The following is a 71,886-nucleotide window of genomic DNA, read 5'->3' as shown; positions in this document are numbered from 1 at the left end:
CTTGCGTAACAATAGCTAATTTCGAATCACCGCGGTTTAAGGAATGCGCACTACGTTCGAGATGCGTTACAGAATTACGTATTGTAAAGCGTACGCTACTGTGCCTTCTGCCGGAATAATCAGTCTGCCGGATCCTAAAAAAGCTAGCGTGTTCCCGTCGAAGTGGTGGGAGAGCGCTGACGATGACGTCGCGCATCTCATTGGTGGTCGTTAGGCCATCCAAGCTCTAGAGGAGACCGCGCCGAATGCCACAGCTTCGAGAAACGGAGCGCATAAAGAGAAAAAAAAAATGTGTAGCGATCAGACTAGTTCAGCCAGCGCAGACAGCCCTGATTGCGAGTCGCGCGGCGCTCCTGGCAGACTCCCGCTTGTGTCGGGAGCACGTGCGCGAAATGCCCGCGCAGCGAAGAAGGCGTATCTCCAGATCCTCGGGGCTGGTTTCTCGCCGCCTTCGGCAGGCACTGACGCGAGATCACGTCTCGCATGACGCGGTCGAAAATAGACGTTGTCTGCGACCAGTATTCGCCCCGCGTCTGCTTTTTGTGCGCCCCTATGCGGCAACATCCTGCCGCTCTTTCATTCGACTCGCCGCGGCTCTCTTAGCGGGATCTGTCAGCGGTACGGGACAATCTCGCTGGCTGTCGCCGCTTAACCAAGCTGGAGGAAAATTTCCCCGCTCAAAAGTGAAAGTGCACAAGCGTGTGCTTCTGGCCGGGTGCCTGCTGTGCGCGCCAACGTACACTGCGGTAGCCAAGCTAAAACGTTGCGCGGAGTTGAGTCATGATAAGCATAACCGTGACAAGCGTGACCACGATAACTACAGCACAACAGCGACCACGGCCAGAAAGACAACCCATGCACTTTTCTCGTTGTATATACCTCGTCTTTGTGCCTGTCGCACACTGCATTCATCTAGAATCAACTAGCCCGCACTGCTACACCAACCATTCGCGGCACGACGAATACGATTTTGAACGCGACATTTCAAACTTTTTTTGGAGCGTGTAGAGCTGCTTTCATAGAGTCAGTGATGCTGGCTACACTTTAAATCAGAACAGTACGGCAATTCATGCCTAAAGAAGAGGTCGCTTTTTAAAAACAAGGCAAAAAGATGGACGTCGCGATGTTCTACGGTGCGCCTAGGAATGGCTGTCTGGTGCTACAACTTCTTTCTTCTCTCACGCGGTACAAATTTTATTAAAGGACATAGTAGCTGAGTGATTGTTGCGGAAACAGATTCGAATGATAAAGAAAACAGTTAATTGGTCATACATGTTTTTTTTTTTTAAACAAGGCTCAGATTCCGTGAGACATAGATAGTGCGCGTCGTGCGTGAATGCCATTCATAGTACATTTGTGTAAACGGGGGTTATAATTTAGACACAGAAATTTTCAGATTTTTTCCCGTTAATAGAACTAAATGCATGTCTGAGTGGCTTGATTATTAGCATGTTTGTCAATAGCAGTAAATATTCTTTACAAAAACCATTGCTGTTGGAAGAAGAGCCGCATTCGCCTGCTGCCGTTGCAATTTTTGAACCTTTCCAGTGTAGGCCAACTTTCTGAAAACCGAAGTACCAAATGGCAGGCACAACATCGCAGAAAAAAATAAATTGCAACGACAGGTGTGTGCCACGTTGTACGCGGGAGCTCTACACGTGGCTTATAGGCTTCATACGCTCATTTTCATTCCTTTCCGCATTTGACCTATTTGGCTGGCTTCTGATCTCGGAAGCGTTGATCGCTTCCTTTTTTAATTTTCAGCGGCAACCAGAGACGCCTTTTTGTAGTAAATCTCAGTAAATAGCGCTAACCGCAGATATCGCTAATGAGCAGAAAACTTCCGCCGCCAGAAACAGCTTTCACCCGTCTCAAAAGGGGACAGCTGATTTGCATGAAACCGAGAATTACTTCCCAATTAGAATGAAAAGCTGCTTTTTCCTTTCCTCGATATGCACTGTCTCTCAAAAAATTACTTCCATGTGCCTTTGTAAAATCAGATAGAAAGATAAAAAGTAACTTGGTTATTGAGTGTGAACCAAGTGTTTCCTTTCATATTTCTTGTACCTGTTCATCCTTCATTTGCAGCCTCAGCTGAAATCACGCTGATGTGCTGTAAGACAACATTCGGCATTGATACAGATGAGCTTAACATTCGTGGTAAACTGATTCCCGGTGCCTCGTTCACCGGTGCGTTCGCGCATTTCTCGGCGAGTCGCGAAGCTCTTTAAATGGCATATGGTGCACGTGTATTCGCCTCGCTCGCTGAAGCACACATTATAGTTTGCTATCCTAAATCGTAGAAATCCCACGTGCCACATTGTTCGTAGCATGCATCGTTCTTCGGAAGCGATGGAGTGGTCCGAAAAACAATTTATTACAACACACGTAACTCGCTGCCAGCTCCAGATGCCGATCGTCCATCATTTATTGGAAGAAAGCATAACTCCCACGTCTGCGCTGATGAAGTGGCCTCTTGCGTTCGCGACAGCGCCCGCACCGCCCGTGTTCTTGGCTGCCACGGCCGGCGGAGACCGACTCCAAGGACAGCCGGCAACTAATACCCCACAGCGTGCGTACGTTAAAGTGCGGCCACCTGATGTGCTGCATATCAAACGGCATGTCGCCGCTACGACGCCTCGGGCGGAGAGGCGGACTGACTCATGCGCACTTCCCAAAGCCCCAGGCATGAGCGCGCTGTGCCAGTGCCGAGCCTCGCCTTTGTCGCTAGATCACAGTTCTAGCGGCGGAAGGGCGGCTTTCCAAGAAGAGAGCAGTGCCCGGCGGTGTTTGCCGGCAACAGCGCAGATGGTGGACGCAGCAGGAGTGAAGAAATCACCCGTAAAGAAAAAAAGATACAGGCCCCAGCTGATGCGCTAATTACCCACAGCGCGATCTTTGCCAAATATGAAGAAAATGGGCCGGGATATTTCAATTAGCAGTGCCAACTGCCCGCCTACAATGACCTTGAAAAGACAGAAGCTGTGCCTATAGCTGCTGCCTTTCGAACGACTCAAAAATAACTGCGCGCACGCGAGCTGAAGACACAGCAGCAGCTAGACACGTGGAGAGCTCATGCATGCGCACATGGATTCCTGTCATTAAATGCGACATTTATAGGCTTCATACCCCTCGACGATGTGTGACGCTCACTTCCGTGGAAGATTGCATGCAGAGCAAAAGGCTCTCTGGCGCAGTGCCACATCATCGTTCAGTCAACCTTGCAGGTGGCTCCCTCAGAAGGCTCTTTCTAACGACGATAGTTGAGATGCTTCGCGAGCATTTCTTTTTTCCTTGCGCGACGACGTTCTTGCTTCCCTTAGCGACGTGATGGAGTGGCAAGTGACAGTATCATTACTGTCAACCCGTGCTTCACGCAGTTCTAGTAAGAAAACCCCATGTGCAGACATCCAGTTACTTTTCCGGTAAGAACGCTGCACGCGCTTAACAAGGAAACCACGATTCCGCGTGGACCGTATTAAAGCATGTATTGCCTAACAGGCAGCGTGTGCGCTAATGTAAAATGACAGTACCAGAAACGTACACGTCGCGTCCAATAGGTTTCGCCGCGGCGGCCCTGTGACACGTTTCCATCGCAACGTGCTCGCCGCTTCCGCCCGAGTGGCGGGGTACGGCTCGACCTCGCGCGAACAGAAATAGGCACCGGAGCACCGGGCGATAAGCCGCCGCCACGGCCCCTCCTTGTTCATCGAGAAATTTCCAGCGGAATCGGCGGGCGTCATTAACATGCTAAGCAGCGGGCGCTGGAGCGATGATCTGCGCCGCCTCAAGGTGATCCGCCTGGCTGCCGGAATAAAAACAAGTGACGTGGAAGCCCCGGCCTCAAGCGCCACGTCAGCGCAGCCGCCATGTGCGCGGTGCAACGCACCCCCGCGCGCTCTTCGCTCGGACCGTGGCGAGGACAGTATCGCTCACGCTCTAATGGCGACGGACACGAAAGTCCGGAAGGTATTCACGTGGGGCGCAGCAGCCATTTCACGGCTCAATTGTACCGCGGATTTTTCGGTCCATAAGAATGTGAGCGAGATGCGCGAGCTCTTGAGATATAAGTGCGAGCATGGAAATGTATCCCCCAGTATTGTTGGAAAAAAAAAAAGCGCGACAAATTTGGTTCTTAAAATTCTCTGAATGCCCTCAAATATTCCAATTTTTTTTTGCCACATTTTACTCGCAAAATAACCTGAACAAGAAAAAATTATCCAATGGGAGCATCACTACATGTGTTTCTATTGAACACCTGATGTATGTAATACCGTTATTGTTGCAGCTCAATGTCTCTTTTTCATTTGTTGAATTTGTCGTTTTTATAGTACATATCGTTGGTGCATATCAATTAGTAAATTATGGTTTATGGTTTGGTTTATAAGGGTTTAACGTCCAAAGCAACTCAGGCTATGAGGGACGCCGTAGTGAAGGGCTCCGGAAATTTCGACCACCTGGGGTTCTTTAACGAGCACTGACATCGCACAGCACACGGGCCTCTAGAATTTCGCCTCCATCGAAATTCGGCCGCCGCGGCCGGGATCGAACCCGCGTCGTTCGGGTCAGCAGTCGAGCGCCGTAACCACTGAGCCACCACGGCAGGGTATATTAGTACATTAGTGCATATCACTAGTGCATATGATTGCTTACAGTACATACTCATTTTATGTCGCTAGATAATATCATTACCTATAGCTTATTTCTGCATTTTCTGTTAGCATTTCTTGCATGTCCAATGTATATTTGTCTTGTGGATTCTGTGTGTTGTAGCTGTGCTCTGGCGAGCGCTACGTCTCCAGTTCCACTGTTCTTTCCATGATCTGAGAAGGGCCACCGCGGTGGCTCAGTGGTTATGGTGCTCGGCTGCTGACCCGAAAGACGCGGGTTCGATCCCACACGCGGCGGTCGAATTTCTTTGAAGGAGAAATTCTAGAGGCTCATGTGCTGTGCAATGTCAGTGCACGTTAAAGAACCCCAGGTGGTCGAAATTTCGGAAACCCTTCACTACGGCGTCTCTCATAGCCTCAGTCGCTTTGGGACGTTAAACCCCATGAACCCATAAACCCATCATCTGAAAAGAACTAGCCGGCGCCATAATCAGGCACCAACATCTCCTTTTATGTTATTGTAAAAAAAAAACCACTGGTGAGGCTGGCCGGGCCACATTTTGTCACATTTTCCCAGGTAGACCAAGAGCCAGTATTGACCATGCAATTGCATTACTTCGTTCGTATCGGCTGTTCGTTCTTCTCAGTCTGAAATTAAAATAAATGGACAAAACGTCTCGTCTTGCAAGCTTAGCGCTTAGTTTTGGCTAATAAAGCGCGGAAGAAAGGGCACAAACAGCGAACTTATGAACAGCAGACACCGCCACAGCACGGAGCACGAAGCAATATTTCATTCTGCTTTCACTATCATGGCCACAGCTTTCCAAGGAAAAGCATGTTGCACGGGCGACCAGCCAGCCATGTGACGTCTCCGCAGAAGCCACGTTCCAGGAAAGGGAGCATTGAATGAAATCTCTGTGACTAGGTGGGGCTGGTAAAGAAAAGCAGTGGTATTTGCGTAAGTGTAGGATCAGACAGGCATTCGTAAAGAATATTCCACAATAGATGGTGCTCACACTATCTATCAGGGGATAGGGAAATGCGCAGAATATAATTAACCCGTGTATATATATAGCCTTCGCAGATTTGAAACCTCAGCTGTCATGCAGGCATTCAGGAACCGGGGTGTAGAACAGCCCTATGTAAATGGTTTGGTTTGTAGGGTTTAACGTCCCAAAGCGACTAAGGCTATGAGAGACGCCGTAGTGGAGGGCTCCGGAAATTTCGGCCACCTGGGGTTCTTTAACGTGCACTGACATCGCCCAGTACACGGGCCTCGAGAATTTCTCCTCCAAAGAAATTCTAGCCGCCGCGGCCGGGATCGAACCCGCGTCTTTTGGGTCAGCAGCCGAGCACCATAACCGCTGAGCCACCGCGGCGGCCCCTAAGTAAATATACTGGATAGATATTTCTAACGCCTGCAAAGCTACCCTAGTCCTCCATAAAGTGAGCAATAAAATATCAATAAGGAAGGGCGACAGACAGGGAGACACGATCTCGCCAATGCTATTCACCGCCTGTTTACAGGAAGCGTTCCAAGAACTGGATTGGCAACAGTTGGAGATTAGTGTTAATGGCGAATACCTTAATAATCTGCGATGCGCTGTTGACGTTGCCTTGCTAAGTCAATAGGGAGATGAATTGCTAAGCATGATGAATGGGATATACATGCAAAGCAGAACGGTGGCTCTAAGAATTAACATGCTGAAAACCAAAGTAATTTTCAACAGTCTCGCAAAGGAAAATTTTCTTCTAGAAACGCAGCGACTCCCATGCTATATTTTTTTTAATTATTATTATTACTATTATTATTCATTCTTATTTTTCTGACTTTCAAAAATTTATTCATTATTCTTTTTTTCGCTCTCTTTCAGTCAGTGCAAAATTGTACCATTACATGCATTGCATTCGAATTTGCACATGAAGCCATCGTCCCGACTTCGATCTCCCAGCTAACAGGTCCCCTATCGTTGCGTCGTTCATTCTGTCAGCCTATACCCTATTACTACTCCTTTCAATTCTGTATAAATGCTCCTCTTTCCATCAGTTCACCGCCTGTGTCTTGGCCACTCCCCCGTAGTGGGTACGTGCCACTTTATTTGATTCCAACCAACCAACCAAGTAGCGAGCCGAACACCGCTTTCGTGCGGTTCCGTGCACGTCGGGCAGACGTGGCGCTATCTGAGCATACTGCTGAAGAAACGTAGCGCACCAGCAAACGACGCAGCCAGTCCTAAGCTAAAAGAAAAACAGCTTTAGTTTTCCAGCACGGTGCTAGAAGGTGCGCGGGCTCGTGGAGTCATTCCGCATAGAAAAAGAGCCCAGTTGCGTCAGTGAAGACGCGGTCAGGCTGCGCGATCAAGAATTCGGATTCGTCACGGTATCATCCAGCGATTGCTCAGTAAATAAACTTAAATGCTACGGTATTCCCGTCTTTCTATGCTTCTTTCAAGTTCGGCGGGCCTTGTAGGGATCAGCTGGAACAGGAATGGTCTATTTGTGATTAGCTCTTACTGATTGAAGTGCTCCTCTCTTTACTGGATGTAAAACCAGTGTTCCACAGACAGTTTCAAAGGGGCCCAACCTAAGAAGGTAACACAAGTTATACAGCTTATAAGCACTTAGTCGTTCTATAGGCCCTACTCGGCATTCTCTTGCTATTTCGCGGCCAGCTGGAGCTGGCCGAATAACGGGAGACAGGGGCGCTTCTTCCTCGACGCGCCTGAAAATGGCTCCGTCTCGACGTTGCAGTTATCGCCGCGACGCTCCATGACCAACTTCCTGCGATCGCCCACCCGGCCGACGCCTCTAGTCCGTCGATGCTCACTCGGCCCCCGTTTTATTGCTTTTACGGCTGTCAACTCATTTCGCATTTCAAGTCATCTGGCCTTGAATGATCGTCCGAGTGTAAACAGCATTAGTGATTGAGTTTAGTCATTATCAAAATTGGAATAAAGTGCATAAGGGCGTAGTGTATAGAAAAAGGTGCCAGCGTTTAACAGCGCAGGTTGACCTCTTCATAGCAATCGTAAAAATAGTAAATTAAAACTTGCACTAATAAAATAGGCGAAAGAGAAACACATGGTTGCATAAGATAAATTGGTCACATAGATTACATGTTACAAAAACTGCAAAGTATACTAAGCGGAATTAGCTAGACGAATCAAAGGACAATATAACCGATATACATAAAATATGAGTATGTGCAGCACGTACAAAAGAGGAAAAAAATGTTGGAGTATAATAACTATGAATTATTGAAGATTCATTACAAAATAAGCATTCGAAATAGCTTAAACAAGCTGTTCGAACCATTAATGGACATTGGTAAATCGCGTCAGCGAGGAATTAGATACCACACTGGCGCGGCAAGCAGGGCGTATAGCGATTAGGAAGCGCCACAGTGTGACGGAGGCAGTTTCCTAGTTGGCGAAAAGCCCTTTCCTGACGTCGCTTGGACGGCACCTCTACTGCTTTTCGTGCGCAAGTGTCGCAATCGAAGCAGATAAACGAAATTATCGAAAAATATCTCAGCAGTAGCTGCTCATTCAAGATTTTTTAAATTGCGATAGCCAGCCATCACGGCCTCCAATCGTCAATGTCACGACAACACAGGCCTCAGAACTAATAAACTTATTCACCCAGTTTTGCTTAATTCCCCAAAAGTAATTTGTCGGTACTCGTCTGTGCGATGTCCGCCCTGCTCATGAAAGGTATGGTGAAGACGACATTTACAATTTATTTCATCATGGCTGAGGTTATACTTAGAAGACCAAACAACGGAATGAGTTGCAGCAAGTGGAGCTAACTCCAAATGATATTAAATATATCACAAAAATAGAGAAGGAAGCACTGACCGGCTTCAACTGGTCGGGAAAAAGAAAAATTTCTTAACATCATCAATCGCAAGTTCCGTAGAACACATCCTTTTTCAAGCGCTCGATCTAAAGTAGATGAGTGGGAAGTGACTTTTGGAAGTGAATTCCAGTCGTCTACTGTGCGTGAAAAAAAATGTTTTGAAACGCGCCGGCCTTCGGAAAATCGGCTGTAATAAATTACACCCACTTTGACGAGTACAATTCAAACACCGCCATTTGAGAATAATTGCTTGGTTTGTCTAATGCGTTACCGTACCGTGTTGAAGTAATAACCGGCGCATTCTTCTGTGCCCTTCTGGGGATGGGATTTTGTTAGCTCTAAGCAATGTGATGTGAGAGGCAAAATATTCCGCATTTCTTCGTAGCAAAGCACTCGAGCTTGTCTTTTTTTCTCAGTCTGTTTAATCAACAATAATATTTCTGTACATCTCCAGAGCCATTGTACTTCCGTACCAGACGCATGATGGCCAAATCGCCGAGCTGCAAGTTAGTTCCGAGCAGGGCCATGCCAGTATATAGGAGCACCCGGGGCCCCGCTTGCCATCGAGTAAGATGTGCACGAGGTTTCAACTTGGTCGCTAAAGCCTCGATACTTTATTTTGACCCGACGCAGAAGATGGCGGCGCTGGTCAAAGTGAAACCCATTCTTTTCGCGAAGAATTTGCCTTCTTTCGCTGGCTGCACATCGCATTAACAAAAACGAAATGTGCGCAGCGTTTTTGTTGCGCAACGGGAAGAATACTCCGCCAGTCTTCGCGAATACGGTCAGCTATTACGGTCATGTAAAACAAAAAATTCTACTGTCGTGCGCGCCTGGGCATAATAAATTTTAAAAATAGAAACATTCCCTAATGCTGCATGGTTTCTTTGGCTGTTGGCTTCTTTCATGTGTATATCATAACGAGCCCTTCATTTCCCTTCGCTTGTCTGGTGAATATATATATGTGTGTGTGTGTGTGTGTGTGTGTGTGAGAGAGAGAGAGAGAAGCCAACAGCCACAGAAACCAAGGGCCACAGGGGATTTTAATTTATTTATTTTGTGGTGTTGATCAATGTAGAACATACATACATACATACATACATACATACATACATACATACATACATACATACATACATACATACATACATACATACATACATACATACATACATACATACATACATACATACATACATACATACATACATACATACATACATACATACATACATACATACATACATACATACATACATACATACATACATAGATCCCGGCCGCGGCGGCTAGAATTTCTTTGGAGGAGAAATTCTAGAGGCCCGTGTACTGTGCGATGTCAGTGCACGTTAAAGAACCCCAGGTGGTCGAAATTTCCGGAGCCCTCCACTACGGCGTCTCTCATAGCCTTAGTCGCTTTGGGACGTTAAACCCCATAAACCAACCAACCAACATACATACATACATACATACATACATACATACATACAGGTGCCGTCAAAAGTAAATGGAAGGCAATATTCAGGAAAAAATTTAATCATTGGCCCCCCAATTCATGCATCCTTGAATACATATGCGCAGCTCAATTGTGATTGTGCGAATTGCACTGTGCACCAAAAAGCATGGACCATTATGCTTTAGATTTAAAGAAATTAAATTTTTTTGACAAAGTCGCCTTCCATTTACTTTTGACGGCGAGTGTACATACATACATACATACATACATACATACATACATACATACATACATACATACATACATACATACATACATACATACATACATACATACATACATACATACATACATACATACATACATACATACATACATACATACATACATACATACATACATACATACATACATACATACATACATACATACATACATACATACATACATACATACATACATACATACATACAAGCACATTTGTTTTGATATCAGTACTTCACGTTTAGAAGAGCAGAACGTTGGACCAGTTAGTGTAGCGACATATTCAAGAAAACTTTGCGCAGAATGACACAAGACGGAGGGAGAAACACGTACACACACACGAGTGCAAACACCACATGAGTTTTGAAAAGCCACTGCGCCAGCTACTTCAATGCATTCACGGACGGCCAAGAAAAGTTCCTCGTGCGGCACCGAATAAAACAACTCCTCAATGTCCACCGAAAATCCGTAGTTAGGTCTGCCAGCGTCCTGTCGAAGTGCTTCTACCAGTGTACCGGAACTGTCAATCTTGAAAGGGTCATCAATCACAAGCTTGGTCAGGTGACTCTGAAGGAATTTGCTGACCAGTGCCTGCCAGCAATCTCTCTCCGTTATGATGGTCCTGAAGGGGTTCTGGGGTTTGCGTGTTTTCACTGTGAAGAACACATTCAACGTAACTGACTTGCATTCCTTCACGGATTTCATTAGCTTGTCCAGGTTCAGATAATGCAGCAACGCCACAGCCCCAGCCTTTAACTTCTGCGGTTTCTGCTTGCACACTTTGAAGTTCTTCAGCACAGCGGTCATGGCCTTCTCGCCGAACGTCTGACACGGCATAACGGCGCAGCCACCTTCTTTATCGGCTTGCAACAAGACCAAGTCCGACCCGCGGAAGAATTCTGCAGCGTCATGCAGAATCGCCTTCCCGGTTTGCTTTGCCGAATATGTGCTGCACACAGCATGAACACCTTCAGCTAGGCATCGCACCCGTTCTTCTTCATCTGGAGCCTTCTCGGCTATTCTGTGCACCGAAGCAAGGACGTCTTGTTTCTCAAGTCGGGACTCAGCCGCAAACTTCGGCCCACGCTCCAAAATCTTAGCTATTTTAGGTGGAACAGAGGCACCTCCAAGAAGCACGATAGGAGTCATACACTTTCATGTTGTTTGCAGTCTTGGGAAGGCTTTGAAGAAGGCGGCACCACAGAAACTCTGTGCCAGCCTGCACAGATCTTTGATAGCTCTGCAAAAGCTTCAAGACAGAAGAGCCAAACCCTTGACCGTTGCAGCAGCTCAGTCGAAGCCAGTCGTTGACTACCCCTTTTGTTAGTATTTTGTGCCATTATTTATTCCTCTTTTTGTATGTACGACCCCTCGACAACCTTGTCTCTCCCCGCCCCCCTTATTCAATGCCCCTAACGGGACTTTAAGGAAGCAATAAATTACGATGATGATGCCTTCCAGGACATCAGTGACGTGCACAGGAAGCTACGATGGTATAACCTGAGAAATGAAAGCCTGGGTTGTGGTCATAACTACCTGCTAACGGAAATATGCCGAAACAGTACAGTTAAAGCCGTCAAGGCAAGAAAAATCGCCAACGATCATCTACTGATTTTTATTTATATTTATTTATTTATTTACTATATACTGCCGGCCCTCAAATGGGTCCAGGCAGGGGGAGGGAGGGGGGGGGGGAGGAAAGCACATCAAATTATACCGCAGGAAACAAAAATGATGAAAAGCGCATGGAATGCAACAAGAAACAGCTAAGCATCTTTCAATGAGCAATCATGAAAGGGAAATCAGTGCTGTTTAGTACTTCAATGGGCAGTTCATTCCATTCAGTTACTGTGCGCGCAAAAAAGTATTTAAAAAACATTGATTCCAGCGCTGTAAGGTGTTAGTGATTCCGTGTGACGATGTCTTGTTTGTCGCATTGTAAGGGGTTAATAAATGGATAAGGGCTCATGGAGGGATTGCTATTTTTTGAGTAAAAAAAGATACTTTAATCTTTGAAATTTTCTTCGTGTTTGCAGGGTCTGTATATTTTGCTGTCCCATCAGAGTCGTTGGAGAGCCACTAGAACGATACTTGTTAAAGATTAATCGAACAGATTTTCGCTGGATCATTTCAAACGCCTTCATGCTATGCTATGTTATTTATTTACTTCAAAATACCGCTGTTCAATGCTTGGCCCAAGCACGAGTGAAATATATACATTCTGTATAAAATTTAAAAAATAAAAAGGCCGCCACGGTGGCTCTGAGGTTATGGTGCTCGGCTCCTGACCTGAACGACGCGGGTTCGATCCCGGCCGTGGCGGTCTCTTTTCGATGGAGGTGAAATGCTAAAGGTCAGTGTACTGTGCGATGTCAGGGCACACGTTAAAGAATCCCCATTGGTCTCAATTATCCGTACCCGCCGCTATGGTGTCCCTCATACCTTGAGTGGCCTATTTGAACGTTAACTTCATAAACCAAAGGAACCAAAAAAATGAAAAGCATACAATATCTAGCAGCATAAAAAATGTACGAAAATAAATAAAAACAACACAAGTTCAAACAATTTAGTTTGTAAAAGGGCGTTCCAATTCGCCAATGAAATCTTCAGAATAGAATACATCTGTCGGCAAGTAATTGTAGTCTTCGACCGTTCTAGGGAAAAAAGCACTGCGTTTAAAAGTATTTGCTTTAGCACTGATCGGGGCAAGTGAGTGTTCATGAATATTATGTTATGTTATGCGTGTTATGTTCTGTTACTGCGCGAATGGCAGCGTTAGTTGATGCCACTGAAACATCAATCTGCTGACGTTTTCACCGTATTTAGCGTGATGATGCACGCTTAGTGGTCATAGAAGTGGTTTGTATTGTTCGTGGCGGTCTTAACTCTACAATGACAACCCACGATGAAGTCGATACAGCGGTGGCGGGATGTCACTGGTCGCTTAGGCCTTCTAGAACGGTCCCCTCTAACCCCGTATCTGTAGCGAATTGGTTGTGTTCCATCACGTCCAGGTTCCAGTCTCCGACAAGCAGGGCTGGCAGACTGCGGTCGAATGCGACGAAGAAGAACGTGATGAAATCGAGGATGAGTTTCTGCGAAGCGTTGGGATACATGTATACCGCTGCAGGGGCAAAACGCTTTCGACTTCTTCGGCGCACACGTCCCGCCGAGTGTGATTGAGTGTGGATGGAAGCGTCGAATAGTGAATAATAAAAACAAAATAACAAGTTATTTACTGTTTTGTGGTAACTAAAAATCCAGCGCCCTAATGTTTGAGGCTAGGTCGGTCCAGGCTGGCCTTGAAAGCAGAGTTGCTGAGAGCGTTTCAGAAGACGACGATTTATGCTAATACATTTCAATAAAGCAATTGAACGTGTTTCGTATCTCTCCATATTCATCCAAATGGAGTCTTAGTTATCCTTCGCAAAGCTTCGAGTTTAAGGGACTGTATAAATAATGAGAATGCATCCGCAGTGGAAAACAGTTGAGGACTGGCGGCGTAAAAATAGCGAGAACACACACGGAATATTTGACAAATAATTTGCCACTATTTTGAGACAAGTAATGAAAATTCTGGCACGCAGTCACCCGCCACCAAGAGTTCTAAGAATAACACTGCCAAAAAAAAAAAAAAAACGTTACAGATCACTGCGGCGACCCGCATTGGGATAATGCGAAAGCATTGATGCCTCCACGACACTCGTCGCCTCTCCTTGCTTCACTTTAGACTGTTTGCCTCTGTTTTGCCTCTTTTTCTCTCTTTTGACTGTTTGCCTCTCTTTTTACTTCTTCCAATTTTGACGTCTGCCGTGATTTTCACGTCCTCGAACTGTATGCACGTCCGGAGCTATTTTGACGTTAAATGACCGTTTGGCCTCTAATTGATTAACTAATTAATCAAGATCAATCAAATGTGGTCTACGACGACATTTCATCATCCTCTGTCAGGTGGTTGTTTTTTTCGCAATTCTGACATCTATTAACGCTTTCACGCCTTTGCGCTATAGCGACGTCTGATACTATTTTGAAGCTTAAGTGACATTTCTGGCTCTAATTTATTATCTGATAAATAACCGTCGACCAAATTTTGACGTGCATCATCCTCACATCATCCTCTATCACAAACAATCATTCCTTTTCGCTTAACTCTCACACGAACGAAGAAATCGCTGCAGACACGTTTTGCGGACACGAAATCGTCGCCATAGGCAAGAAATGCTTTCGCATCCAAATAAACTAAAAGCCGATCTTGATGGCGCCCGTCATCAGTTTATATCGAAGGGGATGCTCATACTGTCAGATGTTTATTCAGAGTTAAGACGCTGTCAACATATCTGTTTTGGGCTATAGACGCCGTCAGGCGCACTGCTTAGAGCGCAGTAATTGTGAAGCCCGCCATATTTGATGTCGTCGTCAACGCTGTAATGATAAGACAGCATGCACAGGCAGGCTGCTTCATTTTGTTTCTTAACAAGGAAAGGCGACAGCCGACAATGGCACCTTGCGTAACGACGCTGACGGCAGTATTGTCCGTTACAACAATGCCATGTTCTGTTTCGTTTCCCCTGCAAGCGTCGAGAGAGCACTAACAGCAAAGACGTGCGCTGGCTGTCTGCGCGCATTCGAGCGCTACCGCAGCACTGGCGTTGCGCTCAACTTTGGGGGATCACTGAAGCTGTATCTTCGTGGTTCGTACGGTTCGCAGTGCCCTAAACGTAGTACAGCCGTCCACACCACCTGTCTAGAGCGCTCTACGGACGCACTGGGTAGTACACTTGCGTCAATTGTGAATGAGCCAGGGCTCGAAACAAGACCTTATCATGCATACGCATTCCTGTAGATTGTGTTTAACTCTTCATGTCTTTAAAAGCTGTATCAGCCCCACCAGTCAGTGACAGTGGTCATAAACACGCAGCAGGGTGTGCAGTTTGCGAGCTCGAGACAAGTGCAGGTTCGAATGTACAGCACGGCCCACTGCTAAAGGGAACATGCAATCGCGTGGCTTCCGCACTTCGCGAAGCGCTGCCACCCAGAACATACGAATATTGACAGCACAAGATGCATGCACAGTAAGCATGGCGGCTGGTGTTTCCGCGCATCCGCCTGATGCCACTCATTCTCGCCGCATCTAGGCAACAGTGCTTCGCGAAGCGCGGAGGCCACGCGATCGCATGTTCCCTTTAACAATGGACCGTACTGTACTTCTTTTGAAACGAAAACTGGATGGCGTCCGCACACCGAAGTCGTGTTGTCGTCTCCCGTCCAATGTGGTCCACGCCTGTGGGTCCTCTAGTGTTAGCGACGAAGTTATCGCACCCTCATCCCACGCAAGTGGCAGAAGCTTTTCATGCACCATTTGGCGATTGGAATGCGAAATTTGTGGGCTTCGTCTTCCTTCAAAGTGATGTCGGGTGCTCAGCGAGATCTTATTGATACCCGTAGCAGCAACTTGGTATTCAGTATTACGCAAAATTTTATGCGTCGTTAGCTGTCCGATACTTGGACGGAGCTATCCGTAAGTCCAAGGAGTGGTGCATGGTGAATGTTTCTATCCGCGCAAAATGCTTTGCGGAGCAGTCAGTCTTTAATCTTGAGCGTTGAATTTTAGCGAATTTAAATGTATAAATGGAAGAATATATTTTCAGTTATAGAGTTTCAGGTTGCATATAGAGTGATACACTCATTTTTATTTTTATTTTCGCAATAGCGCTGTCCTAAGAATTCAGACACTAGTGGAAAGCTATTATTTTTTTTTTTCAAAAGAGAAGGGCTAAGTAACAGATCCTGCGCGTTTAAGCATTCGTCCTTTCTCTTTCCTGTGCGTCGTGCATTTTGTTTGCTGTTTCTTGCAAGAATGGCTAACCAACCAGCCCGAAAGCCAGCAGTATCAGCGTGTGACGTGCGCTTAAAAGACCCATTTACAATTCCCAAAGTTACATGCAGGTCAAGATAAGATTAGGCCAACTGCGTGGAAGGTGCGAGCGCTTCAATCTTATCTTTTCAGTTACTTGAACCACCTGTAATCGTCTTCTTTGGTAGAAGGAAGGCGAAAGGCAAATTTCTTCGAACTGCGAGCTGAGCACGTTAGTCAAAAAAAAAAAAAAAACACTGCCGACGCGTCTACAACTTCGCTACGGAAGGGCCTTCATCATTCGTGCAGGATTACTTGACCCCAAAATGAAGCCGGTCGAGAGTTGTCGCCGATCGCTTCGTCCAAGGGCAGCATATCTACGAAGGCAGTCCTTGGGCTGGGAGGCTGGGTCGTCGAACTATCGCGGCTTTCGTCGAAGGTTCTGCTGCTGCAAATCAGGGGCTCCGCCTGTGAAAGCGTAGACGGGATGCTGGGGGCCGCAGAACGACTCGAGTGCGCGAAGTTGGCTCGCTAGCCAACCGCGATCACCGGCGAACGAATCTTGCCTGCTAAAACCTCACCTGATATGACCCTCCATTGGGTCCTTCGTCTAGCGACTCTCCTACAATTGCAAGAAAGCAACACAGAGTAACTCGGTCGTACTTTGTTTCCCACGTCAGCGCTCTAGTGAGCGAGCCGAATCATCCAAGTGGCTCGCAATTTCCAGCTCCCCTTCCTGCATGCAGTGCGCAGAAAGTATTCGGAATACTGTCATGACTCCCTTAACGCTGGTCCTCATCTGATGCAGTTGGCGTTGTCTGTTTTTTTTTTTCGTTTTTGCGCATTACCAATGCTCCACGCAGTCCGACCACTGGGACAAAGCGGAAACATAAACTGGATGCTGTTTCCGATTTTCACTTACCACACAAGTATCACTCGTCGCTTCCTCTTCGACGCGCTCTGAGCCTACACTTTCACCTTAGAGGACCGCCGCGTTTGACCATCCGCGACAAGACTTAACCGAAAAAAAAAATGCTTACCGGTGAAGCTCTCGCCATTCGCGCTAACAGAGCGAAGAACGCAGCGATAATTTCCTACTCCATCATTTTTTGCCGAGACCGGTAGGTAGACTATGGTTGCGTTTAGCTACCAAGTGTATAGGAGGCCAACATGCTATGAAGCCTAATATAGTATAGCACAGCTAGGGGCGCACTTCATTTAAAGGTTTCTTCTGTATTAGCCATCAGTTATGACTGCCTCGGCGTGGAGGCTCCAAATGGCCCCCTCGAAGATATTGCATCGCTTCAGGGTATGCCTTCTCGTTCTTTCTTCGCAACAAATGCTCGTTTTTAAGATCCGCTTCCAGTAGTAGCTCCCATATTTTCTGTCTCTCAAGTGCCGCGTGGCTGCAAACTCTGTCACGGTGCACGCTTGTCATTACTCATGGCTTTATGAGAATGTCTGAGAAGTGTCGATTTTAGTCATCGAGGTAATACTTTTTGGTGACACATTCATGAGCATGATAGCGCGAACAAAGAAAGCCAATTTTTTAGTGCTCTACACAATAGCCCCAGCGTAAGTTCACGCCCGCACGCTCCCCACTCGTGGCGTTAATTGCTACAAGTGTTCACACTTTGTCTGTGTACTAGCTGATAAGTTGCTATCAGCTATCAACTTTTCCAATAAAATTGTACTGCTTTCCTTGAATAAATTTCAGTTGTGAGTCAGCGCTTGTCCTGTGTTTTCTTCTACTTTGTCTGCGTCGTTGAGCTGTTGGCCTTCAATATGTACCACCAACTCGCCCGTTTGGCTACAGTGTTGGAGGGAAGCCCTGCATGCCATGGGTGCTCCAAGTTTCAAGTTTCAGGTTAACTATTTAACGGCACGACCATGAAATGCCCTCCATGCTGAAGATGTGCAGCGAGCAAAGATATGCTTTCACCACGATATTCCCGATACATTCACCGGGACATGAGTTGATGCACCTGCCTACTCTGCGACGACCGGTGCCAGGGTTCCCCCCGCTAGCTCACGTATAGACGCTTTCTTCGAGAAGATTAGCCTTACCCAGATTTCGGCTGTTTGTAACCGGCCGTCCATGCTTTTTTTTTGTTATTATTATTGCGCGTGCATGCGCGCTTGTGCTGCTGGCCAAGGTTCAGTGCCGAAATGTTCCGATGCTGCACGTGTGCTGGAGGGCCACGTTCGGAGCGCGGGAGCACATCCAAGCACCGCGCCTCTGCTACCGCGTGGTGCTGCCGTCGAACGTGGGCGATCCAGGTCGAGCCCACGCCGTCTCGACGCTGCCTGCAAGACGACTATGCAGACTCGTCACGCGTGCATCCATCAATCCAACCATTCCCCCTCGCGTTACGCACTTCAAAGCAAAACACTCGGTGCAAGTGCCCCTCTGGTCGCCCGTTTATTGCTTCGCTATGTTTTTTTTTGTTGTTTTCTCACTTGCCAAGAAGACCTCCAAAGCAAGTTTTCTTATCGTACGCACTCCATTCACTGACCCGCTTGCATTTATGTGGGGTAAGCGTCAACTCCGAATGACCTAACCACCATTCGAATTAGATATACTGCTGGCCACGGGACTTTCCCAAGTGATATGTAATGCTACCTGTCTGCTGCGCTAGCCTTGTCCACCATGTAGCCTAGCGGGGAATTACGTAACCTCGCCGCTCCAACCAGCTTTCAGCCACCCCGACAGCATCTTCTTTCGCTTTGTATCCATTGTGCCACTATGAAAAGCCGTCATTTATCCCTTCTTGGCATTATGTGACATTACAAAGGCAATTTCTCCGTGTGGATATCGACTCAAAATATTAACTTAAGTTGCCCAACCCACGTTGCTCTATTTTAGTACCGCAAAGCTACGCCTGTAATTGCACACTCGGAAGGTCCGCGCGCTCTCCTCAAACTGATGCGCAGTTTTTCACTTCACTCCAGTTCTATTGCATGTATGTGACCGCTAGAAGAATCCATCGATTATACGCTTCGGTAATCAAAGATATTTGTAAGATAGCGTTCACTACTTCGGGAATTTTGCAAAATACGCTCCAACCTACTCTCGTCCTCCCGACAATTTCTTTTTTCTTAGCTAAAACAGGGCTCCTGGCCTGACGCCCTCCCCGGTCGGTATTTTAGCATTCCTGCTAATGACTGTCGTGCCGACCCTGTAGTCATGCAGAGTGGTGGTTGGGGCTATTTGGCGCATGGCTACAATGAAAAAAGGCAGCGCAACGAAAAAATGGACAAACCAAGAAATATTGTTCTTTTTTTTTCGTTGCGCGGCTATTCTTAGTTGTAACCTGTAGTCATGTTCCGCTGTATGCACTGTATTCTCAGTGCAGATTACGCAATGCCGACCAGTGACATACAAATGCTCACGGTTTGCTGTATTATGCCTTTTTATGCTTCTGTCTAGTAATAGGAGTGCGATCGGTGGTTGAATGCTCTCTTCGAAATCCCTCTGTGCCACGTTCGCAGAAATCCAACGCACCCTAATTTTATCAGCTTAGTAGACATTCCACCATGCATTGCATACACAGCGAGTCATAAGGCGGCGATATTGTAACTTTAGGTGGTTTACGGCTGCTTTGACACTTTCATCGCAGGGGTATTCTTCCGTCTCTCTAGCGCACATGTTCAGACATAGGCATTTCGTATATGAGGCAGTAAGTTTTCCCGAGCGCAATATCTTCATTGTATTGCAGCAAAGCTGCAGCCTCCCCGGCTTCCTTTTTTACTTATCCATTTTACAATCGTAAATGGGAATGATGCGAACCTTTTATATCTGGAAGCGTATCCCTAGTGATTTTATTTATTCTACGTTTGTGGGCAGGATCGGATTTCTAGTTTAATTATTTGTACGGAATTAGCAGTTCCCTTGCACGCTTTATACATTTCTTCCTACCTCTAGTAGAGTATTTCGTAGGGATACTTCTCCGGTTGTATTTATTTACCTTTCACTCGAAAAGAGCGGTTGGTACATAGTTTCAAAGGAGGGAATGGCGCGACAAAAACAGGATGTTGGAAAGAGAACAAAACAGGCGCGCTCGCTAACAGCCGGGTGATCCCGTATGCCTCCAGGAACACCTTACGAAGGATGCGGCGTGACGCGACGGAAAAGGAAAACGAAGAAAAGCAGAGGAAAAAACAATGAAATCGATTATCGCCCTAAAATTTAGTGTATCTCTTTTCGGTGCAGGAACAAGGACGGGGTGCTAACGCTTTCTTCGCCTCTCTGAAGAATGTGCAATGCTTCGCGTATATCTCAGGCCTTCTGTTTGCGGTATCTTTTTGAAATCTTGCGCTGATTGAACCAGGGACACAAGAAACAGCTTTGCCTCATAAAACATATACTGGGCTCAGCTTCGTCAAATGCACTTCCTTCGTGGCGCACAGCGTTCTTTCGGCACGCGGACTATGCGACATAGGGGCCAGACGGGCAGGTGCATCAATGAGCGATCGCGGGAGCACAAAACGGGGCACGGTCAGCAACCTAGCCCTTCACTGCTGCGACCTCCAGCATGCTTGCATCGCTATTCTATCAGCGGAAGATTTTAAAAAGATATCGCGAACTGAAGGCCCGAGAGATATGCGACGCACTGCACATTCTTCAGAAGGGCGAAGAACGCGTTAGCACCCCGTCCGCGTCCCAGCACCGAAAAGAGATATATTACATTTTGGGACAATAATTTATTTCCTCGTTTTTTTTTTCCACTCCTTTTCTTCGATCTCGTTTCCCATGACGTCATGCTGCTTCCTTCATAAGATGCCCGTGTCGGCATACGGGATAGTTTTGTTGTGCGTGTGAGTGTGGTGTTCTTCCAACAACTGCTGCTGCTGCGCCATTCTTTCCTTTAAAACCTTATACTCACTGGTCGGCGCGAACTTTTGTACCAGAGCCCGGCGAACGACAATGATTGCTGACTGGGTCTTTTTATTCCAGGATCTCTCGGTATGGTATGCATCTCGGTGTCGTGGCCACCACCGGGCCGCTGTAACGCTCAGCTCCTGTTGGATCTTACAACGGTAGCAACCCTATAATATCTGAGAAAGACAGTTTTTTTTTTTTTTACGTAAAAAAAGTTGGCTTCACATGTCCGCTGGCGCTGGGTACCGACCGGTAATGCAGTGAGTAAAAGCTTTCCCATGGCTTGGTGCTTGGCTCCTTGGGGCTGAAATACTTGTAAAATGGGCCCTTGATCACACCTTGCGTGGAAAACAAACCACAACGGTCTTTCCACACAAGATGGATTTCGGTCACTCGAGGAACGATGGTCCGTCGACAGTTTGGGGCGGCAGGTTGTCAAACAAGCCTTTCCAAGAATTTCAGAACTCCAGAAGAGCTGAGCGCCAGGCCGGGGGAAATCTTGTAATCTTTAGAAAACCCGCAGGTACCCGGAGGCACTGGGGATTGAATAGAGGCGAACATTGTTTGCTCGCTATCAGTTATGACGTCTCAGGAAACCGCTGCCACTGGCAGAAGGAACGAAGCGTAAACCTGGCCCCTTCAGATACTTTGTTCCTGCCAGGCTGCTTTCAGAGTTAATAGGTTCTGTAGTAAATCTTCAATCTTCTCAACGTTACGTTTCTCGTATATGGCAAATTTTTTCGCACATTAACCAGTTTTGCCAGCTTTGCCAGTGTCTGCTCTACTTACTTACTTCGTACTTGACTTGCACACCCGACGTTTATTATCCTCAGGTCAACATTTTTTTTTGTCGACGTTATCCTGGTCTTCCAAGCTTGAATAGGCAGATCTGTTGCTGAGGAAAAACTCGCACTACTGCATATTACCATATGTATCAGCAGCGCGAACACAACACAGAGTTGTGTTCGTGCTGCTGATACATATGGATCGCAACCAACTAGCCCGACAGATCGTGTTGCATATTATCCTTTGATGTTGAATTATTTTACGCAAGGAATCATAATGCTTTTAATTTTTATCGTATGTGCACGCTATATACGATTGCCTGCAATGAAATTTGCACGAATAAGACAACCCTTAAGGGCCGAGCTCGTATACATTGCAATTACTAAAGCGAGCGTCAGCAGAGAACGAAAGCTCACTTTGAGACACGCTCGCTAAGTCGTCCTACGCTCCCGGATTCTGGCATGGTATGAGAAGTAACGGGCGCGGGCTCCATCCGTGGACAGGCCAGTGATAACGTCAATTTGAAGCTCCAAGTACGGTAATGTGAAACTCGTTTTAATCAAGGACCTCGCAGCGTAGATGTAATTTTAGCTCGTAGCTTACATTAATTACGGCCGATCCACCTGTTCAGGCTTTGCTGCGACACTGATAGTGGATAGAGAGCGCCTACAAAAGGGGCACGCAAACTACGGTGATGGACTACTAGGGGCCACAGTGCCAGACCTACAGCCACCGAACCCCTGGAGAGCTTTCACTCAGGCCGGAGTTGTGAGAGCCTTGGTTCTGAAAGAGGGTGAGAATCTTCGCTCTTGCCCTCGAGTATAAAGCAACTAGCAGTATTGGTGCAAACAAAGGAATCAGTTTGTGCGTAAGTTGCAGAGCAGCCGTGCAAACGCCATTGCGAGCGTTGTGCGAACGATGAAGGTTTGCTCACGGTTGGTCACAACGAAACGCTATAGCTTTATCCAAGAGGAGCTGTACACCAGGATTGGTTTTATTTGCATCTTCTGTATTCACCTTTGGTTCTGTCTATAAAATAGCGGGAGTCGCCCCATTCATTATTTCTAATATTTCAGAATAATCATTCCTTCAAGCATCCCTCCTTTCATATTTAGTCTTCTAACCTTCACTGATGTGTCTTTATCATCTTCAGTTTACTATTTGCTTCTGTCGGCCATTATTTCACATGCTTGGAAAGCTACAGTTTTGTGCTGACGGCCGTTATGTGCTTTTTAAATATTACACTTATGTCATGTTTTGTGACTTGCGTTGTTGTCATTGTTGTTACCCTTCCCAAACGTCTGGTGCATTTGTTTATCTTGTTATGTATGTATCTCTGGATTTCTTGTGCCTGTTCCCACCGATTTGTCTTTTTAATCACACGTACAGCCTTTGTCAAAAGTAACCAGGCTGCATGGTTTGCTTCTCGCGTGTATGGTGAGGCCCTTGTGGCTTTCCTAAAGATCAAAAGGTGCTGGAAGGTAAGAAGACCGCCAGTCTTTACCTTTAACGACCATTTCAGTTTCAGGGAAGCTGTAAGGACTCCACTGTACAAGCAAGAAACAAACCATGCAGTCTGGTTACTTTTGACAAAGGCTGTACCTTGCTTTTATGTTTGCTTACTCCTACCTTTCGCACTTTGTGTTTATTTCTCAATCTACAGTGTTTTTGTTTGATGAATCTTCCCTTATGTAATGCCCCAAAGGACACTGAAATAAATAAAATAAATGGGAGCGGTGGCATAAGTCTGTCCGCAGCAACCTCAGTTTTGCTGCATGCTTATGAAATTAAATGCACCACAGATGCACTCGCCCAGTGGGCACACAAATACAGCATGACCTGGAATGCTAAAAGTTACGCCCTATTTGGCCAAAGTACGTTCTTCAGGATGATCATTGAACAAACTTCCTGACTGGGCTGTTACCATAACTAGTCCTACAACATTTCGCTCTGCGGTCACTGACCTTTTTAAGTGCCTTTAATTACCATTTTTGTCGTTTATCCGTTCAGCTCTCAGTGATATACTGCCTATGGAGAACGACCTTCTGGGATCTATCTGGTTTTCGTTCTTCTTACCATATTTCTTACAGTTTCATGTTAAAATTTCGTAACATTGAGGAGCAGCTGCCGCGGTGGCTCAGTGGTTATGGCACTTGGCTGCCGACCCGAAAGCGTGGGTTTGATCCTTGCCTCGGCGGTCGCATTTCTATGTAGGCGAAATGATAGAGGCCGGTGTGCTGTGCGATGTCGGGAGCCCTTCACTACGGCGTCCCCCACAGCCTGAGAGTCGCTTTGGGACTCCCATAAACCATAAGGCCAAACATTGGGGGACGTTCATCTCCTGTGTTTTATACCATACCGCTTATGTAATTTTCTTTGGGCCTTCAAAAGTGTAATAAATGATGGTGATCGCACGGTGGAGATAGAGGCAGGTATCTTGCCCCTGCTCGCAGGATGTGGGCCGAAAAAACTACAAAAACATGCAGTCCTCGCCAACGTTTCCCGAGCAAACGACAGATGCCAAGACACGACCACAAAACCTCCTGTGCTGCCCGACAAATTCTTGTGGGCAGTAATCCAGAGCTACCGCGTTGCTGCGACACGTGCTGCTCTGATTTGCTGCTCTAATGGAGACAAATCGATACCACTTCTTCCGCTGCCAGCGCACGGCAACAATGTTGCTGCCTGACTTAATGTGCTCGAGATTTTCGCGTGGCCTTAGTGATGGATTGCTTTTCATAGAAGAACCGCTTTCGCCCTTTGCTCCGCCGGTAAAGGCAGCATTGCGTGTGATCCACTCAGACAAAACAGCGTCTGTAATTCGTCCGAGTACCTCATTTTACTTGCTGAGGCAGTTAGAAAAATTTTGAAAGTTAGAAAAGGTTGTGTTGTGTGAAAAGTCTGTTCTCTTCGCAATGATTGCCGTTGACGTACTTTACCACGTTTTTCGTTTTATTTCTACCCTTGCGTTGCGATTACAATGTCGTGACGAGCAGTCTTCCTTTTATGTTGCGTAACCCCTTCCTGATGTATGAAATGCACTCCCTTTCTGCCAGGGTGGCATGGCGCGCTTTTTCGGCCGTTTGCTGCGCCTGGCCAGGCAGTTTTGAGCGAAACGGATAGATTGGAAGGTTCGACAGCAGGGGCGCCGCAGAATCGTCACAGCACGTCCCGAGGAAGATGGCGCCACCGTCCTCGTGCCCAATACCCTCGCAGGCTTTCAGCGCTCGGTCGTCGTGCACACAGCAGCGCGCGGATTCCTTCGGAAAACTCGAACGCCCCGGTTTCCCCTCAGACAGCAAAAGCGCAGACGAAGGTCCCGCAGGGGGCTTTGCAGCGGGTCCCCCGAGGCCCACTTGTTGGGCGCAAGCGTGACGCACGTGACGCCCTCGAGGCCGTCTTCTGCCGTTGGACAGGTTCGCGAGACGCGTGTTTGATGCGCCGCGAAACTCTGTCGCCTCGAGTGCGGCCGCACTGCTGGCCATCGGCGGATAGCGCCGAGGCGCGCACGCAACGCGTCTGTGCGCCTTTCGACGGGGCCCATTGTGGCGCCTCCTTTGTGCGGCCGCTACAAAGCAGCGCAGTGCCGGTTTCGCGGGGTTTGGGGTCAGCGCTCTTCGTTTTTTAAGGGCGTGGACGCGCCGCAGCGGATAGCGGGCCGATTTTGCTCCTGTCGCGTTCCAGGCTGGCAAGGTCAGCGGCGACTATCGGCTTTGTGTGCGCAACCCGTTTTTAATGACCTCAGCGTCATTCGAGTCTGCTGTAACGAAAAATGTGGCAGCGGCCAAGAGCACGTCAGGTCGCATCACGGAGCGCATCAGTAGCGCATACGTTTCCCTACGTCGCATAGGCTCAGCGGCGTCTGAAGTGCCAGCCAAGTTCAGCACATATCAAGGACATCCCGCGCACTTGCCCACACTAGCGCATTTGAGCACGTTTTGAGATCCTGCAAGCAGGAAGGACCGAGCGGCACTGCGAGAGGCGCATGTTCTCCCCTGCCTGGAAAGAAGCACCCAAGAAGCGCCTTACGTTCGCAAGACCGAGACTCTTGGAAATAACGCAAAACGCATACGCGGATATTCAACAAGTGCCCCCAGCTTGTTCTATTTCCTTCACACAAGGGCACTCGAACGGGGACAGCCCACATCTTTTCGTATAGCGACTTTTTTTGTTTTTTTGCATTGCCAACGTACCACACAACCCCTCCCGCTCATTTGGGTCTGGACATTCCCGTGAGTAATCTCTTCGCGTGCTCGTTTTCAAAGTAATGAAGGGACGTAACTCGGCAAAGCATTTTCTCTCGGCATCCTCGTACGAGCACCGCTTGGTTGGACAAAATGTCTCTAGCGCTGCCTCATAGCATTCGCCTCCTTGCAATCGGACTGCTGCTACACATCCTTCGCAACATTACTTCTTCAATTCAATTCAGTTTAGTTCGACATCAATGGTATTGAGGACCGCAGACAAAAAGCATCAAGATGGGTTTGACGGGTTCCGCGGCCCCTTGTACATGGCAACATGCAGGAAGCAAACATAATCACAGAATACATGATGACATAGATTCACATGACTGATGTTATAAGAAATACAGCACTAAGTTCATTCATTAAAAGCGGGAGGACGTGCAGTCTTGGTCAAAAGTCTTCAGGCCAAAGGCTTTTCATTTCGGCGGCATAATGGAGCCATCAAGGCACCATAAAAGACCAAAGGGCCTTGAAACAATAGGATAAAGTTTTTACTCGCGCTAGAGAAGCTTGCTGCGTGACGTGTGCTTCGAATGCTCCGCTACATGGAGCATTCAATGGACACTCATCCCACAGCAAGTAAACTCTGTGACCTGAAGATTTTTTTACAGGGGGTGTACTTCGGGCAGCCGCCATAAGCGACACCTACCCGCCAGTGGCTCCAACGTCAGACACACGCATGTGCAGCCCGCGTCACCGGCGAAAGGCATCGACTGAAGCTTGCACTTCTTGAGGGCACCAAGGAGGCTTCGACCTCATAAACGAGCCCTGTCATCACGCAGAGGCCGAGCCGGGAATCCTCTCAGTTCGATGAACGTCGCCGACGCGAAAGGAACTGCTCGACACCATAGACGGTGACGTTGGCGACGGGTGGGCGCAGTGGATCCAAGACAGTGCAGTTCTAGCCCGATGCTCAGGCCTAGTTTCAGCGTTGCGCTGGATTGCAGTCTTTTTCACACCGGGACAAACTAGGTTCCCTTTTCATTTCTCCTTTTTGTCTCGCGGCTAACGTAAGGAACGCTCAGTGCTTTCAACGTATTTCTCGTCGGAGAAGCACTAAGGTTCCCAATGAAGAAAAAAAAAACACTGTAGTCACTTCTTTTTTTTGTTGTTGTTTCTCTTCGTCATGGGTCTTTCTCTCCTGTGATGATGGAACGCAGTTTCACCTCATTCAATAGCACTTCGCAACTTATACCCTCCTTTCGCGACTCTGAGCGCAGTGTTAGCAGAGTAATTTATTCATAGCTTTTTAATATCCTAATCCGCATAAGACGAGCCGCAGAATGACCTTCCGTGAGTGTCCCACGTTACATTCCGGCGCCTTGACGGAAGTAAGTATAAGTCAGATTACTCTCCGATGGCTGGCTACGACTCTGCTGATGTTGCCGATGTCGCGACAGAGGTTCAGTATTTGACGCGCAAGCCAGTGGTTCAAGCCGAAGCCTTCAACTCAGGGTATTTTTTTTTAGCTTTTTCCATTGAACTCGCAAACTCAGAACAACACCGCAACACTTCGCCCGCACAGTGAATGCCTTGCTTTGAAATCCCAAGCAGAGCACGGGAACTGCAAGGAAAGGTGGAAAGCTACCGGTCTGTGTCCATTGTGGAAAGACGCAACCGCAGAATTCCGGACGCGCTTTTCGACTGAAGACAAAAAGGAAACAATAAGGATTGAAACGAAAACTAGAAGACGGCGTTTTGTTTGCTGAACCGCTCACCAAAGAGTGCACATGACATCCGCACACCCGCGCTGAGCGTGCGTGGCCCAGAAGTCGAAAAGCTTATGTGCAACAATTAACGCTCGCAGTGTATCTCAAGCTCGCCGTGGGCGATAAGCGTCAGTATGGCTTCGAAGAGCATTGTGAACAAATGCATAGATGATGATGTTATGAAAACAATACCTGTTTTGAAAACAGCTCTTACCAGGCTTGTTATTTACAATCTGATTGGTCATAATAATGTTCCCCTGAGATTGCAGAAAATATAACAGACAGCTGAGAAACCTCCTTAACACACCGGTATTAAAGTAGGAAACATCGCGCAGGCGCAGATCGCATTTCAAAGTTTTGTAGGTAATGAGAGAAGGATGCCGCCACTGGCTGGGTAATGTTAGCAATCGGTGGTCATCAAAACGCAGGAGTTAGGAGCTATACACCAGTAAGGAAACTGAGTGTTCTGGCAAGCACGCACTCTTCGCAATAACGACGACCAGGAAACCTTTCACGGCACCTCATTCTTGTAAGAGGCAACGGCCGACGTGGCTTCGGTGTTTGGTTCCGGGAACAGAGCCGGACACTCATGCGCTGCCTTGGCGCCAGATTTGGCTTCCAAATGGGAACGCTGGCCTTGTCTCGTGCATGGTTCTATGGAAGCCTGATAAGACTGATTCGAAGACCCCCCTTTACTGACGGCCGCCATGACAAATGGGCCTAGCCTGAAGCTGAGGATACTGGGCTACTCGCGCAGCGTTTACGCCTACACTTAAGTCGGCAGCTATTTCATGAGAGGCGGCATGAGAGCTGAGGAGGTCCGTTCAGAAACCGGCTGCCAGAGAGCTTTGTAATGTTTTTGTCTAGGTCGGGGAACGGTGGTCCCACCTCTGTAGGGCGGCCCGCCTCGTGGTTCAGGCTCTGAGTATCTCCATGTACACGCTGGAGATAAAAGGAAGAGCCTTCAGCTCGTACCAGTGTCGTGGCGGCACAAACGGCTACTCACAGAATCGACGCATCGCCAGCGGAGCACTTAAAACATTGCCAGTGGTCTGTGCATGGCTGCAGGGGCCGCGACTTCGCTGTGCCACCAGACCGGGTCGGGAGAGGCTGGAACGCAGCAGCTGCCAGTGTTGCGATGCAAAGCGGGGATGTTTTATTCCGTCACGGACGTGGACACCCGCGATAGTGTACTGCTCGTTTGTCTGTAACAGTTTCGAAGGGTTCAAAATGAAAGAAATTAATGCTAACTAGTCATAACAAACCACTCAGGTGCGTCGCATTTCTTGCAAGCGCCCAGTTACAAGAAATGCAGTGATTTGAGAACACGCGATGAAATTAACAAAAATGTTTTGGATCATGTTCAAAAGTATGTTTGCGCTTTTTGTAGAGGTATAGTGACGAGATATTTCTTTAGCTTCGTATTGCCAGTTTTACTGACGACTCTCGTGCCTGCTACAGTCATTGTGAGTGGCGATTTTCTTTGAGCGCAAAGAAAATAATTACTTCAGTGAGCTTTGGTTACGACTCTGAATACCGCCAAGTCTTTCAGTCACATCAAGGGCGTACGTGGGAGCAAAACTGCTAATCTCACAGGCCGACAAGCCTAAAATCCGGCTCCGACTCTGACGAGCCACCAAGAGCAAGTCAGTATCTGACATGCGCACATCCGCCTCTGCGTGTACGCATCAATAAACGCGTTTTGTGACGTTTAATTCGCTAAACACTGATTTTGAAGTGGCGCGCTATTAGTAAGGCACTTTAATTCTTTTTATTGACAATTTGAACAAGGCATCTGCGCATGCAGAGAAATCGGGATACACAACTCTCCTAATGATTTTGTTAGTCCTTCAAGGGTGCTTTCATTGTAAAGAATATGCCAGTAACTCTCCCATTGCTTGAAGTGAGGCTTCGAAAATAAAGCTCTGAAAATGTGCTCCGCAGAGCAACAAGGCCACGTAATAAGTGTAACTCCTTCGTTCTGAACATTTATAAATTCCAAAGCACTTTATCGTTGTCAATACCTAGTGGTTATTAGAAAACAGGGCCTATTCCCGTGTCCCTGCTTTGGCTGTCGCTCCCGCGATGACCTGCAGTAAATGTTTGCCCTTGCTTTGATTGTAATAGCTGCCGCATAAAATTCATTGCCTGGCCGAAAACGAAGAACGAAAAATCTCAGGGAGGTTTGTCAAGCTGAACTTCTTAAATGATTTAACGCTCCTCATGGTCGCTGCCAAACTAGAGTCTTTTTCCAACTCGGTTGGACGCCTATGTTGTTGTAAACGGCTTTCCGAGACTGCCCCTGTTGCTCTGAAGAAAGCAGAAAACAGAGATCCTGCTGGCTGGTTGACAGAGCCGCGCTCACAGCCATGAAACTCTCTATTCCAGTTCATAAGCTAACGTGAGGGCGCGAGAATGGAGGAGCGAGCAGGCATCCCGAGCCAGTCGCTCAAGGACACGATGCCGCCGCCGCCGCCGCGCGATCCTTGGAGGCGCATCCGTATCGACTAATCTGCCGATATGTATAGTAAGCGGTGGCACGAGGGAAGAAACAAGAAATATTCTCCATGCAAATGAGCCGGCCAATGTCCACGTCACGCCCCTGGCCGAGGCCAGCAGCAGCAAAACAACGAAGGCAGGGGTGAAGTGCGAGGCCGGCGGAGTGATTGCCACCTCAGCACGCGGTGGTGCTGATTTCCTCGGCGTTACGCAAGCGGCCGTCGGAAGAAGAGAGCGCGGTTCCAGGAATAGTGGACCATCAGCGACAACTCCAGCGGACCTTGAAAGAGGGTCTGGCAGCTGCGAGGCCGCCGCCGGAGAGGGCTGTGGCGGGAGAGGGCAGCAGGGGAAAGCCCAATGGCCTGCCGGCAGCGGCGGCCGGCCGGCTAGCCTGGATCCCAGAGCTAGCGGCGGCGGCGCCTATATAAGCGGCGTAGCCGCGGGTGTTCGGTCAGCTTCTCTCCACTATCAGCCCAGCGGAGCGACTAAGCGTGCGCAAACATGGTGGCTTTCAAGGCGGCCCTCCTCCTCTGTGTGCTCGTCCTTCCGGCGGCCTACTGCCAGTCGGCGGCCGAGCCCCCGCGCCCGGTAAGGATCCACTGTTACCCGCCCACGTGCCGCCGCTGTGAACGGTGTCTGCGCTGCGCTGTTGGTCCAAGTAGAGGGCGCTAGCTTCTTGTGCAAAGCATTCTGCGGAGAGACGCAACGGTCTCAAAGCAGGATTCTCTGTTCTGGCCCAGACCGAGGCACTTTGGCGAGCATGTGTCCGAGTCCCGCCCTGTGTCGCCAGGCAGTGCCGCCTATTTCGAATCGCTTAGGGCGTGCAAAATGTCCTAGACTGCTCCCGCGATTTCTTTCTGTTCAAGGGGTCTAAACGCTTCAAGTTTCGAAACGGACAGACTGCTCGCCGATTTGCATTGTAGATTTGTTACGTCGGAAGCGTCCAAACAAATTATTTTTCGAAGTTTTGTCGGCTGTAGTTAACATTGTGCAATGCGTACGTCCTGTTAGCTTGGTAGAGTCCGCTGACACATATTTGCAAATGCTGACGTGTAACGAAAACTACTCGTGCGGTTTCCTTTACGTCCGTTCACGGCTGTCAATGAGTCTAGTACAACCTATCCTCAAAGTTTGTACCGATAGTCGTTGCAACTAAACTCATCATTTGCAGCAAGGAAAAGAGCATTTTCTTATGATAGAAAACATGCTCTTTCCATTTCATAAATTTATTTTTAATGAAACAGGCTCGTGCAACATCTTAGAACTTGGCAGTGGATTTGAGCAAGACGTTGTAGCTGGCAGGAGCGCCGCGCGGCGGAAGAGTAAGCAAATTAGCTGAGTCCCCGAGGCTGGAAAAAAGGGAAAGGGTGGCCGCTTGCATAAAAGCGATATTCGCCTTTTAGGTGCACGAGAAAGGAGCCATAATCCGTACTTATATCTTTATTGAAACCTTGCGTAACCTCATTGACAATCAGCGCTCTACGATTACCATTCTTAACTGTCGGTTCGGTCTCATTATGCTGACGAGCTGAACGGGTCGGAGAGAAATCTAGTGCTTCGAATAGTGATCACAAAAGCCATCCTCCTTCAGAGCAGCATGTCCTGCTAAATTTTGTAATTAAAGTCATCATCATGGCCATAACGTATCTCTACAAACGCTGCATTTGATTGACGCGATCGGAATGGGCGCAGCTATAGGGCCAGTGCACATCCAATCTGACCTGCTGCAGTGATCAAACTTTCCAGTCCGCTGTGCCATTAATGTAGATCGACGACGACTGCCAATTTGCACGCAGTCGTTCCAGCTGGCTTAATGCCTGACTTCTACTCGAAAGGGCGGGTTAGTTTCAAAGGACCAGCCTTCTCAGGGCGTGGCGTAGAAAAGCCGGCGTAACTCCTCACATTGCTAAAGAACGCGTCGAATGCGTGGGGCAAAAAATCGTTCGCCATGTGTGGGAGGCGCGTCGTTGTGGCAAAAAGTAATCCGAGGTGGGCCGGTCAGACTACAGCAGCCGATCATCGTCTTAGCCTAGTGGCTCGCTCCCGTTCTTTTGTATCCGCTTGGGTGTCATTAGGCGTATGCGAGAGCACCTCTCAGGGTATTGCGGTCAGGCCCTCTGCGCAGCTCTTGCAGCTCAATTGCGCTGTGCAGCACACCGCCTTCGGTCGTTAACCGACCTGTCGTGTTGCGAAGCGCAACAGTGGCATTTGTAAAGCCCTGAAAGAGTAAAGAAGATATTGGTGGGCTCACGTTTCAGAGCAGCCAAGCTCGTCGTCCGGACAGTGTCGACGAATAACGAGCCAGTTCGAAATTGGCCGGGCGTGGCGTAGAAAATTTCGTAGCAGAGCCAGACAGCCTGGGGAACTAGGCAGGCCACGACAGCTGTCGAAGACGTGCGGGGGCATAACCGAGGTCGCCTCACGGCCGTGAAACGAGCTCGGTGGTCGGCCGCTCGTTAAGACTGCCCCGTGGTTGTGAGGTGCCAGAATAGCAAAGTGCGCTAAGGAGCGGCCTTTTTAGACGGCCTGGATGCAAAGCACGGGTGCAGGGTCGTCTGCGGCCGGTGCGCCCGCAGTTGCACCTCTTCTGGCGCTGCCCAAGCGCCGGCCTGCAGTCGCACCCCGGCGCAGCTTTCAGTGACACGCCCACTGATCACGGCCCTGAGACAGCGGCTTAGACCGAACTGCGACGACGCCCCAGAAAGCTTCGGCGCGAGCAAAAGCAGGCCACAGGCGCCGCCGCGCTCGATCGCTTAATCTCGGCGGAGAAAAGCCGGCGTAACTCCTCTCGATGCAGAGTGGAGGAACAAAGAGCGCTTCATCATGCGCGCACGCGCCCAGTGAGTGGCGGGGCACGCGTCTCAGGTCACGCCTTCGACCAGACGAACGGGTTAGTCTATATTTAGTTACGCGCCGACCGTCCGCTACGGCACCGTTCGTCGACGTTCGGGGCAGTGGAAACCAGTTCCCCGCTCGCGGCGATTACCCAACAGCCGCCCCTCGCGCAGCCGCCTCCCCCCTCTCTATTCTCTCTTTTTTTATTTAACGGGGTTACGCCTATTCGCGGCCAGTTTTCGAGGGAGAAAGGCCTTTGTGGTGACCCATAAGGCGACACGTGCACCGCTCGGCGCGCACAGGCCGGGTTGCCCGACCGGTGATGAGAGTCGAGTTCGATTCACGCTCGTTTTGCCCCCCGGCCAGTGAAACGGTTTGCGGACCACTGCTGACCTCACCGCACCCCTAATGACAAGGATCTGCGCCGTCGGCAGAGCGATGCGCACAACCGAGCCCGGGTCTCATCGCTGGTCTGAGCTGCTTGCTTTGGTCGCCGCTAAATCGACCCTGAAACAGCGAGTGAAACGGCAGACTTCCTGACAAGACACCTGACTGGTCTGTCGCGCGCGCCCTATGACGATACTTTACGTAACAGCCACAGTTTCTGCGTGCTATTATGTTCCCAAAACGAGTCGTCTACATATCCGTCCATAAGACGAAAGAAGCCTTTTTGAGGCGTGCCAGCTTCTAAGTTGAAGGACGCGGAGGGAGGCGGCAAAATTTACAAAACGCTATGCAGCGAGGAACACGGAATCCTCCAGAAGTGCTCTGCAGCCACCGATGACAGCCGCGGCTGCAGTGCTGATACGTCGCTTAAACCGAAGTATTGATAACCGCTGAACCGTGAATCATGAGCTCACCCCGCTCCTACCTGTCGGCGAGTCCCTCGCACGGTCGCGAAAGACGCGCGCAGCCCTGCGGTCCAGGCGAGGAGGCAGCAAACTTCCTCTCCGTTAGATCTCAGCATTAGGACTCGCTGCTTTCACTTCAGCTCTCTCTTCGCCGTTCAGCGAAACGCGGACGACGTCATCACAGGCGCCGCGCTAGAATCGCACTCAGCAAGAAAGCAACAGAAGCGTTATCACGAGCGCATCACTGCATGCCAGCTGCCTAGGAAGCCAGTTCTTTCAGCGCGTCGTCCTTTCACAGCTTCCCATTTTGCTCAAGGCGGCAGCTCCGCTCGAACGGACATGCTGGAGTTCAACAGTCAAGCTGCGGACTCGGTTTGCGTCCGTGCGAGCGACGCACCTTGCGAGAGCGCTATCTTAGCGGTCCCGGCTAAGCCCTGGCTGCGTAAAAACAGTGCACGAGTCTCCGCAAACGCTCTCCGTGCCTCCTGAGAATGAATCGCGCAGCTTGTAAGCCTGAGGAGCGCGGCAAGGTTAACTGGCCAGAAGCAGCGGCGACAGTTTTTAGCCCGGCGTTTCCATCTTTCCCGGCGGCTGGAGGAAGCGTTGCGTCACCCCGGGAGGTGAAAGCAGACGGCGCATTCCGCAAGCACAGTTAGCCGCTTCGAAGAGCAGTCTCCGCTCCGTGATCCACATATTGAGCCAGAGAAGGCGTAGAAGACGAGAGCGCCGATGCTATCGCCTGCTCCGGCGGCGCTTTTCGTTTTTACTTCAGGGAAGACCGGTTTGGGATCGGTCGGCAACGGGAGCACTGGGTCTCGTTTTTTTTTTCTCTTTCCGATATCGCGACCGGCTTCTTTTTCCTCGAAGCGGACGTCACAAGTCGACCAGGAAAAGACAATGCCGCCCTGAGATAGGCTGGCTCACCGGAGGGCTCCGTGGCTTATCGCTTGGAAGCTTTCCGTTCCCTCCTTCGGGCTGTCGAATTAATTACCGGCTGCACGCGACGTATCCGTCCACTACCCCTTGTTCCTTATGGCCCATGATGAATTGCATTCGCCCGTCATGTTCGAATCCTGCGGACTGGCTGCCCGTCTCACTGGTCCCCGCAATCTTGCCCGCGTGTCGCGGTGGACTGCAAACGAGAGTGCCGGAAAGAAAGGAAATCGGGTCCGGCCAGATGTGGGTCGATTGCGAGGATGCGCTGCGGCGACGGGTCGGTGACGCCGCGATGACACCGATCGGAGGAGGGTCTGGTGACCCCCTTCGGCGCCTGCCGCGGGAGAGTGGTGGCGATCACAGCTTCTGACTGACGACCTCAAAGCGGGTGGGGCACATTGAACGCGTTCCTCTCCCAAGCTCGTAAAGCTCCCAGCGGGACACCGCGAAAAAGCGGGCTTTGTGTTTCAGTACTACAGTCTTTGAAAAAAGTAACGAGAATGTAGCAGTGTGCTTTCAATGAGTGACTGCTTCGTGTGGCGTGTGTGTCTCACGCATTTTTCTCTCTCTCTCTCGCAGGACATCAACTGGGGAAAGTGCCCCCAGCTGCAGCCATCTAAGGAGGAAAGAGTAAGTGCCGCTGGACTGCGTCCACGCAGAGGCGTGCCGCAAGGCCTTCCTATCCGCCCACTTGGTAGCGCGTGTTTCCGCCGCCGGCAGGAAGCCGGCTGATTGCCGCGAAACGCGCAGTGAACGCAGCCAAGCGCGTCGCCTACAGTGGCGTCACCTTGCCTCCGCGCCAGTGCAGCGTGGCAGGCTCGAAAAAATTAGAGCGGAAACAATTAGCGTGGAGGCCCAAGGATGTGGTAGCCACACGCGAAGGCGACGCGAGGAGGAGCCCCAAGCGCATTCCCACTGCTCTGGCTGGCCGCGGTCACTTCTTCGGAGTCCTTGGCGAAGAGAGGCGTTAATGAATTGGCGGCCGCTGCACGGCGGCCGAGGACAGGAGCCGTGCCGAAGGTTCTGTTCGCTGTCAAGTGTCCAGCACTTCCTTTGCTCGGAGCGTTGCCCCGACATGAACCAAGGCTTAATAAGCATGCACTCGGCTCCTTCGCGTGGATGGAGCTGAAACAAATCGAGTGAAATACATTTCGAACCTTTTAGATAGGCGAGAGAATTTCAGTTTTAGACTGCACAGAAGCTCGAAAAGCTCGAAAGATTCAAGTTCATGGCCCGCTAGCTTCATTGTGGACGTTGTTTGCATCCGTTCAACCGAAAACACCATAATATAATGCCGTCCTAGACTAAGACCGCTCGCTAACGCTCCTAACAACTGCAGCGACGCCAAGTAGCCACGGGAGGCTTCAACAAATCCGAGGCGCGGGATGTTCAGAGCAGCATCTCACTCCACAGGCGTGCGAACTTCCGTGAACATCGTTGTCGTGACCTTTTTTTCTTTTAGGGTTAAATGTGCCGTAAGAAAAATATATGCTGGCCTCCTGCAGGGATTTCTTGTGCCGTCCCATCAACGTTCAAGGCGTAATTTACGGAAGGTTAAAGTTTGGATGAAATGAGTCTTATGTAGTTACATTGGTCAATAACATTTGTTGACAGCTGAGCAAAGCGACATGGAACGCAAGTGCTTCAAATTTAACCTTTCGCAATGCATTGTTCATATAATTTATTTATTTATTAAAAGCGTGGCAGGTTTCGTATAGAAGCGTTGTTTTAATATAATTGATAAAAATACATAACGCGCAGATCGTCAACACTAATAATAAAAGCAAACTTTCTGTAATAGTTGAACTGTTTCTGCATGCAAACCAGATTGGGCATCTGTATAGAAGTAAGCAAGAACACTATAGGGTATATTTTGAACTCTTACAAAAACCATTTTCAGCGAGAAATATACAATAAAACGAAAGAATACTGTGGATATCATATTTCTAAATGCGGCACACTGTCGAAGATTAATATTACTATTTCGAAGATTGTTTCAGTTACTCATGGCACGTGGCAAGATTTAACGCTTTGATACGGCCAAAAAATACCGGAAAAGAGTATCTTGAACCTTTAGATCCAGCGCCGTGTATTTGTACTTCGATCGCCTAGCAGCAGACGGAAACACCCGTCATTATCCTTTTCTTACCCTAGTCTCGTACTGCGTGACTTAAAACCTTTTCTTTTCCCTCCAACAGCAACAGAAGGCCCTAGTCATTGACACCTGCCTCGAGAAGGTGCCCCTCCCCGATGTCGAGCACGCTAACGAGGTGAGTTCTACCGCTGGTTACCCGTCGCCATTGTAATGCAGCGTTTCGCGTATTGCGTGTCGCAGCTCGCGCTGTAGGCGTCTGTTGCAACAGAAGTCGGCGCATGTTGAGTCACCCACGGGGCGCGCTTTGCGTCATCAGCCCCCCTCAGAGCAGCGAAAAAGGGGACAGCCGGTTCTGTCTGCATTCGCCGTTCTAGTCTATATGTCCCCACTAAAAAATTTCTGGCACGACAGTCTTGTTACTCCTATTGCCGTGGTTAGATTGGTCCTGTCGAACGAAACGTTTAGCTGACATAGCATTTCAAGATTAACCGCATTTATTCTTGCTTCCCATTTTTTTCTGTTAAAGTGTTAAGGCCGACAGTTACGCATAAGCTTTCATCTTCAGACGTTACTTCGGATTTTTAATGTGCGCACGTACAAAACACCTGCGCAGCGCAGAAAGTGAAGTAAATAAACGCGTAAACATCGTGTAAAATAGCCTGCAGTTCATCGCAAGACGTCCTACAATATATCAGGTTACGGTTGTTGCGGGCTATTGTCTGGACTAGCCTTGCAGTTGCTGCTAGTAACTGCTGCGCCGGAGAGACATTTTAAATGAAGTGAAAAAAATTAGATGAAAAACATTGCATCCAAACCGCTCTTGTTCGATTGACAGCCAGTTTAGTTTTCCCTCCACGGGACCGTTTCCATGCAGCAAAAAGCGAAGTGCGACCGTTGTGCCGTACCTTCTGGCACGTCGAGCAGCTGCACTCAGCCCAGCGCGAATGTTTCGTCGATGTGCTTACTGCGAGAACAGGGCTCTATTTGAGTGCGCAGTCGTGAGGGGTGGCAGCATGCTCAAGGCTCGCCTGCCTTTTGTTTTTGCGCAGACCGTGATCCAGCAGCACCGTGAGGATGTCACCACCTGCGCTCTCCACAGCGAGGGATGGGTAAGTGCCCAGCTCACTTTCAATGCCGCTTCGCTGAAGCTGTCGAAGCGACGCATTTGCTGGAGTGACTACCGCACCAGCGCGCTTTCCATCTACTTTTCTGTGCTCCAGGAGATTTTAACGTATTGAAATGTCTAGAGTACGTCTCGTTCGGACGCTGTTATTAAGATGTCTGGTTTAGTTCTGTTTTATTGCGAAAAGCTAAGGGAGCAAACTCAAAGTGCTGAGCTGTCAACGCTCCACGTTTCCAGCTCAGCTGCTCCTAGTGCGAGCAGGAAGATTATCAGAGATATCAGTACTTGAATTCGTTCTGGAGCGTAGCACACGTGGTCGTCGACGCCGTCTGATGCGAGCCCACCTTTTCTCCCCGCAGTTCAACAAGAACGGCCAGTACCGCTTCGACCGTGCCAGGACCGAGATCCTGAACAAGAAGCTCGCTGCCGACGTCGAGCCCAAGGTGCTCGCCAAGCACGACGAGTGCAAGAAGGAGGCCGAGGAGAAGTTCGCCCACCAGTTCGTCGCCCAGGTGCAGCTGTACCAGGCCTGCATGGACTACCACATCTCCCAGATCTGTGGCATCCAGATCCAGGGCGCCCAGGGCGGAGCTGCCGCGCCGGCCCACGGCTAAGCCAATGCCGCCGAGCCAACTTCTCGCTGACTCCGAGGTAACCATGTGCGACTTCGCGTCTTAGACACTGCTGCATGTACCAATGAGTGGGTGAATAAACTTAGCAGTGGAGAAACGCGTCGCCAGGTCATTGATTCCTCGCACTCCACCTTTTTTTTTCTCGTGTCTTGAAATTGTTTCGGGAATTAGTTTGTTCTAGCGCTGTCGAGTACCAAACGTCCCCGACATGTGCGTATGGTCTTCGCCACTAGCGCGAAAATTCCTTTTTCTTTCTGACGCATAAATTATCGCGTCATAATTCATACTCCACTGCTCGCCAGACACCATCCTGTTGATGGTTAACTGAAAAAACACAGCCGACCGAACACATGCGCAACACTGATCCTCCCAAAAATCTCCAGTGACATGGGAATTGTGAGTGAGCCGGAAGTAGCTACGGCTAGCACCATGTGCTGAGAAAGTATATGGCGAGAAAACAAATTCCTCCTTGAAGCGCATTCGTTTGAAATGCGCCAGTCACGACAGCATAACACGCAAACTGCTGGGCAAGCCTCTCCAGCATACATTGAAGGGTTTCTGTAACATATATGCGGAATTTATTCAAAGCCCTTCCTGCCTGCTTACTTGCGTAGTCGCGCATCGTTCCAGGAAGCTCGCGCTGTGAACACAACAAAATCGCAGCGCGCGCCTGTGTACAGATTATGGGGCCACGCATAAAAAGGCGCCCACGCTTCAGGCAGCAGTGCAAGCCAGCATAGCGGGGGCAGAAGAAAAAGCCGCTGAGCCAGTGGCGCTCGGAACGAAGGCGTGTCCAGTGCTAAGCCTAGATATCGGCACACTGATTAACGGTCGACGCAGTCTGAAAAGCCCCAGAGCCGTAAACGAGAATGACAGCACCGCCTGTAGATGAGCACCGCGCGCGCAGCCGTTGACGAGCGCGTTGAAAAGGAAGCGAACGCTTCCTTACACTCTGTCTGTTTGGTTTTCGCGAAACGCCGGTGCAAACAGCGGGTCGGCCGGTCCCGTGAAAGGGCGGTGTGATTTACGGCCCACTGTGGCCAAAGGAACACTCGGGGGACATGAATGGGCGGACTCACGAGAGAGCCAGATTCGGCGAAACTCCTTTCGGATATTCACGCAGCGGCGCGGTCGTGATGAGCCGAACGGCCAAGGGATATTCCGATTTTGGAGGTCTCTCGCAAGTTGTATTCATATGCGCCGATGATCGTTGCGCGCCTCGCCGCTGATAATCAGCGGCCAAGAGGGTTGTTGCACGCGAGCGCTGACCGGCTGTTTCTTGTTGTGTGTCCCTTGCAGTTCTCAAAGCAACGTTGTGATCCAAATCATGAATCGTCAGCCTGGGCTCTGCAGCTTCCAGTCATTTCCTCGTTTCTTCCGACTTCCTGCTGAACAGACCCCCCGCTGAAACAGACGCTCCTCTGGGTTCTTTTCTGTCTTGCTTCGGACGCCGGCTTCCTTCTTCCTACTCGGCGTCACAACCAAAAGGGGAAACGCTATTCGACGGCCCTCGAGGGAAAGAGCACAGTCTTGTAGAGTGGACTCTCCCGGAGAAGGAATACCGAAAGCCTTGACCCGCACAGTCGTCAATAAAGAAGCGATTCCCCGCTGTTGGGCTTGCCCCTTCCTGTTGCCGCCGCGTCACTCCCCCGTGACGCTGGCGTGCACGCGTCCCACATTCTGCCCGCCTCGTCGAAAGGAGGGCAGGAAGGAAGAGCGTGGGCCCCCTTGTGGGCGCGCTGCTTAGTCACACGACCCCCTTGGCCGGCTTTTGCCACAATAGACGCCGCCAGTGGCACGAGCCTTGCGCAAATTCTAGCAGAAATGAGATGGCGGCAGTGCGCTATCTGCTCTCGCGGGAGTTACCGAGGTTGGAGATTCAGCGTCTGGTACAGCGGGCGCGGAGGTCTAACAAGTGGCACCTTAACTGGCCCAAGTAGTGCCACCTTTGACGCTTTAAACAGCTTCAACTAGAAACAGTATTAAATTCTCGATTGGTAAGACTACCCCATCTTCGAAAACCTTTCTTTTTCTATGGTGCGGTACTTTTCACGGCTCACTAAAGAAAGCGAAGGTTCTTTTTTTCTTTTTTGTTCGTTTGTTTTTGCACGCAGCTATGGTCGGCGTGGCCAATCCTTGCCAGTCTAGTGCAGTGGCTGCCCCTTGGTTGCTCTGGGGTCGCGTTCCCTGTGCATATCACCTGCGCCACGAACTTTTCCGCAACACTTTGCTCCGCAACCGTCGGTCCATTTAAAGCACCTGTGGAGCAGCGTTTCTAAATGGCTCGCCTTCTTGGCTTTAAGCTTTCCCTCTTCTCTCGGCTGTACTGGCACGCTGGAAGCTATGGAGGCAGGCTTGGCGCAGCTTCGTCGGCGCGCGCGGTCGTCTGCCAATCAAGCCTCATTTTGCCTTGGTTTTTGCGAGGTTTTTTCTTCTTCAAGGAAAGCAAAGTTTCTTGGTTGCGGTGAACTTTGAAGCACGGAAACTAAAGTACTATACAGCGCAGCTCGTAGATAGTTTGCAGGCTTAACGAAATAAGCAAGATCTACAATGTTCCGAGAATGATTTGGTTTGCCAAGAAAAACGAAGCTGCATGGGCCTCTAATATGTCTGATTTTTGTCACTTTTGGGCCGTTTAGAGCGCCGGTTGTGGGAGACTGGCCACTTTAGCAAATAAAAAAACACCTCTCCTTAAATCGCGGAATTAACATCTCTTCTAAATGCTAGAGATGTGGCCATTTTTTTGGCCTAGCAGTTTTCACAAAAAACTTCGCAACGGTAGGAAAGTCAAGCAGAAATGCAGTTTTTGGCACTCCGTAGTTTGCTCACTCCTCAGGTGCTAACATTATTATTGGTTTTAATAACACGCCATTGAAAACCAAATAGATTGTTATGAGCTACAGCTTTTTTTTTCTAGCGCAAGCGAGCGGAGATGCCGACAGATCGCTCAATCATTGTCAAAAACGGACAGTGGCCGCCGCCAGTACAGGACTCCCTTCTTAAAGCTCAGTTAGACAGTAAGAACGTGTAGGTACGAGAATTAAATGTGCGCCTTATGTTTTTGCGCGGAATACTCCATAGCGAAAGGGGACAATAACCGCCCTCAGGGGATCAGCTGCTACTTGATTTATGAAGAAAATTACATTGGGCAATTTTTGGAAAGTGATGGAAAGAACAACAAACTGAAACCTTTATATTTTGTTTCGGAAACTCTGCGCAATTGTTTCCGGTGACGCATGAGATTTGTAATGAAACGTGTAATTTCCAAGTTCGAGCGGGAACCACACGCATCAGACGAGGATCAGGAACAGAAGCACGCTGAAGTACATTTCCAGTAGAAAAAGGTTCTTCGCAAAACCACAGTAAAACGCAGGCACAATCAAAATTTCTACGCAATCACGGTGTTTTCTGGTCGGATTTACAATATCTCCAAACTTTTCAAATTATTCACCAACATTTTTTGTTTTACTTTCTGGGCGTATTGCAAAAATTTCGCTGCAATAAAACTTCATATGATCCTTGGAAAAATGAAGGCAGAGTGCTTATTAAAGAAATGTGTTGCATACTGATAGAGAGAATGTGCTTGAGCTCCTGAATATATTTCCCAGTGATCTATACTATTTATGCGCTTGGTCGGCTAAAAATGTGTTCAGTGCCAGAAGCGCATCCGTGAATTCACGAACTTTATTTGAAGTTCCAGCTTTTTTGTACACATCACTTGCGAAATCTTGTTATATAGAATCTTAACGGGTGGACAGTTTTTCATTTTTGATATAAAAATGTACTTGGATACTTTCACGTACCCTTTCTATGTCTTGCCGCGTTGTTTTTTTTTTGTTTATAGCCGTCTTCATCTGTTCTTGTCACTTCGATGCCATGCAAGACGCAGCCAGGTCAATCTGGAGACTGGAACGGTCATGATAACGTGCCAGTGCTTCTACGATGTTCACGACTCTTTGCGGTAGTTTCGATGAATTATGTGTAAATTTCCCAGTAATCTTGAAACTAAATGCTGTCTAGAGAAGTAGACTGCCGAGTGCACGTGCTGTTATCTCCGCTTCCGAATTGTTTTCGCTTAGTGGCTGCAAGTTCGACGCTGTGTACAGTTCGCAAAAAATTCTGCGCCAGCCTTTGCTGCTCACTACCCCATCGTCCACACCGCTCATCACAGCTACGTGTCACCATAATCACGGATTTCATCACTGGAATGTCACGTCGGGGACAAATAGTGAGGGTGACATGCAACACTGAGCGGACAGTAAAGCCAGGTAGGTAAGGGACAGAAGAAATTAGCGCTGGCTGCGTGCAGAGGATTTCATCCAGCGTGTTTCCCGATTGACCAAAGTATCCAATCGTCCTTGTAACAAGCTGCGTGGCATAAAAAGGCGCGTTTAAAATTGACAAATTTTGGCACTGCGAAAAAGCGACTGAAAGGAACCCTTAAATGATTTTCATGGGCACATTCTAGTTCAACAGGTCTGTAGAGGTGGTCTTCGTGGGTATTCGAGTCAAATTTGAAAGCTCTGCGTGCACCATATAATTTACAAATAATTTTTAAAAATTGCTGCTTGCAATAGCCCGCAACCGATTCGGGCGACACCTCACCGCGCGTCCCCTGCCCACGATGACGTCAGTGGGCAGACTGGGCGAGCCTCTACCACCTCGACACCTCTACAGATCTGTGGCACTAGAATACGCCCTCCGAAATCATTTCAGGGTCCCTTTAAGAGACACGAATGGGCCGTTTTCTACTGCAGTGCTGCATCGCTACAATCCGGCGAGTGAGAGCCTTTCTTGCGGAGTATCGCATAACGCACACTTAATTTTGAATCCTTGCATGTGGCACTGACTGTTTGCGTGCCGCTGCGCGAAAACTCAACTTCAACTACGAAATGGTAACATTGAAAATTACGGGGTCGCCTAGGCACGTCGTGAAGAAAAAATGGCTGAGGCTAAACTTGGTTAAGCCTGGAGAATGCGAAGCATCATCGTGTCGCGTAATTTGGAGGCGCACAACCACAGCGACGGCGCTAGGTGGGCCCCCGTTTCTCAACTGTCGTGACGTCATCGTGTCACGTGGTGTGACGTCATGTATCACGTGATTTGGAGGCGCACAACCACAGCGACGGCGCGAGGTGGGCCCCCGTTTCTCCACTGTCGTGACGTCATCGTGCCACGTGGTGTGACGTCATGTATCACGTGTCACGTGGTGTGCATCATCGTGTCACGTGTTTGGAGGCGCACAACCACAGCGACGGCGCGAGGTGGGCCCCCGTTTCTCCACTGTCGTGACGTCATCGTGTCACGTGGTGTGACGTCATGTATCACGTGATTTGGAGGCGCATAACCACGGTGAAGGGCTGAAGTGGTAGCTAAAGTAGTATGCTTCGCATAAAATGGCCGACCAACAAAGGTAACTTATTGCATCTTATCAAATCCTCTCCGTCATATGCTGTAGAATACATACTTGGTGCTTTTGAAGATAGTAGAAGTGGAGGCGTGAAAGAGGGAGCCCGAACAAATCCGCAGGAGTCCCTGTACAGACTGCGCTGTGGTAGCAAAACCTCGCGGAGCAGGCGTGCAACAGACGAGAAGCGCAAGACATTGGCTGATAAAACACTCGAATATATCACGCAAGCAATATGCAACTGATATATCGAAAATATTAGCTACTCAGCGTCCGCTGAGAACCCTAGGTTCATTCTACGCGGCTGAGAAAACTTAACCCCTGTTTGTCAACAGCCTTTTAGACCGCATCATGTGGAACATTGTGATAATGTTTTGAACTTAATGCACAACAACATCTTGGTCAAAGACTGCCATAGCTAACGAGTTTTATCTGCTCTGGGTGAAATCAAACGTTCATTTTCCAAGCATTTGATTCCAGAGCATCTGAGCACCCGGCCATTCCACTCGCTCCGCTTGCGCCAAGATCAGTTGACGCAATGTGTCAGAGTGATGAGGCGGAAGCAAAGATAAGCCACTACCAGCTACTCTGGGTGACAATACACTGAAAAACAAAAGGCCAGAATACTCGCATGAAGCAGTCCAGCAAGGAGCAGTAGCAATGCATATGTCAAAGCAGAAAATGGCCTCTGCATCGTCGAAAGGTCGTTCAATCCAACAGACAGCAGTCAACTCAGCGAAGCATTTGAAAACTCAGTCTACAAAAAGAAAAGCACTAGACCAACAGCAACCATACATAGAAAGAAATCAACTACTGATAATATGTCAAACTATGGTGCTTTACATGGCATGCGTCTATCAAAACGAGAAGTGATATTCTGACGAATGGGATGGCTTTATTTAAAAGACGAAGGAGGAAATAGGACAAACCATAGAATGGCCAGCGTCACACCAGCAGCAGCCCGACTCCTCGCGCTTCGACCTCCACTTCCAACCCAACGCGACTAACACTCGTCACCGGGGAGACGAAGCTCGGCCTTGAGAGGGTTGACGAGACTTACGGTGACAAGGGTTTCGGTCAAGCCACTTGCGCGATCTGCGTCGTTCTTGCGCGGCGACTCGCCGAGGTCACTTTCTCGATAACGTCTGTGTCTTCATTCAGCCCATTGACGACGACAAAGGGTCCAGCGTACTTCGGCAAGAACTTCTGCTGCAAGCCTCGGCGGCGCAACTAAGTCCAGAGCCAAACGAAATCTCCCGCTGAATAGGTCACCGCAGTATGCGCTTCGTCGTAGCGGGCCTTAGCAGGGTCTTGGAATGGGGTGGCTATCAGACGTGCAAGCCGACGGACTTTCTCAGCACGGCAGAGATGTTGCGAGACAGGAGGGTCGTCGTGTAATGAGAATGGGAGAATCGTTTCCGTAAACTTTGCGAGAGGAGCACGTATAGAAAGCACGAAAGCGGGAATATTGAGTAGTCTTGTGTTTCGCACTATTGTATGCGTATGTAAAAAATGGCAGGACGGCGTAGTAATCCTTTTTCCAAATTCGAAATTGCTCTTCGACGCAGTATCCTGTCAGCCTTTGCCGACAATTCACCTGACCCATGTGACGGAGATTTCATGCCAGGAATGAAGTCATGTAACCGGCCCTGGCGGCAGCGTTTGCGTCTGTCCGCTGCTCTGCCCACCGAGCAGCAATCTTCCTTGTGTTCGTTGAACCCGAACTGAACAAAGACACCAAGAAAAATCAACTAGTGCCTCTGGTCGTCGTTGAGGCCGTAGATGACTGCGCTCACGTGTAGACCATGGATCATTCTCCGGAGCCTGTTTTATGCCCTTCGGCCCCAAACTGGCCACATTTGGATATTGTGAAAACCTTGCTCTTCGGTCCGTCTCTCCTCCTCCGCACCCAAGGGTAGATCCCGACAATCATGCAGATATTAACCGCATGATCAACAAACCTCGTCCGGCGCCATACATGAAGTTCCGAATAATTACGGAGCCTGCTCGATTTCTTTCAGCAAGCCATTTCCCTGTGCCTGCAGCTTCACGTATTCAGCATCAGATAAATACCGGTAACGCGATTCCTATCCGGCCGAAGCCATATTGAGTGTCCGAAGCGGAGCGGCGGGGGATTTACGTGCAGGTCGAGGACATGCTGGAGAAACTGGTTGTACTTTTGTCACCAAATCAAGTCCTTGGGCAGCCCCTGTGGCCTTCGTAAGAAAGACAATACGTCGGATGTGTCGTGCACTGCTTGAAAACTACAGCAATGCAATAGATCCTTTAAAATCAATTTCCCCTGTGACATTATGTGTACAAGAAGCCAAACTAGGACCTGAGCACAAACTTTTGAAGAAACAAAATTAGTAAAAAGCGCAGTGGAACGTTATGGAAACGAGCTTGTCCTAATCATACAGTGTTGCCTAAACACTTTCGAAAGTGGTGGTTATTATCAATGGCGCAATTTCAGCAAGAAGGCGGTTCCATTCACCAGATGTAAGTGGAAATAAATTACGGAAGAAGTTTTTGTGCTGCAACTATCGAGGCCGAATTTTTGGATTTGATCAATGGGATAAGAACGATAGAGCGGTTAAAGAATTAGTTCGCTGTGCAAGGCGGGACGGTGTAAATTTTTATGAAATAAGGCTAAGTGCGAAATTTTACGACGAGACGTTAAACACGAAAGCTCATTTAAGACTACTTTTCATGGTTGATATACTGGCTGTTCAGTTGTTAGTAGAAAAAATGAAGCGAGTGAAACTGTCCTGAACACGGTCTAGAAAATTCGTTGGAGCGTCGTGAGCAGGATTGCATACTAATGACGAGTACCTGAGTTTTTGGAGTATAAGAAGCTTAAAGAGCAGGAATTTAAGGGATGATGGAAGGTTGCAAATATTACTGTGGGGGGTAACCTACCATGTAATTAACAAAATTGACGATGTAATTAATGTGATTCATCCAGGGTAAATTCCCTCTCTAATAAAAGGGCGTTCTTGGTCGAAGAAACTAGGTTGATAAGGACGGCTAGAGCAGGCCGACGCAGGTCCAGGCTTGGACGGATCGCGCTTTCGGCTCGCGTTGTGCGCCGGCTCTGCCGCTGCCGCTGCCGATCGCATTCCTCTTTACAGTAATATAAACACCGAAGGGTTTCTAAGAGCTAACGGATTCTAAAGCAGTGCCATTTTGGTAGCAAGTCGAGGGACCGGAATCAGTACAGAACAAACGCATGACTTTGCAATTCAGCTCCGTGAACTATGTATTGCACTAGGTCTCTACAGCGGTTACATCCTTTTGCAGAATATTACCGTCTTTATTCCTACTTATTCACAAAATGTTGTAGAAATAAGCAAAATATGAATAATAGAGGTTGGAGTGGAGGGAAAGTCATTTATATAGATAAAGAATAAAACTATTCAAAGAACAGATCCTTGCGGCACACCACAGTGCGCATGCGTAAGCGGGGAGCTATGGCCGTTAATTGTAACAAACTCAGTGTTTTAGTAAAGAAACATTCAACCCATTTCGAAAGACTGTAGTCATTACTTAACTGTAGCTTGTCAAAGAGGAGCTTCTGGGAAGCCTCGTCGCGTAGTTTAGAGATATCTAAAATATACAGTCGACATGTGATCAACGTTCTAAAATGGGGTGTAGTTTGTGCGTCAGGGAAAACCTCCGCTGCACATAATGTTATTTTTCAATGCTGAGACCAGGTGAAAATTAATTTCATTCCAGGAATTTAACTGCGAAAAAACGGCATGTTCTAATAGCTAGCAGTAAGTTCTGTGGAGAGGAATGGGTCAGTAGTACGCAGGGTTAGTTGTATCTCCGGATTTTTTTGGTGGAACCACCTTCAATGACTATTTTTCGAGCAGTGGAAAGTGACACTAGCTAGTGACTGTGCAAAATTTTCTTTAGGATTACTGAAATGACGCAGATGTGTTTTTTTGAGAAATTTGGCCTTTATCGTAAATAGGTAGGTTATTACCTTAACAATTCCTTGCACATCAAAGGCGAGTCTGGTTTGGTTTGGTTTATGGGATTTAACATCCCAGAGCGATTGAGGCTATGAAGGACGCCGTAATGAAGGGCTCCGGAAATTTCGACCAACTGGGGTTTTTTACGTGCACAGATATCGCATTGTACACGGGCCTCTAGAATTTCGCCTCCATAGAAATTCGACCACCGCGGCCGGCATCAACAATGATTCTGTTTATCCGAATGAAGTTGTATTGATCTTTTTGATGAAGGAGAAGAACACTTGGAAGGAAAGAGAAGTTTTTTATGCATAAATTGCTAAAGAGGGCCGCATATTGATTCACGTGAACAGGATTAGATGCCGTGAATTTTGAAGCACTATGAGGCCATCAGCCTACGGGTTTAATTGTGCACCAAAATTGTTTAGTATTTGTTTTCAGCATGAATGCTAGAGTTTTAGACAAAAAATTGCAGTTGGCTTCTTTTAATGCTGTAACGTAAGCTTCCGAGGCTATTTTGTACGCGGACCAGCGGTTATCAGTGGAAGGTTTTGCGGCGCGATAAAGGCTCTTCTTTTGTTAGATAAGCGTTTGATGTGCGCGTTACACCATGACGCTTGGGCGTTGGTAGAAATGCTTAACGTGGAATGTTTGCCCGATCAGTTCATGAACTTTGGGCGCGAATATTTTCCAGTTAGCTTCAAAACAACGGTCATCGAAGCCTTGAAAACCGTCAATAAACGCAGAAAACTCATTACTGATGCCATGAATGTTGTTCTTAAAATCCCGCATGAACTTAACATGCTAATGCTTCGTTTCGAATCCCGTGAGCTTCGTGACGCCAATCAGTGTGGTATAAAAAGAATGCTCAACAATTGATCATCTCGTTTGCTTTGAAAACAGTCCGAGAAGCCTTCATACACTTACATCCCTTTCTTGCAGTCTTTGATGTGGACTAAGCTTACGACACCGCATGGAGCTTCGGGATCCTATGCGATATGGAATACCTAAGCATCTGATGCAGAATGATAATATGCTTAAGCGACTTTCTGTACAAGCGTTGATTTCAAATAACCCCAAGGTGGAGTACATTTGTAATAAGGGAGTATACAGCTTTCTGATAGCTTTCCTTTGTAGCCGTATGGCTGTGCTTGGGTGGATGCCAATGAGTAATTACTCCCTTATTACAAATTTACTCCACCTTGGGGGTTTCCCCTAAACATTTGACCAACACTGTTCCCACTTCGAGTTATTGATCAATTCGCTCTCGCCCTACCATAAGCTTGCCGTCCCGGTTAGCTCAATTGGTAGAGCGACTGCTCCGGTGAAGCGGTGGTCCCGGGTTCGAACCCCGGACCAGGATGAATTTTTCTTTAACTACGAAGTTTCTGAGAAAGCTGTATAGCTTTCCTTTGTAGCCGTATGGCCGCGTTTGGGTGGATGCCAATGAGTAATTACTCCCTTATTACAAATTTACTCCACCTTGGGGGTTTCTCCTAAACATCTGACAAACACGAGCTTGTTTCAGGGTTTTTGCTCTTGCTTATTATCCTGGAATTCTTTGGTGGATGGGTATGTTCGATGATTTGTTTCCTTGACCTTTCAATGAAGCAGAAAGTTGGCACGTGATCATTGACGTCTCTCAGGAGTAGTACTGCTGTTGTACCGATAATATCAGTGTTTGTTATGCAAAGATCAATGTCTTTCGCTGGAGCCTGTGAGGCGAGTAGGTGTTGTCATTAGAAGAACCGTTGGCCGATATCGTATCAATACATTCACTGACAGAGTGTTATTGCTGTAGCATGCTAATATTTAAATCGCGCATTATTACTACAGGTCTACATTATAATAAAAAATCATCCAATGCAGAGTCGAGAAAAAAAACACTCTTGAAGAGACGCAGAAGGTGTCCGATAAATTACGCCAAAGATGAATGTATTTGTCTAAATAAAAAGTGATTCGTAGGAAGGGCTTAAGCTGTGCACTGCAGGGGTAGTTCATAAAAAATACTTTTTTGCTTGCAGAAAGCTACACCACCCCTTTTTTGGTTTTCCTAAACAGCGCTTCACGTCTATAACCGGGAAAAGACATCTTTCAAGTAGTATACCACGTTTCAGTGAAAGCCAGCGCACCGAATTCGTGCTGTAACGTCGACAAAAAAGTAAACTTCTCCTTTGTTCCTTAAGCTGCAAGTATTCTGATGATAAAATGAAAATCTTCCCGATTTTGATTTTGCAATCTTGATACATATAAAGGTTTGGTTTATGGGGTTTAACGTCCCAAAGCGACTAAGGCTATGAGAGACGCCGTAGTGGAGGGCTCCGGAAGTTTAGACCACCTGGGGCTCTTTTACGTGCACTGACATCGCGCAGTACACGGGCCTCGAATTTCTCCTCCAAAGAAATTCAGCCGCCGCAGCCGGGATCGAACCCGCGTCTTTCGGGCCAGCAGCCGAGCACCATAGCCACTGAGCCACCGCGGCGGCGATACATATAAAGAAGTTGGCATAGTGATAAGGACTGTTATCCTTTGCGAGTGTCATTCGCAGTGGAATTTGCCAACCGTAGCAGCACCTCATGTCATCTTATCGAACTCAATGTCATCGGGGATGCAGATAGCATCGGCGCCCTCAGTTTTCCGCACAAATGTGTGACCATTTTTTAAGAGCGTTAGCTCTTACTACTTACGTTTGTTAAGGACGCGTCGGTCTGCAAAAGAGGTCAAGTTGACCAGAACAGTAACCACGTGACCACATTATATCAAACAGCAAGAGTGGGCGCGTACCACTTCCATTTATGCCTATACTTACCATCCGTTACGTATATATGCCAGTATAGCGGCCATCGAAGCGGAACCCTCCCCACCAGGACCACCATTCCAATAAATTTTGGGAGCCACCCGCTGACGCAGAATGTTTGAAGTAGTGTTAAATGACTTGGCATGTTCCTGAGGGTAAAATGACTAATGGAGATGAAGCCCAAAATGTGTGGCATTCGCAACGACTACCTTTCCGCCCCCAAACCGTGCATTCCGAGGACCTTCAGACGGCCATTATGGCCGTACCGTTTGTTGCAGAAGGTTCCGGATGGTGTCAAACGACTCGTCGTGTTGTGATGCAGACGTTTGTAAAATTTATTAACTGATATAACGAGGAAATGTACCGGATATAGTGAAGGTGGCTCTAATGCGCAATGGTAGTGCAAAATTCATTGGGTTGATGGCGCTGCTGGTGTCTTAGAAGTAACTTGGAAGTAGGGTGCCTTGATGTCCGCTCGCCTCTGTTTTCAGGGTGAGGATACCCTTTGTTCCACCCCGCGCCGCCGTTACCCCCTCTCGGTGGCATGTTGGGTCCCACGCGCCCGTCGCGCACCGCGCGTGGCATGGTTTCTATGCGGCTCCGCGGCGACTGTAATAATGCGACTGAAATGAAATTCAAGAGTGCATAGCCGTTTTACTCGAGGCAGTAACGTTCTGGCACTTTTCAACGTATTTTATGCATGGTGCAGTCGCTCCGACTACACGACAATCGAAATGTTATGAGGAACTGCTGTGTTTTCGAGTCACCGGCTGCACTGAAAATGGACAGCGGTTATTTGTCTCCCTCGATAGCGGTAACAAAGTATGTTAGCGTCGCCGACATGCATAGAATTATGCTGCTTTTATTGTTTTGAACGTAACGACTGTTCACAAGGCCCCAAGTTTCTCGTGTGTGCAAGCAGTGGGGAGGATGACCTGACAAATCTGATATTGCTTTTTTGAGTTAATATCCACTTGTGCAACATTCTCTGGGGTGCATTTGTCTTATTACTGCACCATATGTGAAAAATTCCACTTACTAATGACAAATTTCTTTTCCAAGTGGACCGTCACCTCACTGCTCTGGTGTGAAATGTTTAGGACACGTTTGAAATTAAATGGTAATATTTTCTGAAATCCATTCCCTTAGTGGCTTGTACCGCTACAGAATAACTCAGCTGGTTGCGTTTCCCTCTAGATGATGTTGACTACACGTAGATTGATGATGCGATGCGACGACGTCTTCCTAATTTGCAGCCGCTATGTAACTTTATTGGAAGACAAATTTCTGTAAGCAATTTATTTTCCTTTCAAAACATAAAAAAACGATAAAAAGCGGCTGATAACTACTTAGTTTGAATCCCATTGTCTCCGGCAGGCTGAACTAACAAAGAGGAGTCGTAGCAACACAGACCACCTCACTCGCTTCCGCGGGACCGTCTTCTCCGGTTGCCAGGAGACGCTGGCTTGCTGCCTCACTCGGTAGGCGTCGTGCAGTGCAAAGATTTCTCGTTAAGAAATTGGTCTGGGCTAGTTGGAAAGCCACGTATCATGCAAAGCGCAGATGAAGACGCGGACTAGTGAACACGACCGACAAGCTTTCATCCCTGCTGCTGTCATCAAAAGAGGAAAAAAAAAGTTATCTATAGGACATGGTTGCCCAGAAACACACGTGACGAATTTCTTTACGTGGCTGCTCGACGGCAATGAAAAGAGCCTTTCTCGCCAGTTGTAGTTTCCTTAAAAGCGTTTCGAAAAGGAAGTAAAATAAACCATTACTGGGGAGAAAAGCCACCTTGGCGCCACGCAGCCACGATTTCTTTGCTTATTGACGCACAGAAGGTAGGTTTGGCGCCAGGATATTCGTAGTGAGCTGGCCCAAAGACGTGGAGAGAAGGGAAAAGCCTTCGTGTCATTAAGTACAAGCAAATAATAAACGGAACAAAACGCTGCGACGAGAGCTTCGCATACTCGCCTACCCGAGAGAACGCTGTTGGGAACGGGGTCCACACACCCTGCGCTTGAACCAGTGTTAGAGATGGGGCTTCTATCCCACCGCTGGAACCAGTGTTGAAGACGGAGGGGTCCTGGAGATGACTAACTCGTTTAGCCCCACAGGTACCGGCTCCGAATGACGTTGTCGGACTGCGCTATCGAGGGAACTGTACAAAAGGGTTTATTCTACATATTTACAGATGAGAATCGAATCGGATGCAATGCAATCGAATGCTGCGATCACACAACAACATCCCGTTAAATACGGTTCGCGTTCCCCAGATCCCTGACTAGGGAACTTAGGTCGAATAACGTTGTCCAATCGGATGGGCCATTGATGACGCTGGCGGTACCACCCCCGGCACGGGGCGGTGCTGAAGCTCTCTCGCTCTCTCACAGCTTGGGGGATGAGAAGGGGAAGACAGTCATCAAACACAGATGCGTCACCTTGACCACTGCCGCAAGTGTTCGGTGCGTTGCCTCCGTGGGAAAGCAGAATCCCGCAGACTCCTCGCAGGTGGTTGAACCTTCTCGAACTCCCCCGCCGGATGGCCGAAGCACGAGACCCATTCGACACAGCGTCTTTCAATTAGCAGCCTCGCTCAGCGAAACCTCGCGTAGCATCATCCAGTCCGGTGACCCGAAGGCCGACTTGGCCAACGTATACCGCTGTTTCCGCCGTGCTGCTGTGCATCTCCGCCTTCACCGTTGCCGCTGCGGTCGCAAGCTGTCGCCGCATCTTTGCCTAACGACGACACTCGTCTGACAGTAATTGCTGCCAGGTCCGTGGGACACAGCGCCCTTCGATCGGTTCGGAGGTTCGGTGATTTGGAGTGCAACAACCTCGTCCGTCGTCGTCAATGCTTCTGCCGCCGGCGCCAGGCCTCGTCATATCCCTTGCTTTGCGATGAGACACACCCGGCTCTCAGGACCACGTTGTCCACTCTTAACAGCTCGTCCGCGGCCCGAAAAATCTCGAATGGCCAGCGTTCACGACCGCTGGGCAGGAAGAGATGAGGTCGGAGTCGGGTGGAAGGGCTGGTTTCCAGAAATGGCATCCAAGCTCGAACATTCAACAAAGAATGGCATCAGTGGACTGTTCCACGAGACAGGGCACTGACCCACAAGCAAGCGCTCGGAATTTGCCAAAGACCCACCAGGCTTCCCACAATGACAATAAATGTTTAATAAAACATTACTGAATTTTGGCGTAATTTTGGTGCCAAGAAAGCGCGAAATATCCCGATTGAAATCGCCAAAGACGGACTGCTTGGACCAAGGTTAAAAGCAAAAACCCACACACAGTAGGTGGTCCTACCAAGTACTCCTGTCTACATCAATCGGCTGAATCCATCAGCATTTCCGTGCGGTTTTCCGTTCCTGAAACGCATCGAGAAATAGTTTTTGGAGAGCAGGACTCCGTCTAAGCAAGCGACCATTTTTGGGGGGGACAAAACTGTCATAAGCACGTTTGAGACGGTGGTCAGTCTCAAATATGAACTTCGCGCCGTTCAAGTAACTCTGGTAACCCGACAACATCTGTGCCGCCTAAACCAAACGCGCGCTCTTTGTCTAAAGCGCTTAACGCTTCTCTACATGTCAGCCTGCGGCTGATGTACTGAACATGGTGCTCTTCGTGGCCGTCGCCAACTCGACTTAAAATAGCACGTAGTCCTCCATCACTGGCGTCACACTGAACTTAACTCTTCACCATAATAAGTGGTCCGAAGCAAAGGTCTGGACACGAGCGCTTCCTTCAGGCGAGTTTTCTCTTCGGTCATTTCAGTGTATGTCAGTGAGGCTCCCTTTCGTAAGGTGATCAACGCTCCGTCTACGCGAATCTAAGCGTAGTTCTACGCGAGCTGCACTCCTGTGAGTGCCGTTATCTCTTGGTAGCATGGGAAATCGACACCTGCGATTTCTAACTCAGTGACGCCCTAGCCTTTGTCTAAGGTAAGGAAAAAAAACTAACTTCCGATCAACTCGTTTTACCTCAAAAGTAGCCTTTCCCTGCCTGATTTCATAAACACACACATAAAAAAAAAGAGGAATAAAAAAAAAACGAAACAGCTACTTCGAGTCGCCACGCGGGGGGGAAAGCTGACTCCCCGCCGCCGAGTTGAAAGGATTAGTCTTTCAGACGCGCCCGCCGCGGTCGCGCTTTGACTGATTGTACTGCGGTCAACTCGTGACAAAAGGCTGCAGAAAAAAAACGTCCCTGACTTCCGCTTTCGCATCCGCGCCCCCTCGACGTGCTCGGATAGCCTTGGCAGTGCATGCAATGTCGATGACCGACTCTGGACGACAAGCAGTGACCAGCGCGAGAAGCTGCTCCCTGTTCTCGCCACAAGCACGAAGCTCGGCCACCCTTTCGTCCTGCGCGATTCCTAGAATGGGGTGCCAAAAGTGAAGGACGAATCCCCCTCAAGTGCGCCCGCCGAACCCGCCTGCCTGCGTCGTCTCGGTTGTTCGACGCCTGCGTTTGCATGCGCTGAGTACCGTGCAACCTGGAGCCTCCTGTTTTGTCGGGCCGCCTTGCCCTTTCTCTTACGGGCCCTTTGTCAGGACGACGCGATCTAGGTTTTCCTGCAGGCCGATGCCCCTTGATGCACTTCGCGCCTGTTTTGCTTGGAAGACGCGCTCTCCCCTTTTCATTACTGCGGTCAGCCTTTGACTTGCGTGCCGCCTGACCAGTAACTGCAAGCCTAAGTTTACGAGGCGCAACGCGGGAAGGCTTCGCCTTTCCTTCCACCGCATTTCTTTCTTTCGCACCTGTCCGCGCATCCGAATTTAGGGCTTTGAATTTGATTCGTTTTTTCTTGGTTCTTGCCCTTGTTCTTTCTCTGCGCCTAGACTGTGTCGCGTGCGTCTCCTGATGACAACTAGCTATCTCTAGTTTTTCCGTCGCACCTCGGAAATTTTCATGAAATTCCAAACTGGCCTCTGTGCCTTCGCAGCAGAGTGCCAGCTCCACGCAGCTGACAGACGGACAGAAAACTGCCCCTGAGATCCCTGGCTCATTCCTTAGGGAGTTGTCCTCTACCGCGTGCCTGTCGCTTTGCGCTCTATTCTCTGCATTGCAGTGCTCAGCCACAACTGAGCCCGCCTGGCTGTCGCTCTGTGCGTCATGCTCTACATCGCAGTGCTGAGCCACTACTGAGCCCGCTTGCCTGTCGCTCTGGGCGTCTTTGTCTACATTGCAGTGCTCAGCTACAACTGAGCCCGCCTGGCTCTTATGGCTATCATTTTCCTCGGCAGCCTCGCACTCTTCTTGTGCCAGTATTACCAAGGTAGCCTCTCCGGAGCCTTTGTCACTGAAGCCACTGTGACATCCTAACTCGCTCTTACCGCGGTTGTTACTCTCAAAAGCGGTTTCCGCTGTTTCTACCTCGAAACCTTTTCCGATATTAAAAACTCCCTTTTCGCGGTCCTGCCGGTTTGACGCCTGTATCGTCTCTACTGAAAGGGTCGCGCTCGTAACAGTCCCGACAAAGTTGTCCGTTGCCACTCCTACCTCACTTGGAGGAGAATCCTCGCACTCGTGTCGTTGAGACGCTATCTCGGAATGCTCTCTCTTAGCATTACGTCCAACTACACTGGACACGGTCTCGGATTCTGCGGCATTCCTTGGACTACCGCACCGGTTGAACGCGTTCTCTGCCACTTCCCTCGTGGTGTCGCGATTTACCAACGCGGCTACGGTCACAGACTTTTCGGGTCTTATCTGCGGACCTATTTCATAAGCATCGCTTGCTCTTTCAGGAGTTCCGGCTCTCACACTACCGCCCTTTCTTCGTATTTCGTTTTGAAGTTCTAATATCTTTAGTTTCCTTGTTTCAATTTCAACCCTCCACTGTTGCCGTTGCCGTTCCTTCTCTTTTTCCCACTCTCGATCAGCTTCCTCTTTACGCGCTTTTTCCTCTGTGCGCGCTTTTTCCTCCTGTTCGGCTTTTTCTTTACGGGCTTCTTCCCCCTGTACCAAATTCCACGTATCTACCAGCAGTTGATCGTTATTGTTGACCTGTTTACGAATGAATTCGCACAGTTCAATTTTGGTTATTTTGATAGGCACTTCAAAAGACAGTTCCTCGCATATCAACAGCAAGTCCGACCTCCACAATTCCATTAGTTCCATGACAACGCCTTCTCCGCTTTGGCTCTGCTAACTCCACAATGCCTTGAGAATAACCCCTCTCAAACGACAAAGCCCTGATTCCCAGTCAAGATTATTCTCTGAATCTTACAGCCTGGCGAATCCCATAGCAAAAGCCAAAACGCTCACCCGTGGAGAAAGTACGATGTCGCACGGTCCATCCCAGCTGCTGCCAACCAGTGTTGGGAACGGGGTCCACACACCCTGCGCTTGAACCAGTGTTAGAGATGGGGCTTCTATCCCACCGCTGGAACCAGTGTTGAAGACGGAGGGGTCCTGGAGATGACTAACTCGTTTAGCCCCACAGGTACCGGCTCCGAATGACGTTGTCGGACTGCGCTATCGAGGGAACTGTACAAAAGGGTTTATTCTACATATTTACAGATGAGAATCGAATCGGATGCAATGCAATCGAATGCTGCGATCACACAACAACATCCCGTTAAATACGGTTCGCGTTCCCCAGATCCCTGACTAGGGAACTTAGGTCGAATAACGTTGTCCAATCGGATGGGCCATTGATGACGCTGGCGGTACCACCCCCGGCACGGGGCGGTGCTGAAGCTCTCTCGCTCTCTCACAGCTTGGGGGATGAGAAGGGGAAGACAGTCATCAAACACAGATGCGTCACCTTGACCACTGCCGCAAGTGTTCGGTGCGTTGCCTCCGTGGGAAAGCAGAATCCCGCAGACTCCTCGCAGGTGGTTGAACCTTCTCGAACTCCCCCGCCGGATGGCCGAAGCACGAGACCCATTCGACACAGCGTCTTTCAATTAGCAGCCTCGCTCAGCGAAACCTCGCGTAGCATCATCCAGTCCGGTGACCCGAAGGCCGACTTGGCCAACGTATACCGCTGTTTCCGCCGTGCTGCTGTGCATCTCCGCCTTCACCGTTGCCGCTGCGGTCGCAAGCTGTCGCCGCATCTTTGCCTAACGACGACACTCGTCTGACAGTAATTGCTGCCAGGTCCGTGGGACACAGCGCCCTTCGATCGGTTCGGAGGTTCGGTGATTTGGAGTGCAACAACCTCGTCCGTCGTCGTCAATGCTTCTGCCGCCGGCGCCAGGCCTCGTCATATCCCTTGCTTTGCGATGAGACACACCCGGCTCTCAGGACCACGTTGTCCACTCTTAACAACGCCTAAATAATACGGCTGCCTTATTGGAAAACGTCTTCGTCGTCAGGTAATGAAGAAGTCGCTCGGAAAATGTTGACGTGGCCCGGACTTTTAACACTCTTCTTTCTGCTTTGCTGGCCATGCATCATCGGTGCAAGTGCTTCCGGTCGGGTGGACAAAACGTGCGATGTATACCGAGGCGGCTGTAATCGGGAGAAGAAAGGCCGCGACGTGTAGCGACTATGAGGTTCCTGTAATATGGAGAAGAAAGGCGGCGAAGAACTCACGAAACATGCACAACTGAGGCGAAAACAGCCAAATTTCTCCCATCGGGCCGCGCCCTTTTGCTTGAAGTCTGCTCATGTGTGTGTGATGCAGCAGTCAGAGATCAAGCTATGAGGAACTGTTGTGTTCCCGGGTGTTCTACCCACACTTTTAAAGGGCAACGACTATTTCATTTTGCTCGATCGCAGGTCAAACAAGACGGCTGGATCAACAGTTAAGTCCAAAGTATGCGAGTTAAGGCATGCGAAACGCTTTCTTTCCAGAACAATTTCTTTTGAAGACGGAGCTATAATGCGCAACTTAACTTTTCATCCTCATAATTACTTAAATTAGCAGCCATAAAAGGAGCCTTCTCGCATTTATATCATGGCGAACGAGAAGCTGTTCAATGGCTGTCTTTGGCGAATATGCAACTGTAGCTCGAAATAAGTTATCCTGATTGTTGGAAAAGTAATCGAAATGTAGAGCATTCGGGTCAAGAGATTGCACTGAAATATGCTACGCACGTTGTAAGGATGCTATTACGAAGGAACGCAGCGCAAAAGAAACGAGATAGAACAGAACCAACACACATAAGCGTTATCTTTGGTTATTTAATTGGTGTGAGGGCTTGAAACATCATTTCTGCCCAAGGTCACACGTTGGACAGTTCCAGCTAGACTTAGTGAGCCGACCTTGGTACGGAAGTTATATGGCTTCACCCCAGAGCATTTGCCTAGATGCTACGAGTATTTGCTACCAGTCCATGTTGTATACATGCTATCTTCTGGCAACGGATTAGGAGATGTCAAACACTCTTTTTCATCTTCATTCGGCATCGCCAAGAAAGATCTAATAAACACTTCACGGCAGCAGCAGTGGGCACGATAAAATTTAGGTTCTTTTACAAGAAAGGCTGAAGGCACCTCCAACCTGTTGACAAGTGTAGAACTGGTTAAGACGCGTTCTGGCTGCTGTCCACCGCTGCCGCGTAAATGTCAGCAGGCCCGTAGTGTCCGTCCACTTTTCTTCCCTACTTGGTCACATGGCTTGTTCGCAGTTATCGAAGCGAAGATCGGCACGATGCTTCTTTGACTGTCAGCCGTACGTGCAGACGCAGCTCAGACGACAGCCCAGCGGCTTCCTGTAAACATGTGCAGAACTGTTTAAGACGCGCACTTGCTGCTGTCTACTGCTGCCGTGTGATGAATGCAAATAGAATCTGCTGAGTTTTTTTCTCATTCATGCCACAAAGGGAGGGAAGTCATACTATGCAGGCAAATCGTTGTGCCGCAATTATGGAAGAGTATTCCATTAGCTATGCTGCGTTCGTACTATGGTTCAGACATTATATGAAGTAGGATTGTGATTACCATTTTAGCTTTTTTGTGTTTTAACTGTACAGCCCATTCACCCCCCCCCCACACACACACACACGCACACTGTAATACCACACATGGTGCTGGGGGTAAACCATAGCTTGGCTTATAGCTCTTGTCTACACATAGAAGCGGCACGATTACTGCGGTGGTGCTGTACTTTCGCATTCAAATTTAACTGCGTGTGAAACTTCTATTCTTTTCATTACAGTAAAACCGATGTCAACAATTACTTCCACATAGCTGCTGTAAGGAGGCGCCTTCCTGCTAGCCTACAGGTTGAAAACAAGAAAACAAGCTCATGGCTTTGACATTCCCCTAAGATGGTATTCGGGAAGGCTGCATGGATACGAGCAGAACGCCGTGAAATTCGCCGATTGTCAAGGGGAGAGAATTCTCATGGCCTGAGTCACTTTGGGACAATAAATAAACCAACCAAAAGTTGTTTGACTCTTTCTTACTACTCCAGTCGGCCTGATTTTTTACTCAGCAGTTTTGTCTAATTATGGGTGCAGTTTCAATACGCAGAAGTTCATGTGGAGGGCAGACTGTTGATGCATTTTTTTTGGTAAAAATTCTTTAAAAAAAACAGACATATGTAATGCTGCTGTTTTTACAACCACACATGCTTCCGTGGTGATTTTATGCACTTTTATTTGCATGTTTTCAGCGGCTATGCATGAGTGTAAAGCTCGAGCGGCTAGCATATGTGCCCCTTGTGTGAAGGTTTCAACTGCACGTTGCAGTTTAGTGCTTATGACACCACACAACAGAAGACAGCTCTTACATGATCTGTTGTCTGCTTTACATGTTCACGAAAAAAGAATTGCACTGCAACTTCCAATTTAAATTTCCATGGGTGGCGCACATACTAGGCGAGCTTTACGCAGACGCTATCGGTGAATTTCTTCACCATTATCAACGTTTTCAAGCCCTGTGAACAGGTTTGGAAAACATCAGATTGTTCGCCATTGGACGTTCGTCAGATGTCCGTCGCATGTTCGGCGGATCTACGAACTATAATCAGCCGGACGCCCGTAGTATGTATGTCGGATGTAAACAGATGTCCGTAGGACGTCCGAACCTCCAGAAAAGGAGCACCGTCGGAAGTCTATCGGAGGCTGTGTGCTGTCTGGGGATATTTTATGGGAGCATGGAGCAGCATTCGGAAGCAGCGCTCTGTTTCCAAAGCGGTGATCAAGCCAATACACACCAAAATCGACGGCGCCGCGGACGCCGTTCTCACTGCGCCTGCATAGTCAGTGCCTCCCTGATAAAGAAGGCCTGAGAGTTTTCTGCTCTCCTGCCATCACATAGGTGGGTGGTGTCTCCGGAGGCGAGCACGGATGCCGCTTGCTAACTTGGTTCTTGTGGGAGGCCTACTTTCAGGCGGTGGCTCCCGCAAATGCTTCCGACGTCTCGCGATCAAACACTGACCTCAACTGTCTGTTCCATCGTGCCGGGCAGGACAGTATCTCAAACCCTTGCTCTTACGGATGATTCTTGCTGCTCATAATAAAAAAAAATCACCCGCACTTGTTGCATTGCATGTGGCGCAAGAACGGTAGCTAGTTTCAGCAGACACCCGTGACTCATGCAGACAATAAACGTTCTTGAAACTCATCTTTTTCAAGGCACGCTCAGCGAGACAAAGTCAGCGCGCAAAATGCCTAAAAACTGCTGTGTGGTTCTGTGCATGCCAAATTTCTCTGACAGCCCCAAAGTCAGTGTCCCGCTTTCCGAAAGAGGTCGACCACGAAGTATGCGGGCTATTCCTCGAAAGATATTCACGTCATGAATGTCCTCAAAAGACATTCATGAACATTCAAGGACATATACCACTGATCTGAACTACTCTCCTGCCTTCCTTTGCGTTTTACGCCCATCTCCTGTTGGAAAGTAATGCCATGTTTGTGGTTTTTTATTGTTGGCTGCATTGGAATAGCACTTGCGAAGGCTTGCTTTGAAATGAAAAGCTGCAGGAGGACAACATATACGAAATTTTATGCTCCATACTATTTTAAACAACGGTCAAACAAAACTCAAGCGCCAATTTTTTCTTTGAATGTTCAACGTTCAGTTATCAGGGCCACTGAGCACAGGTATAAAAATTTGAAACATTTATGCTTGGTGTGTGAATGGCGAAATTCGGCGAGAGGTTGCGTAAACGGTACAAGTTATTTTTTTATCTCTGTCCTTCCAGCCCTTTCTTAGTCCCTTTCTCTACGGTGCGGGTTGCTACCGCGCCTTTCCTTACAACTATTTAAAAGCCTTACGCAGACGCGCGCCATGATGAGGAATTTGAGACAAGCCATTCTAGTTCATATGGCTGGCACCATGTAGCGTGCTTTAAGAGTGAGTTTTTCATCTCTCTCCTTCCAGCCCTTCCTTAGGCCCTTTCTGCAACGTTAAGAGGGGGGGGGGGGGGGGAGAGTACCCAAGTGCTTATTGCTGGTGACTCAAACATGAGGAGATTCATAAGAGCTATAATGGAGCGCGTAAAGGGTGATAGGCGGGTAGCAGTCAGGATATTCCCAGAGATGACAACGGAAGCAGTGCTGAGAGAGACGAAAAGCGAACTTTAAGAGTATGTGCCACGGCGCAATTTGGTAGTGGTAGCGGCGGGGCTAAATAATGTCCTCAACGGTGACGCCGCACAAGTAGTGAGAAGATTAGCTGAGGGAGTTAACGACATAAGGGCGATAGCGCAGCAAGTGCAGAATGGTGTGCACAGTAGCGGAGGTGCAAGAACGGAACGGAGGTTGAGAAGGGCGTTGTCACTGCTAATCGGCAAATAAGGAATTTAAACTTGGAGAAAGGCTTTGAAGTGGCAGACATAAACAGGGAAGTGCAGATAGCAGGCGTTGGCAGAGAATTTACACGAGATGACATTCCAGTTTAGTGGAAGGGTAGGAGAAGAGATTGGCTGGCGCCATGGCAGGCCGGCCAGTGGCTTTTTTGGGGGCTCCACGGCGGCTCCAGGCGTAGGGGTAGACAGAAGCGAATAAGAAAGAGTAATAATGGAGGCCGAGCTCAACAAAATGGCCACTACGAGGTCCAGGAAGAAAACTACCAAAAAGAAATTTAACACCAGGATCAGTTATATAAACATGCAAGGGGGTGGAAAGAGAGCGAAATGGCTAGAAATAGAACTGTTAAAAGACGACCGAATAGGTATGTACGTTCTGTGCGAGACACGTCTCAGGGATCTGGAAGATCCACCATTAATCGATGGCTACGTTTGAGGAGAGCGCCACAGAACAACAGCGGAATAGAAGGGGGAGGGGTACATCATGCTTGTACATGCTGGTACATCAAGGGACAAATTGGCAAAGAATAAAATTCACTTGCGGAGAACATGTCTGGGTATCAGGTACAATTCCCGGTAAAACGACATGGCTAGAGCTAGTGTCTCAATGACTTTATAAAACAATTTGGATACGTTTTCGATATAATTTTGCTAGGTAGAGCAGATATGAAGTACTGAGGGTTATTTGGAAGGGAATAATGGTGCCGAAGCTTAGTTTCGGGAATGCGGTTCTGTGCCTAAGGGCTGAAGTTGAGTCGAGATGAGAAGTAAATCAGAGAGCAGTTGGAAGATTAGCGCTAAGTGCCCACGGCAAAACCACAAACGAGGCAGTACAAGGCGATATGGGCTGAGCATCATTCGAAGCACGGGAAGCTCACAGTAAAATACTATATGAAGAACGCCCGATGCAATTGGGCGATAACAGGTGGGCAGCTAAGGTATTTAAATACTTATGCAGAAAGAGCGTTGACTCACAGTTTCGGAAAAGGACAACTAAACTAACCACAACTATGCCGGACACGAGGACGAAGAAATAAAGGGCTTTAAACGACGGGCAAAAAGTGATGAAGGTAAGGATTGGATAAATCAATGGAAAAGTAGACTATAGTACTAAACAGGACGTGAAAAAGGGAAACCAGGAAGCAATTATTCTATGATAACCCAAGATGCAGTGCCCTGCTCTTTGAAGCTAGATCAGTGGGTCTTCGAAAGGGAAAGTACAAAAAGAAATTTAACCAAGGAGATGGCACATGTGCAGCCTGTGCTAAATATGTAGAAAGAATTGAACATCTTATGCTAAAATAATGCGGTGTCCCCCGAATGTCGATGCAGGCAAAATCTCTCCCCCGACCCTAAGGTACAGATAACAAAGGGCACGTGAATGAATCTGCGTTAGATGTTAGCAAAAAGCGACTGGAAGATGGGTGGCTGAAAAGCAGGGCGGTGAAGTAATGTTACAACTTCAGAGTAAAAAATTATATTGAAAGAAAAATGTGAAATGTATTGATACTACCGTTAAGCTTGACGCATGGCTTATGAAAATATAAAGAAAAAAAAGCCGAATTCAGTGGCGATTGTCACCAACCCGTTTCAAATGGGACGCTCCTATCTTCCATCCGTCCATCGAAAATTAATAGCGCGTTCACATCACGCGAGCGGAGCAGAGGCCGCGCCATCTGCGAGACTAACCCCAGCTCCAAGCAGGCACATTGGTTACCTCACAGGTCGCCAGATGGCGCAGCCTCTCAAATCGGCTATTTTGCTCGTCTCGACGAAAATTTTACGCGTAGACGACTGCAGTTTTTTGCCGATTCCGAACAATCCAAGCTAGTTCCGATATTACGTTACTTTTTACTTACAAAAAACCACGGACTATCATAAACCACCTTGTGCTTGGTGCTTCAGCCTAAATAGTCCAGTAGTTTGCGCTGAATAATTTTTTACAAGCCGGATGGATAGATACGGAACACGCCGCAGATAATGTAGACATAGTAAAAATATGCTAGAAATTAAAATCTGAAAGCCGCAGAGTAGAAAGTCTAGGATGCCAATTTTCTTTGTAATAAGGCCAGCAGGAATACGTTCAGTGAATGCACTGATTCACTTAAAGTATTGAAAATATGCCAGAGTTAGCTTCCGAGCTTTTGATCGCCTTGCTAAGCGTTTGCTGCTTTTACCTGCATATAAGCGGTTTGAAGTTTATTTTCTGTGAATACACCTGGCCTATAGATGCATACCGGATTGAATATAGAAAGAGGTCCAAGAAATAGTGTATTGGAACCTCTTCTAATTAAACGGACAAATTAACGACAGTGTTAGAAACAGCAGTAGCATCCGTGACAGTAGTAAATGTAAATATCTGACATAGTTGGCTAAATATATGATCGACACGAGAAAAACAATGCAACAATTAAGTAACAGAACTAAAAAGCATACTAAGGTTTATAAATGGACTAATGAAGTTTGGTCAGTGAAAACCCAGCAGTTTTAATGCCGAAGTTCGAGCGAACTTTTCGAAGCACAAAATTATTCCGGCATAGAAAGAGCGTTAAATTCAGGTCAGTAATGTCTCACGAGATGACAGTAGTTTGACATCTTTAGTTGCCCTCCCCAAATTTGCTATTAGGGAACACAGTTTCCTACTTGCTGCCGGACACACATTTTAAACATGATTGCGCCAACTTCGATCATGAGAAACTGACACCCCAAGCTACTTGAAAGTACTATGAGATTGAGAAAACTTGGAGCAGGCTTTATTGCTACTGACAGGAATGACGTTCGCGACGAAGACGACGATGGGAGATGATAATGAATATAGACGTTCGGAACTAGACAGTCTATAGACGTTCGGAACTAGACAGGAACTAGACAATCTGGCGTTCGGAACTAGACAGTCGGTATGGACGGCAACGAACGATCTCAGAGCCGCCAGTTTCGTTGCGGTGGATGGTTGCACGTGTTTGGCCCAAAACTGTACAGTGTATATCAAAGGAAAAGGCGTGCTTCTTCAAGGCGACAGCCGAGGTTTAGGCCTGGTCGGAAGTGAGGTCGGTGCTGATGGTAGCGGAAAGTGTCGGGGCAGAGGAAGCAGAATGGTAAGCTGGTGGTGCGGCTTTCTGAAGCGAGAGAATAGTCATAGGCTGAGCGCTGGTTATTGAAGCTGCAGTAGATCCTTGGCGCAGGAGAATAGGCTCGGATGTAGTGTCCGAGGCGGCCAGTAGAGACCAGCCGCGTGAAAAACGAAGAAGCGACGTAACAATAAAAATTCCTCGGGACAGAAGCCCGGGCTCGGTACAACCAATGAGCCCCGATCGGCAATGTGGGCGGAGAAAACAGGAATGACGTGGTCGCAGCCGGGATACAGGACATGGTCAGCGGCTGTAAACAAGCGTTGAGGCGTTCGGTCAGATAGGTCACAGATGGCGGTTTTAGTAACCTCGAGGAATAGTTGGCCGCACGTAAGGACAGCGGACACTGATGAAAGGAAATCCTAGCCAAGAATGAATTGATGAGCACAGGAGGACATTAATATTAATCAAATTGTGATCTTCAATATTATAGAGCAATATTGCGTTCTTTTTCTTAGTTGTATGGGTAAAAGTGGTGTTCCTGAAATTAGCTTGCATTTCCCATTTATCCCACAAAAGTTCGAAAGACTTTGGTGTATAAATCAGGGAATCATCCGCAAACAGTTTTATATTTGAACAGCAGCTACTACATCATTAATTTGAATCAGAAGAGGTGACATAAGAATTTCAGAAAAGTATTCGGTTGATAATAATTTGAAGACTGTTGTCTGATACAAATTTTTTTTCTGCTTTTCAATTCAGTGTCATCTCAAAAATATACTCCTTCTATAGTAAATAATTTCAGCCTGTGGGGTCATGTCGACAAATGTTATAGAAACAGCGTCGTCCGTTCAGGGAGACTTTAACCTGGAGAGCTTAGCCACGAAAGTTCCCAAGGTGAGAAGAGCAGAAGTTATTCTGTTCTTTGCGGTAAAAATTCGCAACACTGATATGCCGTTTTCTGTCAATCACTGAGGCGTGCACACAGAAAATTGCTCTGTAGGTTTTTGTAGAGTGATTAAACATCTTACAGAATAAATATTCGTCGTACTGGCCACTTCCACTACTGACGTCAAGGATTTATTTTATTCACTGCCGCCTGAGAAGCTTACGGAGAGTGTAAAGCCCTCAACTATAGAGCACAATGACGAATTAGCTTTCGCCGGAAAATTTCGACAGAACGCTTGAATCGTTTATTGAACTTCTGTACGCAAGTATAAAATAGACATTTCTTCGTTACGGTGATGAAGTGTTCATTCAGAGACGAGTGTTTATTGGCTTTAAATTTGCGCCCGTATTTAGAAATTTATATTCCAGCCTAGCTGACAGGGCTGTAAAATTAAATTTCATTGAACTCTCACATTATTACGCTGTATAAATGATTGTTACTTGCAGAAAAACGCAAGGTTAGCCGCAGTTTGGCTGCCACTTCGGAAGTGTTGAGGATAGTGGTTTTGGTTCGTGGTTTACGTTTGAGTCACCTGTTCGAAATCAGAGTTTCATGATTTACTGACTACTTTTATATCACAGCATGTCTGCTAAATGTATAGACAGAAAGCGTAACGTCAGCTCTAATTTACTCTTTGAGTCCATCAAAAATTGTAAGAGTAGAATAGGCTTGCCGTCATTGATAAGCTTGGGAAAAAGCCTGTGTACTCGAAAGTGGACGAAGTTTTCAAGAACAAAAAATTATGATAACTATGAACAGTGGGCTATCGCGCTAAAATGATGCCAAGAATTTGTGAGGAACCCATAAGGAGGGATAAATTCTAAGGCAGACACGATGGGCGAGCCAAGCATCAAAAAGCCTTTTATTATTTATTGTCCAAGGATAAAAGAAAACATTTGCTAGCGGAATTCTTCACGCACAAAGGTTTTCGTAGGAATTGAAAAATTTAATCAGGTCTTTTCCTGCTAAATGCTGTGCTTTTATCACCACTTAATGGTTTCATTGCGTGCTGCATGTCGCCTAAGCACAAAGTTTGGCAGAAAGTACGGAATGCGAACAGAGACTGTGGAATCAAGCCCGCCAGAAAGCTCAGCAGCAGACCCTCGGGCCTGGGGACTTTTGACCCTCTAACTTTGGGACGTTGGCGTTCATTACAATTTTCCGGCGCTTTTTTTTTTGTCAAAAAAACTTCGACGCTGATAAAAAATTGTCTCGAGCCAAGCCGCGCATGGAGAGCTGCGTGCACGCTGCGTGCGCCGCGGTCTCTACGAGAAAGTGGCCACGCCCCTCGTTTCAGATCCGCACCTCTCCGACTGACCGGCCAATTCATCATCATTATCATTAGCCTGCCTGCGCCCACTGCAGGGCAAAGGCCTCTCCCATGTCTCTCCAGTTAACCCTCTCCTTTGACAGCGGCGGCCACTGTATCCCCGCAAACTTCTTAATCTCATCCGCGCACCTAACTTTCTGCCGCCCCCTGCTACGCTTGCCTTTTCTTAGAATCCATTCCGTTACGGCTAAGGACCAGCGGTTGTCTTTCCTTCGCATTACATGCTGTGCCAAATTCCATTTATTCTTCTTGATTTCGACTAGAATGTCATTAAACCGCGTTTGCTCCCTCATCCACTCTCCCCGCTTCCGGTCTCCTATCGCTACAACTATCATTTTTCATTCCATAGCTGAACCCTTTTCGATAGCATCCACGTTTCTGCCCCGTAGGTGAGTACCGGTAAGATACAGCAGTTTTATACTTTTCTCTTGAGGGATATTGGTAAACTGCCATTCATGATCTGAGAGAACCTGCCAAACGCGCTCCACCCTATTCTCATCGGAACCATTGCACCTAGTTTAATCCTGAACAGTGGTATCGTGAAGTAAGCACAGAAAATCGAGCCGCGCCTAGGCAACAACGTAGCTTTGAAATATTAGGCACTAGTACTTGGTGTCGGCTGTACTGTTTCGTGCGCGTCATATACTCTCGCTTAATCAGTGTTTACGCCGTAAAGCGTCTTCCTCCGACACTGCGCTTTTGTCATCGACGGGTGAGTGTCCCGTAAATCCTTAGGTGTCACTTGTTTGAAACTTTCTACGCGCACTTCTGCATACGGAGCGACGAAACGATTAGGCTTTAGGCCTATCCCACGCCAAGTGAAGGCAGCTATCTCTTGTGTGCGAATGGGTGGTTACAAAAGCGACTAAATGGATTTGAATTCGTTCCCTGGTGCGGTGCCCACCACTCTGCTAAGGACACAAGCATGTCTGCCTGATGGTGAACCAGATGGCGAACAAAAAGAGCGTGACTTCAAGCACATGTGCTTGCAATCCTCGGCTGGCGTTAGCCAAGTACCTGTCCAGGATTGCTTTGTTTGGTTTATAGGCGTTTAATGTCCCAAAGCGACTCAGGCTATGAGGAACGCTGTAGTGAAGGGCTCCGGAAATTTCGGCCAACTGGTGTTTTTTAACGTGCACTGACATCGCGCAGAACACGGGCATTTATAATTTCGCCTCCACCGAAATTCGACTGCCGCGGTCGGGATCGAACCCGCGTCTTTCGGGTCAGCAGGCGAGTGCCTTAACCACTGAGCCACCGCGGCGGATCAAAGAATGTTAAATAATTGAGACAATGCAAGCATAAGCATTACAGAAGCGACCGAAATAAAAAAAGGTTGCTGATATTTACGTTAGCGCTCCTTCTTTGTGTATTTAACATCAAAAGTCTTATTGATGAGATTGCGCGATTAAAAATGCGTGTTATTTATGTTTTGTTTATACCGATTTGTATTTTACAAGGAAGTTTAAAATGGTGAAAATCAAGCATGTCCAAAAGAACGCTGACAGCCTAAAAGCGGTGAAGAGGAAAGGCGTAAGCAAAAATTAGAAGTATGTGTTAAGGGACAAAGACGGCAATGTGCATAGCAGTATGGATAAGATAGTTGAAACAGCCGAAGAGTTCACAAGAGTTCCGAAGAGTTCACGCAGATCTATACAGTAGCGAATGCAATCAGGACGTTAATGACAAAGGCAGCAGGCACAGCTATAGGACATCCCGCAAAAACGAAAGAGGAAGTAAGAAAAAGCCTTAACAGCAATGCAAAGGGAGAAGGCAGCTGGTGATGACCAAGTAACGGCAGATCTTTTGAACGAGTGTGGGGAGATTGTGCTAGAAAGACTAGCCACCCTGTATACACAATGCCTTATGACCTTCAGCGTACCGAAAGTTTGGATCAACGCTTACATCATCTTAATCCGCAAAAAAAGAGGACGTCAAGTACTTGAAAAATTAAAGACCGACCAGCTTACTCTCCGTTGCTTACAACGTATTTGCTAAGGTAATCGCAAATATAATCAGGACAACTTTAGACTTCAATCAACCAAATGATCAGGTAGGCTTCCGTAAAGGATACTCGACAATAGAGTATATTCACACTATCAATCAGGTGATAAACAAGTGTGCAGAATATATCGAATCCTTATATTCCAGGTGTTTCAGGCAAGGGGATCACTAATTTTCATAAGTAGAGATTTTGATGTAAAGAGAAGCTTTATACGGCATAGCAATACCAGTGTTGGCATACCTAAAAAAACAGGCGAATCATGTTCACTAGTAAACTGATTAACTAAATTCTAATTGTTAACTTTTTAGCTATTACCGTTGGGCAACTGATTCCAATCATAGACTTGCAATCGGCAGTTCGTAATAGCCATATAAGTTTTGAGAATTACGAAAACGCGATTACCCTCGCACGTGTGGCTCGACAAAATTTGGATGCATCGTGGCAAAATGCATGTGCTTTCAGAAAGCATGCAGGCAACTTAACCATTCTAGTGCACGTAACTAGTCGAAATATCCAGATTTTGTCGAGCCACAATGGCGAGGGTAACCACGTTTTCGATATAATTGATATGGCTATTACTAACGCCCGGCCTTAATTGCAGTCAGGTACCTATCGGTAATAGTTAAAAAGTTAACAAATAGAATTTAGTTAATAAATTTAGTAGACAAGTTGATTTGCGTGTTTCTTGACGTCCGCCAACACTGGCACTATGTCGGAAAAAGTTTCTTTTTACCTCAAGAACCCTATTTTTAAAAGTTATAAGTGAAAAACTTCCCTGAAACACCTAGTATAGACTTCATAGACGACGCGAAAGCATTTGACTCAGTCGAAACATCAGCATTCATGCAGGCATTGTGGAATCAGGATGTAGAAAATCCTTATATAAAAATACTTGAAGGTATCCGGCTGCACTGCCACCATAGTCCTCCACAATATCAGCAGTAAAATTCCACTAAGGAAGGGTGTCAGGCAGAAAGGCACAATCGCGCCATTACTATTCACCGCCTGTTCACAGGGAGGTATTCCGAGGCCTGAATTGGAAACAGTTGGGAATTAGTAATGAAGACTAACTTAGTAGTCGGCGATTCGCTGATGACACTGCCATGCTAAGTCACTCAGAAGATGAATTGTAAAGCATGATCAATGAATTAGACAGGCAGAGCAGAGGGGTGGGTCTAGAAATTAATATGCACAAATCCAAAGTACTTTTTAACAGTCTCGGAAGGGAACAGCTGTTTAGAATTGGTAGCAAGGTGATGAAATTGGTGAGAGAATACCCCTACCACGGGCAGCTGGCGACTGCAGACCCGGATCACGAGAGTGAAACAAATAGAAAAATTCGAATGGCGTGGAACGCATTTGGCATGTTCTCTCAGATCATGAATGGCAGTTTAACAATATCCCTCAAGGGAAAAGTATATAATACTGTACCTCTCTATCTTACCGGTATTCACTTATGGGGCAGAAACATTGAGGCTGAGGCAAAGGGTTCAACTGAAATTGAGTACATCGCATGGAGCTACGGAAAGAAAAATGATAGGTGTAACGTCAAGAGAGAGAGAGAGAAAGGAATTTTAATGAGGGAAAGGTGGAGAGGTCGGCCGGTGGTAACATGGCCCTGGCCTGCTACTCCACACAGGGGAAAGGGAAGAGGAGGAAAAGGAAAGTGCGAATGAAGGCTGATGATGGCATAATACAATGAGTTTCTCGGGTGATGTCTACACACACACACACCACACTGGCTGGCACTCGCATCGCGGTGAGTAGACGCACATAAAACTCATAAAACTGGTGTCAGCAATACAAACACCGACACATGTCATTAACCATGTTGGTTGTGCACAGGCGGTCACAGACGAGTATCCAGGCCTGTTTCACACAAAAAGTTGAGCAGGGCCTTTGTCACACGGCACCAATCAGAACGTCTCGTCCTGGCGCCCAGAAGAGTTTCCTCAGAGAGAGGGCGAGAGTCCAGTCGTTTCACGGTCGCCTCCAATGTTGTT

General features: G+C 48.0%; 1 protein-coding gene across 2 annotated transcripts; it reads left to right on the top strand.

The window, feature by feature from the left end:
* Nucleotides 1-30,592: 30,592 nt before the first annotated feature.
* Nucleotides 30,593-60,163, top strand: LOC149355623 (uncharacterized). Of its 2 annotated transcripts, none has more exons than XM_089583960.1 (6): nucleotides 30,593-30,750; nucleotides 35,364-35,414; nucleotides 36,983-37,054; nucleotides 37,929-37,988; nucleotides 38,362-38,653; nucleotides 59,934-60,163. In XM_089583960.1, exons 1-5 carry the CDS (start codon nucleotides 30,664-30,666, stop codon nucleotides 38,614-38,616), a joined length of 525 nt encoding a protein of 174 aa, XP_089440086.1. In that variant the 5' UTR covers nucleotides 30,593-30,663; the 3' UTR covers nucleotides 38,617-38,653; nucleotides 59,934-60,163. The 2 variants fall into 2 exon arrangements, with proteins under 2 accessions (XP_089440086.1, XP_089440085.1); XM_089583959.1 differs by lacking the exon at nucleotides 59,934-60,163 and adding an exon at nucleotides 39,934-40,247.
* The last annotated feature ends 11,723 nt before the right edge of the window (nucleotides 60,164-71,886 follow it).

The sequence above is a fragment of the Amblyomma mixtum genome, chromosome 3 (assembly GCF_055824585.1).
Source record: "Amblyomma mixtum isolate Tamu chromosome 3, ASM5582458v1, whole genome shotgun sequence".
Lineage (NCBI taxonomy): Eukaryota > Metazoa > Arthropoda > Arachnida > Ixodida > Ixodidae > Amblyomma > Amblyomma mixtum.
Note: the sequence above shows the minus strand (reverse complement) of the source record. Positions and strands in the feature narration are given on the sequence as shown.

What these genes read in the sequence shown, in the direction of transcription:
- LOC149355623 (XM_089583960.1), top strand. Translation starts at nt 30,664, where the DNA reads ATGGTGGCTTTCAAGGCGGCCCTCCTCCTCTGTGTGCTCGTCCTTCCG. An exon ending in ATGTCGAGCACGCTAACGAG is followed by an intron (nt 37,055 to 37,928) that starts GTGAGTTCTACC and finishes GTTTTTGCGCAG; the next exon opens with ACCGTGATCCAGCAGCACCG. An exon ending in CTCTCCACAGCGAGGGATGG is followed by an intron (nt 37,989 to 38,361) that starts GTAAGTGCCCAG and finishes TTCTCCCCGCAG; the next exon opens with TTCAACAAGAACGGCCAGTA.